This window comes from Nelumbo lutea, chromosome 4, assembly GCF_056320005.1.
Source record: "Nelumbo lutea isolate HS-2025 chromosome 4, American lotus-T2T, whole genome shotgun sequence".
NCBI classification, from domain to species: domain Eukaryota; kingdom Viridiplantae; phylum Streptophyta; class Magnoliopsida; order Proteales; family Nelumbonaceae; genus Nelumbo; species Nelumbo lutea.
In genome coordinates this window covers 75478368-75550456 of record NC_142687.1, presented here as the reverse complement: position 1 = coordinate 75550456, position 72089 = coordinate 75478368, and the positions used below count along the sequence as shown (strand labels likewise).

The 72089-nt window shown below is 36.5% G+C and overlaps 2 protein-coding genes across 2 annotated transcripts; both read right to left on the bottom strand.

The window, feature by feature from the left end:
- Positions 1 to 15551: 15551 nt before the first annotated feature.
- On the bottom strand, positions 15552 to 38677 carry LOC148861126 (pleiotropic drug resistance protein 3-like). The gene is made up of 24 exons (XM_088985009.1): positions 38274 to 38677; positions 37973 to 38096; positions 24668 to 24753; positions 24161 to 24245; positions 23610 to 23769; positions 23426 to 23502; positions 22944 to 22997; positions 22750 to 22840; positions 22058 to 22359; positions 21708 to 21989; positions 21279 to 21592; positions 20917 to 21077; positions 20707 to 20810; positions 19973 to 20129; positions 19750 to 19887; positions 19155 to 19228; positions 18710 to 19042; positions 18330 to 18620; positions 18122 to 18205; positions 17846 to 17979; positions 17387 to 17614; positions 16953 to 17124; positions 16495 to 16749; positions 15552 to 16137 (listed from the first exon to the last, which is right to left on the bottom strand). The coding sequence occupies exons 1-24, from the start codon at positions 38675 to 38677 to the stop codon at positions 15868 to 15870; spliced, it is 4380 nt and encodes a 1459-aa protein (XP_088841135.1). The 3' UTR covers positions 15552 to 15867.
- A 1504-nt stretch (positions 38678 to 40181) lies between these two features.
- LOC148861125 (squamosa promoter-binding-like protein 1) lies at positions 40182 to 51737 on the bottom strand. The gene is made up of 10 exons (XM_088984382.1): positions 50202 to 51737; positions 49717 to 49898; positions 45429 to 46069; positions 43585 to 43659; positions 43393 to 43500; positions 43159 to 43276; positions 42848 to 42989; positions 42454 to 42604; positions 41093 to 41728; positions 40182 to 40797 (listed from the first exon to the last, which is right to left on the bottom strand). The coding sequence occupies exons 1-10, from the start codon at positions 50819 to 50821 to the stop codon at positions 40345 to 40347; spliced, it is 3126 nt and encodes a 1041-aa protein (XP_088840508.1). The 5' UTR covers positions 50822 to 51737; the 3' UTR covers positions 40182 to 40344.
- Between the last annotated feature and the right edge of the window lie 20352 nt (positions 51738 to 72089).

Sequence of the window (72089 nt, the reverse complement as noted above, 5' to 3'; positions counted from 1 at the left end):
ATTGTCATCACTACCATTTGGCTACATCACAGTCGAAACCAATTTAGATGAATTGGATGACTAATAAGACTGAATTTGGCCAGTCCTGACTTAATAGTCTAAAATATTTATTGGATTGGATTTATATTGAATAGGGTTAGATTTAACAAATATTTGGTCCATTGATAGAAAATGCGAATACATGTGTCAATGGATGATGTTTGAGTTGGAATTGATCAGAATTTAAACCAATTTGAACAGATTGAGCGGTCCAGACATTAAATTAAACTGACCCAGAATGGTCCGGAGTATTCATCTGATTGGATTGAACCTGGTGCATCTATAAATTTGACTCGATGGGATTGGACCAAATCCAGTCCAATTGACACCCCTACTGGTCCACCACCATCCAAGTCCCAACTACATGGGATCTGATACAACACAATAAGCATGTTATGTTCTTTAGAGCTCTACTAGATTAAAAAATTAATCAGCTTCCAATTCCTAATCAGGTAATATTGTAGGAACCTGTGGCCAATCCAAACCATCCATTAGATCAGAAAATGGTACTTTTGAGCAGCAGATCACCACACTTAACCTCCTCACCAAATTTGGTGGTAGCGAAATTCGAATTCCCGACTCTCCTGAAACGAACCAAATGAACCAACCCTCTCTGGATCCCACAATCCATACCCATCTTATAACGGTAGTTTTCACCTTTCACAACTAATATTAAACATATATAACGTTTTGATTTTTACCATGGTGGTTTGGACACGAGGACAAACCAAGTAAAAAAAGAAAAAAAAACACAAAAGGTTTCCGGGTTATAAGAGATGCAGGAAGCTTTTTAAATAATCAGTAGTGGATCGGATCATTATTCATAATTGGGTTATAATATCCATGAATCATTATGTAGTAAACCATATATCCGAATTATACGTGTATACTGTTTAATTTGCTGGAATTCATTCAATAGTTGTAGATTAATAGTGCCAGTTCCAGTTTAATGAATCCTACTCTTTCTAATATAAACGGTGTTCTGTGATTGTAGTCTTAGTCTTCAAGTAAAAATTGCTTTTTTTTTTTTACTTAAACCTCCCTTCACATAAAACCTCCCTACACATTTTTCATAAATATTGAAACCTCCATTCTGTTTTCAAATTGGATTAAGACCTTCCTTAATGGGTGAGATCATTGGACAAAAACCTCCCCTCCTCTAACAATGTGTTATGATCCACTTTCATGTGATATCACGTACAGGTTAAATTTTATAAAAATTCAATCTTGCCCTTATCCAAAACTGAAACCCCAATGTAGGTCGTGTGGTATATTCAGTTCAATCCACACCACCTCTGTGCCCATGTGTTCAGTTGGCTGTGGTGTGGACTGATTCATGCTATCTCGTGGATTTGTCCGCACCACCTTTGTGCTCATGTGTTCAATTGGCTATCGTGTGGACTGATTCATGCTATCTCGTGGATTTGTCTACACCACCTTTGTACCCATATATTTGGTTGGCTGTGGTGTGGATTGGTCCACACTATCTCGTGGATCAGTCCACATCACCTCTGTGCCCATGTGTCCGGTTGGCTATGGTGTGGATTAGTTCACACCACCTCTGTGCCCATATGTTCGATTGGCTGTAGTGTGGATTGATTCACACTATCTCATGGATTGGCCCACACCACCTCTGTGCCCATGTGTTCAGTTGGCTGTGGTGTGGACTGATCCATGCTATCTCGTGGATTGGTCCATACCACAATCCGTTTTCTCATCCACGGGTTTATCTTGTGGAAGCATCTACGCCACACCGTTTTGCATATGGAATAACGATCGCATACTTCGCATGGATGTTTAACCCTAACATAAGACATCTTTTCTTTTTACCGTCGTCGTTGTTATTCTTCTCTACTCGTCATTGCTACTCTTCTCTATTTGAATTATACATGAATCCGATTGGTTCGGATTCGATTTCGAATCCTAACAAACTCTGTTTGGATTCAGATTTAATTCGAACCTACTATAAATTTTCTAAAATACCAGAAAAATAAAAATCATTTATTTTTCAACTTTTATATATAATAAAATAATATAAATATAACATACTAAATTGTTATATATAAATTCATATATAATAATCTACAGAATATATTTTTATAATTTTAAACATAATTATATAAAATTTATATATTAAAATTATATGGTCTCTGCCCCACAGACGATCTTGTTGACATAATACATCGCCCTTTGAATTCCCTTGTCTTCTTGAACTAGCACTGAGTTGATTGCCTCGTCCCCAACCGAGAGGCGAGAGGTACAAGAATAAGGTTTCTCTTGGGATGGGTCGCATGAGCAATGGTGGCGATGCGAGGTAGGACTTTAATTCTTTGAAGGCCTTCTGGCAGTGTTCTGTCCATTGGAAGTCCTTCAGCTTCTTAATGGCCCGGAAGAAGAGTATGCACCGATCGACTGACTTGGACATGAATTGGCTGAGGGCTACGACTTGGCTAGTGAGCCTTTGGGTTTCTTTGATTGACTAAGGGGCTCCATGTCCAGTATGACCCGTATCTTCTCAAAGTTGCCCTCTATGCCCTATTGGGTGACTATGAAGCACACGAATTTTCCCAAGGTGGCCCCGAAGGCACACTTAGTGGGGTTCAACTTCATGTTATATTTCCTTAGTACCCCAAATGTCTCGTCAAGGTCTGAGGTGTGCTAGATAGCTGTAAGACTCTTCATAACCATGTCATCGACGTAGGCCTCGATGTTCTTCCCCATCTGCTCCTTGAAAATCTTGTTCACCAGCCTTTGCTAAGTGTTCTCGATGTTCTTTAATCTGAAAGGCATCACCTTGTAGCAGGTGCCATGCTCGGTGATAAATGAGGTATTTTCTTTGTCGTAGGGATGCATTTTAATAGCTCATACCCCGTGGTGGCATCAACGAGGTGATCGATCCTTGGCAAAGGAAATATGTATTTGGAACAGGCCTTATTAAGATCTGTGAATTCAATCCATATGCACCATTTCCCATTAGCTTTCTTAACCATGACAATGTTAGATAGCCATTTAGGGTAGTATAGCTTTCTTATGAAGCTAGCTCCAAATAGCTTGTCCACCTCCTCTCCGATGGCTTTCCAACACTCCTATGTAATGTTCTTTTACCAAACTAACTTATAACTTTGGTCCACACTCAATCTGTGAGGAATGATCGAGGGATCAATTCTTTGCATATTAGCGGCAGACCAAGAAAACATGTTAGTATTGGCTTTGAGGAGGCTTACTAGTTCAAAAAATGTGTCCTGAGGGAAGTAAGACTCAACTCGTATCGTTTTCTTAGGCTTGGCCTTGCCTAGGGGAACCGAGATGAGGTCCTTAGTCGGCTAGCCTTGGCTAGAGGATTCATCTCTACGATCGAGTCCTTCCAATGGTAGGGTTTCCTTGTTGCATTTTAGTGCCGTAATGTAGCATTATTTGGAAACTTGCTGGTTTCCCCTAGCTATCCCTATACCATGCTCCGTGGGGAACTTCATGGTGAGGTGGTAAGACAAGATGACCGCGTTGAGTGCATAAAGGGTTGGCCTTCCTATGATGGTGTTGTAAGGTGAGCTTATCTTTATGACTAAGAATTCAGTCATCCGAGTGACCGATAAGGTTAGCTTTCCTTTAGGTTTGACAACTGCTCTGGAAAACCCGACAAGAGGCACATCAATGGGTTGTAGTCAATCTGGTGTCAGCTGCATCTTCTCAAACGTCTCATAGAACAGGATATCGGCCGAGGAGACGTTGTCTATGAGGATCATTTTCACCATGTAGTTGATGATGATCATTTACACCACCAACGCATCATCATGGCATACGGATACCCCCCTGTGGGTTGTCATTTGAGAAGAGACGAGGTCCTCCAGTCTCAACCTCTTCGGTGTTGGGCTTTGAATATTACACTACCTGGTTTATGCCTTTCGAGACGAGGTGGATGCTCCCCCAAGGCCGAGCCCCTGGCTATGACTACAATGACTCCAGCTAGGGGGCGATGAGTGTGGGGCCTGGCTTGTGGCTCCTGCAAGGATGATGCTGGGGCGTCTCCCTTAACATAATCTTTTAAGTGCTCATGGCGGATGAGGGACTCAATCTTGTTTTTGAGCTCATAACAATCCTCGGTGTCATGACCGGTGCTACGGTGGTACTTACAATACTTCTTGGGGTTTCCCCTTCTCAGGTTCATTTTCAACTTAGTTGGATACTTCATGAATTCCTCCTTCCCTACTTGCATTAGTATGTGCATGTAGAAGGAGTTTAGTGGTGTGTAAAGGGGTCGGTGGCCTCTTCTCACCGCCCTTGTTGGTGGGGCTGACACCATGACCATCCCTTTCCTTTCTCTTCTTGTCACTAGGCCCTACTTCTGGATCTTAGAGGCATTTGCTAGTTGTGGCCTCTTCGGCAACAATGTACTTTTGGACATTCTTTAAGAACTCAACTTTAAGCTTTCCCTACACTTCTTCTTAACAGACATTAAGGAAGTGATGGTTTTCTGACACCACCGGCTGCTCACAAAGTGACCTAGGAACTAGTCCCAAGAGCCGATGGAGTGTGGAAGCAGTGTCGAGAACCACTAGTGTGCTATTCTCTTGAATGTGGCTTGGAAGGCTTGGCACATGAGGGCATCAGAGAATCCGTGCAGGAGCATGAAGGCCTAGAAGCTTTCCAGTGGTCCTCGGGGTCTATACTCCCATAATAGGTCTCCAATGTTGGGGCCTTGGAATTCAGCGGGAGGGGCTTGGAGATAATGGAATCCACGAAGGCCTCTGTCCAACCGAATGAGGCATGGCAACTGGCGGAGGCATCACCTCAACCCTCGTATACTTGCCGAAGTTGATCTTGAATGGTGCCAATGTGTGCCTGAATATCTTTGAGGCACTGGTCGATGTATGCCATCGTTTCTTTGAATTGGTCCTAGTTCTCTCTTACACAAGACAGTCCGGCCCTATTCCCGGAGTTCTTGGATGCTGGAACATCCTAAGCCTTGCAGGCGCAACGATCATTGAGGAGGTCACGGAGGTCGAAAATTGGTGGGGGAAAGGCGCAGCGCTGGCCTCCTGTCCTTGGAGAAGGACTATAGTGGCCCGAGTGCCCACCATCATCCTGGATGGTTGCCACACAACGGTGTTGACGGCCGTGGTTCCTACGCTTGGTGTGGGACCCCATGGGGTTGCCCCCTTAGCTAGGGAGTCGAGGGGTCTTTGAATGAGGCTTGTTATCCCATCGGCTGTTGTTGCCGGATTCTAAGGGGTTGGCCTCCTTTAGGCCGCCTAAGCGTTGCATTACTGGGGTATGAGTGGATCACCTTCTGTGTTGTCTGTGGCTTCCGACGGGCGGGTGGCCGCCTGCCAGATGCCCTATATTGTTCAGGACCAGTTCAAATTGGTCGATTGTGACTAAGTTCTAAACATTAGGAATGGTGTCTTGCTTGTCAGCCATTTTGGAAACACTAGTTGATTAGGTTAAAATTGTTTTCTTAGGAGAAAGTCTTGATGACATTTCGCATAGATGGTGCCAATTATTGCTGCCAAATATGGAGTTGAGGGCAACAACGTAATTTTTGGTGTTTGAGGCCGACGGGTCCAACCTGCTGAGACAAAGAAGATGTCAAAGGCCCTAGATGTTATCCCATGGGCGAAGATTCTGACAGTCAAGTTAATGAAGGGTTGTTAGGGGTTGAACCAAGTAAGAAAGGAAACTTAAGTCTATGTATGTTTACCTCAACATGGGAGCCCCTTTTATAGCTGGAGTTTCCTTAGAAGAGGAGCAATTGGGAGTGGTTGATAGTAGTTGATGATGGACGACTAGGATGCATCTGGCTGACGCCATGTGTCAAGATCTGCAAGTCGGCTAGATATTCCTACATTGCTACCCATAAGTAGGGCTGCAAATAAATTGCTTGTTATAATTATATACATTTTTAGTTTTAAGTAAATTTTATCTTTTCTTAGTGGTGATTATCAATAAATACTGATTAATTATTAAAATTTATATACTAATAAATATTAAGATAAATTATATTGATTATTTGAAAATTGATGTTTATATGTTCATATTTTAGTTTTTTTTTTTGCTTTTTTCACACTTTAGTTATTTCATCATTTTTCAACGGGTATTAATTATATCTTGATATGTCACATTTTATATAAATATTAAAATATGTTTTTTTTTTACATTTAAATGGCTTATTTACAATCATATAAAACTTGTATATATTGCTACTAATATTTTTTTTTATGATTTATTTGAACTTCCTATCATATTTATGCCTATCTTGATTTTTTTGTCTGTATCCATGCATTTCTAAAACGTATCCCAATATGTTTCTTTAAATTGTCTTTTCCATATGCCTTACGTTTCCGATACTTTGAATTTTGAACCTTGCTCATGTGTCAAATAACTTATTGTCAAATAACTTATTGTGTTCATTAAACACTTATTCGGGTGGGGATGTTTGGTGAGCTACTTCCCCACAAGTGCTTATATTAGCATAAATGACAGTTTTAGCCACTTGCTTTATTCATTCATATAAACAGTGTTTTTCACATATTATACTATACATTTCAATAAAAAATCACCACATCACCACATCGTGAGACATGAGAGCCCACGTGAACCCACACGTGGACCCAAATAACAACAACAACAACAACAACAACAATAATAATAATAATAATAATAATAATAATAATAATAATAATAATAATAATAATAATAATAATATAATAAAATAGCAATGAGAATTTCAAAAATAAAATAGGATAAAATTTATTATACATATTAATAAAAAATCAGGTTATTCAAAATAAATATAAAAAATATCACCATTCACCAATATGCAATGAGAATTTGAAAATTTAAAATAGAATAATATTTATTATACATATTAATAATAAAGAAATAAATGAAAATTTGTGTTATTCAAAAAATATAAAGAACATCACCAATATGCAACGAGAATTAAAAATAAAATAAAATAGGCTAAAATTTACTATGCATATTATCAATAAAGCAAAAAATGAAAATTTGGATTATTTAAAATAATAAAAACATCACCAATATGCAATAAGAATTTAAAAAAATAGAATAGGATGCATATTTATCATAAAATAATTAATGAAAATTCTGATTATTCAAAAAGAAAATACAAAAAACATCACCAATATGCATTGATGAGTTGAAAAATAAAATAGGATAAAATTTATTATACATATTAATAATAAATCAAAAAATGAAAATTTGGATTATTCAAAAAAGTTAAAAAAGCACCACCATATTTAACAAATAAAAAATACAATGTGAATTTAACAAATATTCAAGTAAAAATTCATGAAAAAAATGCAATCACAAATCAATAAAAAAATGCAAACATCTTCTCCATATTATTAATTACAACAACATATAAAAATATCACAAATATTCATATAAAAAATAAAGAAAAAATGTGAACATTTAACTAATTATTAATTACAACAAAATATAAAAACATACAAATATTCATATAAAAAATAAAGAAAAAATAAAATCACAAATCGAGAAAAAATGCAAACATTTAACTAATTATTCATACAAAAAAATCAAGAAAATTTCTGTGACCACACATTTTAGCATATTTTTTGCATGGTTTTCAACAAAACATGCCCAAAAAATCCTACTTATCCATAGGAATTATCACACAGACAATGCACAAAAACACCAAACATAAATTTTCGGATTTCTCATCTATGAAAATTTGAAAAAATCATTTTAGCTAAATATTCATAAAAAAAAACCAAAAAACAACATTAAACATGGAGGGGGTTCATTTGGGAAAACTAATCCTCGTTCGTTGGCGTGTAGATGGTGGGTTATCTCCATTAAACTCACCCAAAACAGATATGAGAATACAAAAAAGAGAGGAGTTTCAGGCATTAAGAAAACCCACAAAACTAGTTCAAGTCAAAGAAAAAAATGCATAATACGATACACAATGACAAAACAACTGGTTCGTCGGCCGTTTTATTCTCATTGTTGGTCATTGTCAATCACCAAGGTGGTTTGTTCACCACCCTTGCATCTCTTGCATTTGAATGGAAGAAAAAGGAAGAAAACCCTCGCACGGGGGTATAATGGGAATTAAAAATAATAGGGACTGAATTGTCTCATGTTATTCGAATAAGAACCTAAGATGAAAAAAACGCAAGTACTAAATCGAGCTGTGCTGGGTCAGCACGACACACCTCGTGTGTAGCTCGTGCAAAGTGTGGGTCGTGTCATGCCGATCCATGGGAGGAGTCAGGCCATGCTTCCCTCCCGACACGGTCCACAACCCGAGCCTGTGTGGGCCCATTCCATGCCGTGTCGTACTGCTGGTTGGGTTGGTCCACGGGCCAAGCCTTGGGCCAGGTTGGGCTACGGATTGGGCAAAGCCATGTTTTTTAAAAATTTTGAAAAGAAATAATGAAAAAATTTAACATAAATTAAAATGATAGACAAAAAATAAAAAAAAATCTTAAAAATTTATTTTATATGAATTTGGATGTATTCAATTGTCTATATATGCAATAATATAATAAAATTATATATATATATATATATATATATATATGGGCTACGATGTAGGCCAACGATAATGCCATGCCTAACACAGCCCGCAATTCATCATGTCGGGCCGGCTCAAAATTGTGCTGGGCCATGCCGGCCCAATTTACACCTCTATTTGTGAGTAGCACATTTGCACTCCCGGGCTAGAGCTTACTTAGTTCTAAAAGTTGAACTCTCTGAGTAGATTGTAAACTTGTAATGGGGATGGATCCAACCACATCCAAATCCAACAATATGATTAGTGAAACTTCAAACCTGAATGAGTTCACTTTATTATCATCACTAAAATAAAGAAAACGGGATTTTAAAAATAGTTGGAAAAATTAATTACTCTTAGTAATTCTCATATATTAAATTTACTATTTATAAACTTCGTATAATAAATTTTAATTTGACGGATTACATCCAAATCTAAAATTCCAAAATAATCAGACCCAACATTCTCTCTCTCTTTGAGGGGTTGGGACGGAACATAAAATACAACCAAACTATTCATTGAGGCGATGCTTCTTTTAGTAAACACATTCAATAAAGCCAGACAAAACCAACTTCCCAACAAAGCAAACGGACTAACCATAAACAACAGACTCATTCAAGAGATCGTTGAGCCAGGATGAGAAACAACAAAGAACAACATGGCTATTTAATGCTTTCTCGGTTTCTCTCAAAATTATAATCAGAAGGTACGACGTGTTGAAATATTAGTGCCCGTTTGGAAGGCCAAAGCTTTGATTGAGCTGCTTTCAATGATCATGAGCTGAAGATTCCACTAAACTGGTTCAGTTGCTCTCTTAAGCACTTCAAATAAGTTATTCAAAGAAATTCAAGCAGACACTAAATGTTGGGGAAGATGTGGTCACTGTAACTTAAGAGGAGAAGCTCTAAGGCGCGTCTGAAGACACTGTCTTTAGAACGTTATTTGCCTCCACTCAGTTTTACTGAGTTTGCTGTTGGGTTATAGGCAAAGCCGTTCCCAGGATACAACAGAGCCTTGGGCGAGAATCTGCAACCAGCAAAGTTGAAGAGTCTCCAAAGAAACCTTCTGTGAGACTGTAGCAGACCGGACTGAGAGAGAGCGATAGTGAATTTCGAAATTGTGTGTTTTGGAGTCTGATTCATGCTCCTTAAATAATTTGTGAAGAGGTATGAGGAAAATGTAGGTGCTGGTTTAGAGAAGGCACATTGAACAGTTACAATTTCAACCATTGTGACTGTTTAAAAAGTTGTTAACAGTTGGTGACTGTTAACTTTGAATTGTGCCTCTTGATCACACCCGATCGAATCGTGACCGTTGATCTCATCAACGGTGACCAACGGTCATCAACGCACCAAAACTAGAGCCACCTATCGCGAGCCACGCGGGTGCGCGCAAAGTGCACCTCTAAAGCGCCTCATTGCGCTACACGCGTGCATGCGCGTTGCGCGGTATCGAATCCCCATACTCTCCTCTACTAATTCTAAGGAGTGTAAATCAGCTCCTATTGAAATACTGAAAACAAACCTTGTAATTATCCAATGTGGGACAAGTTCAAAACTGGTTTTTTTTTTTTAAGAGAAAAACCTATTTTCCAACCAAGTGTGCATGTGAAATTTCTCATGTAATTGACCAATCAAACCCATTGGATTTAATCTCTTATGAGATTAAAATCCAACAATCCCCCACATTGATTGATCAATTACATAGTTCTCTCTCAATCCAAACTACTATGACACATTTATGCATACAAAATGTATTTATCAACTTAAACCTCTTGTTAGTATAATTATCTCAGAGCCTTGTCAAAGTTATTGGTGGTAAGACCTTAAACCAATTATTCTCAAGACAGACTGGAGACACCTATATACATAAAAAATGTTCAGTCTCTGCAAGAGTTTCAAATTTCGCTCAGCACTATTATGGCCATGTGCTTCTTTCCTGGTTTCATGAACAATCCCGAGAGCAAATCCAAACCCTCATGAGAAGCGGCACCACTTCCATGTTCACATAGGTGAAGTTTCACTATGTGCTCCGTTATTTGACACATTTCAGAACTTCATTAAGAGTTTATCTCAACCTCTCATCATAACGGGCAGCATTGTTTATGTTGTGATGGGAAATTTCTCAATGTCAGAGCAAACAGTCACATTGCTGTAACTTGTTGTTACCCATTAAACCCAATACTGATGGCTTTTCAGTTCAGGTTGGGTTACTATTACAGGTGACTAAGTAAAGGGTTTTAGTCCCATCTCTTTGGTTGTCATTCTTACCAATTCTCTGGCTAAACCCTTGGTAAGAGGATCAACCAAGTTTTTACTTGACCTCACATAGGTTATAGTGATGACTCCATCTTGAATCAGTTGCCTAACAAATTCATGTCTCAGACTTATATGTCTGGACTTACCATTGTAGGTACCACTGTAGACCCTTGACAGAGTTGCCTCACTATCATAGTAAATGGAAATTGGAGGCATAGGACTAGGCCAAAGTCTTATATCCAATAATAAATTCATAATCCATTCAACATCTTTTCCAGCAACCGCTAAGGCTATGAATTCGGATTCCATGGTTGAGTGAGATATACAAATTTGTCTCTTGGATGCCCAAGAGATCGCACCCCCACTAAGGACAATAATCCATCCAGATGTGGACTTGTTATCTCCATTACCAGTAATCCAACTTGTATCAGTGTACCCTTCTAGTACAGCTAGATAATCATAATAAAACAAGCCAAGTTCCAATGTTCTCTTGAGATACCCAAGAACTCTCCCAATTGCCTTCCAGTGCTTTGCACCAGGATTACTTGTAAACCGACTGAGTTTACTTATTGCAAATGCAATATTAGGTCTATTACAAAGCATAACATACATCAAGCTCCCTACTGCACTAGCATACTCAAGTTGTGCAATTGCTCTACCAGTATTTTCTACTAGTTTTATACTAGAATCATATGGCGTGCTATATTCTTTAAACCCTAAATGCTTAAATTTCTCAAGTACTTTCTCAATATAATGTGATTGGCTTAGTGCATAGCCCCTACTATGCTTTTTAACTTTTATTCTCAAAATGGTATCTACTTCTCCTAAATCTTTCATCTTGAAAACAGATGATAAGTAGTTTTTAGTTTCATTTATGCCAACCATATTTGTCCCCACAATAAGCATATCATCCACATAAAGACACACAATTACTCCATAATTTTCAGTGAATTTTGAGTAGATGCATCTATCAGCACTATTATGTTTAAAACCAAAAGCTAGAATGTAAGAATCAAATTTCTCATGCCATTGTTTAGGTGCTTGTTTTAATCCATATAGTGATCTAACCAGTTTATAGACTTTCTTTTCGTTTCCAAGAAGAACAAATCCTTCTGGTTGTTCCATGTAAACCTCTTCATTTAAATCACCATTTAAGAAAACTATTTTAACATCCATTTGGTGAACAAATAAGTGATAAATGGATGCTAATGCTATAAGTGTTCTAATAGAAGTTGTTCTACCCACTGGTGCATAGGTGTCAAAGTAATCAATCCCTTCATTTTGACTAAATTCTTTGGCTACCAATCTAGCCTTAAAAGTTTGCATAGTTCCATCAGTGTTGTATTTTCTTCTAAACACTCATTTACATTATTGAATCAATTTCATCATTTATAGATTCCTTCCAAAAGGCGGCATCTCTAGAGGTCATGGCCTCACTATAGGTTTTTGGATCATTTTCAATGTTTAGGACAATAGGTATTTTATTTAAAATCTTCTCTCTATCAACCTCAACCAAAAATACAATTGACTGAGTAGGATAAAATCTGAACCTAAGTGTTTCTCTGTTCTTTGTCTTTGACTTCTTCTAAGTCCTATTGTAGGTGTTATAGTTGTGTCATTTCTTCTTTCAGTCTCATTATTATCAACAAGTATTGAGATCCGAGTTTTTTTGTCATTTTCTGTAGGTTCAAAACACAGTTTATTTTCAAAGAATTCAACATCTCTAGTTTCAATTATTATGTTGGACTCTAAGTCTAGAAGCTTATATGCCTTATTATGTTCTGCATATCCAACAAACATATTTTTCTTAGCTCTGAGTCATAATTTGGTTCTTTTAGAATCTGAAACTCTATAATATGCTAAGTACCCCCACACTTTTAGATATGCTAAAGTAGGTTTTCTTTATGTCTGTAATTCATATGGGCATGTGTTATTAACTCTAAAAACAATTCTGTTATATAAATGACAGACTGTTAGGAGTGCTTCCCCCCCCACAGGTTTAAGGGTGCATTAGCTTTTAACAACATGCAGTTTATCATTTCTATAAGTGTTATATTTTTCCTTTCAACCAGACCATTCTGCTGAGGGGTATAGGGAGCAAAACACTGATGTATTATTCCAAATTCTTCACAGAAAGAATTAAAATCATTTTTAAAGTATTAAGCACTCCTATCACTTCTAAGGATTTTAATTTTCTTTTCTAGTTGATTTTCGACTTCAGTCTTATATAGTTTAAACATGTCAAAGGCTTTATCCTTAGTTCTCATAAGGTAGACATAGGTGTACCTAGAAAAGTCATCTATAAATGTTATGAAGTATCTCTTGCCTCCTCTAGTTAATACACCATTGAGTTCATAGATGTCAAAATGGATTAGTTCTAGAAGTTGAAAATTTATCTCAACACCAGGGAAATGTTTCTTAGCCATTTTAGATTTTACACATATTTCACATTTTTTAGTTGATTCATTACTGTAAGCAATTATACCTAGTTTGTTCATGTTCTTTATGGATTTAAAATTCAAGTGTGCTAATCTATCATGCCATAAAGAGAAAGAATCAACAATATAAGCAAAAACTTTTCCTTCATTAATACTTAATTTGAACATACCATTACAACCATATCCTTTTCCAACAAACATCCCATTCTTGGATATGATTAGTTTGTCGGATTCAAAGACAACTTTGAATCCCCTCTTACAAACAAGATTTACTGAGACCAAGTTCTTTCTAATGTCAGGAACATGGAGAACATTCAGGAGAGTCAGTGTCTTTTCGGAGGTGAAGTTCAACTCTACGTTGCCTCTTCCAGCAACTTTGGCACATGTTTGGTTTCCCATCTATACCTCATAGCCATCAGTCACTTCTTCATATGTCTTGAATAAGGACTTGTCCTTACAAACATGAACTGTGGCGCTTGAATAAAACCACCATCCAGAAGACAATTCTGCCATATTGACTTCAGTAATCATGGCCACGAGATTGTCTTCTACCATATTTGCAGACTTGGTTCCGCCTTTCCGATATCGGTAGAATCGAGCATAATGCCCCTTCTTTCCACAAACATAGTAGGATCCTTTCTTATTGTTGCTCTTTTTGAAATTCCCATCCTTCTTTACTTGTAATGCAGGGTTAGTCTTCTTCGATCAATTTTCCACAAAATTTACCTTAGAGTTCAGCATACCGGTCAGGGTCTTATCCCTACTGTCTCTAATTCGAGATTCTTCATCAATACGAAGGTATTGCTGAATTTGCTCCAAGGTAAGTTCTTCAGCCTTGTGCAGAAGCTTCTTCCTGTAATCCTTCCAAGAAGGTGGAAGTTTGGCAATGATTGTTCCCACTTGGAAAGATTCGGGAATGATGATGTTAAGGGATCGAATTTTATTAACTATCAACTGTAGTTTATGAACTTGCTCCAGTATAGGTTTATGGCCGTTCATGGTGAAGTCAAAGTATTCTGCAATAATATACTTATTCGTACCTACTTCTTGCACCTTGTATTTGAATTCCAGGGCCTTTCAGATTTCTTTTGGAGATGCAAGTTCCTTGTAGAAGTTGTAGAGCCGATCTGATAAGGCATTCAGTATGTGTCATCGGTACAGAAGCGAGTCCTCTTCCCGTTTTGCTCTTTCCTTCTTTAGTTTCTCAGAGTCTTTGTCAGTGGGTTCAGGAAGTGATTGCAGATTCGGGTCCAACAGATAGTATAGCTTCAGTGTGGTCAGAAAGAAGATCATCTTGTCTTACCATCGGCTGAAATTTGCTCCATCGAACTGGTCTAATCGAACAAGATCTTGGTTCATCATTTTGATCGAAGTTATGCTTGCATCCGCCTCCATTGCAAAATAACGTTCTAAAATTGTTGGAGAAGATAGGGTCACTGTAACTTAAGAGGAGAAGCTCTGAGGCACGTCTTAAGACACTGTCTTTAGAACGTTATTTGCCCCCACTCAGTTTTACTGAGTTTGCTGTTGGGTTACAGGCAAATTCGTTCCTAGGATACAACAGAGCCTTGGGCGAGAATCTGCAACCAGCAAAGTTGAAGAGTCTCCAAAGAAATCTTCTGTGAGACTGTAGTAGACCGGACTGAGAGAGAGCGATAGTGAATTTCGAAATTGTGTGTTTTGGAGTCTGATTCATGCTCCTTAAATAATTTGTGAAGAGGTATGAGGAAAAGGTAGGTATTGGTTTAGAGAGGCACCTTGAACAGTCACAATTTCAACCATTGTGACTATTTAAAAAGTTGTTAACAGTTGGTGATTGTTAACTTTGAATTGTGCCTCTTGATCACACCCGATCGAATCGTGACCGTTGATCTCATCAATGGTGATCAACGGTCATCAACGCACCAAAACTAGAACCGCCTATCACGAGCCACGCGGGTGCGCGCAAAGTGCACCTCTAAAGCGCCTCATTGCGCTACACGCGTGCGCATGCGTTGCACGGTATTGAATCCCCATACTCTCCTCTACTAATTCTAAGGAGTGTAAATCAACTCCTATTGAAATACTAAAAACAAACCTTGTAATTATCCAATGTGGGACAAGTTCAAAACTGGATTTTTTTTTTTTTAAAGAGAAAAACTGATTTTCCAACCAAGTGTGCAGGTGCAATTTCTCATGTAATTGACCAATCAAACCCATTGGATTTAATCTCTTATGAGATTAAAATCCAACACTAAATAACTGATTAACAGAAGATTTGGACTCTCCCTATCTTTCATCAAACATAGCTTATAGGCTGTCGGTGTAGAACCCACCTCAGAAAGTTAGAAGCTGCTGCACTTCAGCCCTCCCAAACAGAAACTTAAAAGAAGCTTCACCAGAAAGCCTGCTAGACACTTGAATCTTGAATTCAGCCTTCTTAATGCTATGAGCAACTGACCATAGAGGAGAAACCAAAAGGAAATCGAAACATTACGGTAAAAAACCAATTAAAATGGTTAGAAGGCTGAATTTAACATGTCTCAATAAACAAACCACAATTATATTCTATTGGGTGGATAAGCTAGTTGACATGGATCCTTCAGATTCTTATTCATCGCCTCTGAAAGTTTAGTTTCCCTGTAAAATGAGCAAAAAGGGATGCAAAGAAGAGGGGGAGGACAATAAGAATAACAGCTACGATGCCCAAATTATCATGGTCAAACCCGAAATAGTCTCTTAAGAAAGCAGCAATCGTTTTGGCTTCACCAGAAGATACTAGAATCTCCTTGTTTATATCACCATACTGTGAAGTGAGAAGACCGTTTATTGTCCAAGATGTGGGACACAGGTAATACATCCAAATCCACCACTTTGGAATTTGCTGCAAGAAGGCACAACACAGTTGGATCAGTCTTGGCTTCATGCAATTTCTGGCAGTGAAAATAGATTGTTATTGTTATATTGTAGACTCAAAACAAGAAGCTTAACTAACTATTTTAATACACATTTTTCTCTTGATGTACTTGTAACATTGCCACGTTATGATATCCAAATGTGTTAATTCAACAAACAAGTATATATAATGGAAGTTGTGATGGAATTGAAATTGTAGCATTTGAACAAAAAGTATAAAAACAATGACTTAATATATATTGCGATTAATGATATCTCATAACTAGTAACTCTTTTCATCATGATACCCAGAAAAAGCAGCATAAAACTAAAATTGCTGGCTTACCTGTTTGGGTATCACAAACCCAGCAAACAGAAAGAGCATGGTGTAGAAGAGAGACGTCGATATAGCAGCCACCTGAACATTTGGGGTCACTGCCACAAGAAGCATTCCTATGTAATTGAAGCAGAGTATCGTCCAAAATATGGTATAGAAGAACCAGAAAATCTTATAAGCCGAACCATAGTAACCAATCATCGGGTATGTGATGACCACAAACATGAGTGTTTGGATGAATATGTAGGGAAGTTCAATTGCCATCTGCCCAAAATTAAATTCTAAGTTCATGTAAGATGAAAAGGATATATATATATGAAAAGATAATAATGTCAGAATCCATGTCATAAGAAGCTTGTGAGCTTGAATGGGCTCTAGGCTCCAGCAAAAGATTTTTCATTCAACCATATAAAGTCAAATATGGGTTGGAGCAGGTTCATTTAATGAGTTTTAAGAAAGGTTGGAACCTGTGCTAATGAGTAGGCCGTTGAAGAGTACATTCCTGCATATCTTTCCCTGTACATGACAGTGCGCTCTATCGCAACAGAAGGTAAAACTGATGAGCAGTTGTTTATACCCAAGAAGATCACAGCAGTGAACATCGCACCAAGCAAATTGAACAAATCCTGTTGGTTGTTTCTTCAAAAACGAAAAATAAAATTACATTAGTGGGTGAGAAAGTCTTGACTCTTCAAACTTCAAATTTGAAAGTTGGAGGTGTATGTGTATAACTGTATGAGGAGTAAAGTCTGAATGGGTCAAGAACAGTTTGTTTCAACAAGATGTCCTCTCTGTATCAAGGCAAACCAAAAATTTGATTTGCAATTTTCTTACCATGTTTCTTTTGATCTTTAGGTTAGGGATTGATTAAAACAAACTTAATGGAGTTGCATTGACTAACATCTTCTTTCCATGTTGCCAATAGACCAAGCCAAGCAGAATGGATGAGATAAATGCATACAATAGGCGCATCAAGTTGTATGTAGGGTTTCTCCAATAGGACCAGTGTTGTTTCCACAAACAAGCTTTGAACTGTTCCCAACCATTCTGTGCAAAACGGGTTGAGAAATGTAACTCCTTTAAACCAGGAGCTGGGATACTCAATTGCCTAACTAGCTCTTTGTTTTCCCTACATGCAGGAGAAAATAATCAGTATTGTATGGAAAATATATGGAAATGCCACAATCTGAAGAGGCATTAATTTAATGGTGATCCAGGATCAATAAGCATATAAATTACACATTTACATTAGCCTATTTTATAGATTAGAGACCCTGCAGTGTTTTGCTTACAAATGGCAGTGTCCCATGCTGCCTTTAGGCACTTCCACAATCAAAAATATTTTGCTAGTAATACTCACTCATAAAAAGTGGACTCTCTGTAAAGTTGAGCAAAATCTACACCAAGCTCTGCTTCAACAGATATAGAAGTGATTTCTAACATCCATGTTGCTGGATTGTAGTTGTCTTTGATCTTTGGCACCCCAGAGATACCCTGCCATAAGAGGAGAGGGAAAGGGAAATGAAATCAAGAGTTGCAATGAAATATTAGCTTGGCACAGGAAGCAGTATTTTTGTAAGAGTAACGGACAAAATAACTAACTTTCCAGAGTAAAGCATCACTGTATCAAACTTACCTGAAAATATTCAATAACCCTGCTTGAATGCTGACCCAATGGTCCAGAATAGACAATCCTTCCTTCAGTTTTCATTAAAATCAGCTGCAGAAAAATCAAAACAAGGCATTGAGATGATAATCTCTGCCTTCAAATAAAATCTAAGCACATTGACAACAAAAGGAAAAGAAATTAAGGAAAACTGGTAACACCATGTTTACCATTATACCTCATCAAAAGCTTCAAAGATATCAATACTTGGTTGGTGGATTGTGCAAACAACTGTTCTTCCTGTATCAACCACATTCTTCACTGCCCGCATGACAACCGCAGCTGCTCTTGCATCTAAACCTGATGTGGGTTCATCCATGAAAATAATAGATGGATTGGAAACAAGCTCCACAGCTATTGTAAGCCGTTTACGTTGCTCAGTTGATAAACCACTGATGGCAGGCATTCCTACTAGAGCATCTTTAATTCCATCAAGCTCAATTGTTTCAAGAACTTCTTGTACAAACTCCTGTAAGAATAATGTAATACCAATTTTATTACAGTGCCATCATTCAGAAACAATGACAATTCTTTTACCATTCTTGAAGGATAGCATACAGATTTAGTATTTGAATCAATTTGAGGTGGAAGCCTCAGCCAAGCAGAATATATCACTGATTCTTCTACAGTGATTTGTGGAGAATGTACGTCCATCTGCTCACAGTAACCTGATACCCTAGCAAATGTCTCTTGGACCTTAGGATACCCACCAATTCTAATTTCTCCTTCAATGGTACCACCAGTTTTTCTTCCAGAAAGGACATCCAAGAGAGTTGTCTTCCCAGCTCCAGTAACTCCCATCAAGGCTGTAAGAACACCAGGTCTAAATGCACCTGTAATGTCACGAAGAAGTTGAAGCTTTTTCTGTGAAAAACCTCGTTCTCTCATTTCCTGACACCAAAGGACCAACAGAGTGAACCAACTCATTTCATTTAACTGCTCCCTGTATTTGTCAAGAAATTAATCATAATTTAATATACGAAGAGTTTTTAAACATAATTACCAGAGGAGTGTCAATGTAATACTGCACATCCTTAAATACCACTGTTAGGGGCTCAAAAGGTAAAATCATCTTTCCTGTGAAAGAAGCTATGGCAATTGGTATCATCAAATAAACAAACAAGGAGAGAAAAATGACACAGTATGCATTAATGTCCAAAAGCAACAAAGATTACATATTTGTTACTTGTAAAGCTTTAAATTGTCTATTTTTATCACTCATTATCATTTCCATCTGTTGCAATAAGTGAGAAAATGGAAGCAGCAAGCAACAGACTGAGCTCTAGCACAAAAGCCCATTGCTTAACGTACGGTCATTTTCTTGCTGCTATCAGCAATCAATGAATTGAGCACTAATGCTTAAGCTGTTGTATGCATGCCAGCACGTGCATCTTTTCTGAATACTACTGTTCCAATTATCATGATTTTTTTTTTTCTGGTGAGTTGGGGGAGATATGAAAACAAGAAAATTTTAAACCTCAATACTGGCTTATATATTTGTTTATGGTATTGCTCAATACTGGCATAGTTTTACAGTTATACTCCCTATAGGTTTTCTCAAAATATAATAGAACAGATAACAATGGTTATGGTCTCACCTTTGTTGGGTTCTGCAGTGGTTTCTAAAGAGATATCAGTGGGATTCTCCTCTGAATATGCACCATTGCTGTTATTTTCTCTTCCTTGTATTTGAGAGAGCTTTTCGTGTGAAATAATAGCACTAGAGATCCCAAAAGCTGGATATGTATCAATAGGTGGTGAGCAGACATGTGTAGTAGTGCTTTTCTCTAAATGGACCTACTGAGTGGGAGAGAAACTTACGCTTTAAAGACTTCAAGGCCAAGGTGAATCCAATGTTGAAAAGCACTGCAAATCCCAATAAGGCACCGAGTGATATCCAATAAAAGTAGCCATCAAAGTTTAGTCCACGGCTTTCAAGTATTTGTCTCCCTATTGTGGTGTGTGTGCTTGATGACATCTATATAGAAGATTGGAGAACAGATGATTAGTAAAATTGGATTATCAGTAAATACACAAATCAAGCCTCCACCTCCTCAGCTGGCCTTACATGTAGTATATGTTTGGCATTGATGCTACTGTTTTCTCGGGTTGGAAGCACCGTTTTCTGAGATAACATTGTCTGTTTTTGTTTGGAAATGTTGCTGCCAGGTAGGACATTTCCTGGAGCAACAGCAACGTTTTCTGTTTGGTACCAATGCTCCAGGAAACGTTTTCAGCACTGGTACCTATTATCCAGTGCCACGTCATGTCCCTGTTGGCAGCAACGAGCTGCAGCTCTAGGCAAAATCCAAGGCATGGCTTGGAGCACCGTTTTTATGAAAAAATGGTCCCAAACAAACAAGCATTTTCTGGAGCACCGCTTTTTCCGACGTGGTGCTGATGTGTCACCATTTTCTGGAGCAACGGCAACCATGCCAAACAGACACGTATATTACATTGAGGCTTAATAGAACAGAACAAGAGATAAGAGATTTCTAACTTAGCTTGTCTCAAGAACCAACATTTCATTGTCAGGTACTTCAATTAATGCTCACCTTTTGCCACCGTGGAGCAAGAAATTCATTCACAGTTAGACCTATCTCTCCATATGTCAATGGGGAAACCCAGAATCCCCATTTCAACCAAACTGGCATAGAGGCTGCAACAGCAAAACCATCTACCATCAACATCAAGTAAATGCATTTGATGAACAATTTGGAAGCTGATGCCTGCTCAGATAAAAGCTATAGAAAAAACAAGCTTACGTTGTGGGATAATGAAGCCACCAAATAAGAAAAGGAAAAGTAAACAAAGGAGACCAGCTGTCAAAGCAGTGGGCACAGTCTGGAAGATTGAGGCAATAAAACGGAACAAAGATATTGACATTTGATGCACAGAAAAAAGTAGAAAGAACTGGCGGATGTACCTAATAAACACAGTATTAAACAGATGGAGAGTGAGATATTGAGTTTGTAGCAATATATAGCAGAGAGCATCACCATCAGACATTTTCGAAGTAGGTTATTGTTCTGAAGAGAAGAAATCAAGACATAAAAGTAAAATCCTTATGGTCTATTTTGTACCTTGGATATGTCTAACTGTAACTTGCTAAATGATAGTTTGATACCTTCCAAATTCAGGACTGTACCCAATGACATAGTAGGTAAGAGTTGTCCAAACAAATGATTCCACCAACGAAAGTGGAATCTTTAGAACAGCAGTTGGGATGGAGTAAGCCCAAGCTGGATAAAAATACAGCTCTCTCTGTTTGTAGAACACAGCAAGTCTTGAAACTGTCAAGGATAACTCTGGAAATCCATCAGTGGTAAGTATGACAAGTGCATAAAATAAAGAACCCATATAATAATTCGCATGGGCCACATCAACACCCATCCGACTCCGCAGAAAAACAGTCATTGTGATAGATGCAATGACAAAAAGCTGCATAGAGGAAGTACAGAAGATGCTATCAGATGCCTAGGGCCCTAGAGAACCATCTTAAATATTGATAAGAGTGAAAGAATCTCAGACATATTGCCAACGAGCTGGTTAATACCTGAGTGGATTTGAATACATAGACAAAAGAATTCCTCCTCATGAGTAGAAACTCCCTTGCCATGCATGCTCTGAAAAGCTCCCATTTAGGTAGAGAATATACACTAAAGGATAAAGCATCCTGGTGGCTCTGGGACTTATCATACGGCTTTGAAAGCTCCTCATCTAGCTTCTGCCCAATATGAAATTCCTTGAATTTACTAGAGAATTGATTGACAGAAACATAATTGTAGGGCTTATCTGTACGGTGCCAATATTGTTCTTGATCCTTTCTAGAGAGAACCTGAAAAAAAATACTTAAGTTTTATTTCACATTTGAGAGAGAGAGAGAGAGAGAACGTTTGAAAACACCTCTTGGAGAAAGTCAGCAGTCCCTTTTCTTTCTGGACATCTAAACCCACAATCTTCAAAGAATTCGAGAACATGATCACATGGGCCATTGTACACAATTTTCCCTTCAGCCATCAGGACAATGTCATCAAAGAGATTGTAGGTCTCTGGTGCTGGCTGAAGAAGTGAAATCAATGCCGTAGCATCTGTGATTTGCACCAGATGTTGAAGACAAGCAATAATCTGGAAAGTAGTGGAACTGTCTAAGCCTGTTGATATTTCATCCATAAACAGAGCTTTGGTTGGTCCTACAATCATCTCCCCTGTTTGTAAATTCAGAAGAAGAAAATTTCTTAGAGGTGATTTTTATATTGAGAGTTTAAACTAGCCTCTTAAAATTGAGTCCACTGAAATGTGGGGAACGAAGGTTTCCCATCAGAGTTGAGACTCTTACTCAATATTTTCACGCCTGAGTAGTAGTAAGATTCTACTAACCAAAGTTAATTCCAATTTGAAATAACCTTACTTTATCACTGGAAATACTAGAACTGCATTATTCAAAAGAATCTAATGGCAAGCCTATAGTTCAGTTAATTCTACGGGAATTCCCCAAGGAATTTGATGCATAAGGATTCTTTAAGGGACTGATTTGTTCCTGATAGAATTAAATCATAAATTTAAGATTCTAAGTTGTAAATCTAGATTCACAGTACCTGTAGTTAATCTCTTCTTTTGACCACCTGAAATGCCTCTTCTCATGGCATCTCCAACCATTGTATCAGCACAGATATCTAGTCCAAGGATCTGAAAGACAAAAGAGTTGTAGCAAAATCGTCATAAAAGTGGGCTACATGAGTTTAAAAAGAATGAGAAAGAAACATCATTTCATCTCTCTTGGAGGGTATACCTTTAAGATGTAGTCTGTTTGAAGTGTTTTCTCTAGCCCTTCAACAGAAATTGCCTGTGATAAAAAAATTGTTTATCATGAAGAAAACTACTAGAGCAAGCCAAATATAATCCAACTGCAGAATAAAGCAAAACTGCTTTATTGTTGTTACTTGCACAAATTTTCAATAACTAAATTGGGTGAGTTCTCTTTCACTTTCATCTCCTTGGAAATGGATCTGAAAGGCTTTGTACCCTCAAAAGTATCATTCTTCATGTGGAATGCAATGTTGGTTAAAATTGTCACCATTAATTGCCTCCTCTCCAAGGGGATAATGCCTGATTCATTGATGTTTATGTACACAGGACTCAGGAGTATGAATCAGTTCAAAATTTACTGATCCATTCTCCAACTGTCACTTCTATCCACACCAGTGCTTCATAATTATATACTATCACTTAGCAAGCATGGAATATTAGAAGAAAAGAAATCATAAATAGTACCTTCATGTAAGTATCTATATCTGGATCTGGATAAATGCCGGCTTGCTTCTCCCTTCTACTGACTTCCCTCATAATCTCTTCACACACAAGCAACGAATTGTTGTTAGCATGAACTTCTGAACCTGGACTAATTGGGAGCCCACAACCAAAATTGCCAACAAACATATAAACAGAAGAAGTCTACCTGGCCGGCTTCCAACACCCTGGCAACAAGCAGAGAAATCAAGAGTTTCTCTTACAGTCATCTCAGGAATGTGCAGGTCATATTGGCTTATATAAGCTGATGTTTTCCAAGGAACAAATTCTTCTAGCCTGTAACCATTGTAAGTAATTTCTCCTGTAACCTGAATTTTATTTACAAAGAACCACAGTGATAATGGATAAAAATGTGAATTGTGTTGTGTAGTCTTCAAAGGAAAAATAGCAGATACAGACGTTTTACTTGGTACAGAAAAAAGTCACCATGATGGGAAAAATAACCCAAAACCACTTCTATGGGAAGAACACAACCATTTATACAATTTAGTGTAAATGGTGCATACACATCTAAAAATGGAAAGGAAATATTATATTGAGTCACCTAGTAGGATGTGGATTTCGCCTAGATATCTAGATGATTGCTTCCACTGCAAGTGCCACCATTACCCTACTCTTTTGGTGCAAATCTCTTTTTCTTTTGTATCCATTCATAACAATAACAAATTTCTTTGGATAAAGAAAATGGTGTAAAAGAACCTTGAGAGACTGGTCTAGTTTCCTGGAAAGCGCTAACAACAAGGTGGTTTTCCCACAGCCTGGAGGGCCAAGCAATAGAGTCAACCTGCAACCCAAGAAGCATAATGTAGTGTTATGGAATTTCCAAGATTTCACCTATATCTGAAAAACCAAATGTTATATATACTAAATCAAGTAGGTAAACAGTTAAATCTTCAAATTTATCATATAACAATAATATGATGCATGGTCCGGAACAGTATGGAGCCAACCCACATGAGCAACACAGGCCGGATGATGAATGATGATGATGACGACAATTACAAAAACAAGGATGCATGACTATGTATTATGTATTTCTACAGTAACAGTATTCAATCAGTTCATCATCACATAAAATAAACATTAACAGTTAAACACACACACACACAAACAAACACATGGAAGAATGATCAATATAATTCCTTTCTGGATTAATCATTAGAAAAACTATGAATGTTCTGGACTGGTAAAACTTGTTAGTCTTACCTTCCAGGCTTGATAATGCCACTAACATCTTTGAGGATGCTTATCTTGGCTTCTTGAGAATTTGAACCCAAAAGCTTGGCCAAACCCTGTCCATCAGTATAATGCTCCAATACATGACAGAAGACTTGGAAACTTATACAAACCAGCAAAGGAAAATAAGTAACAACAGAGAAACATTCTCATGAAGCAAGCAACTATATACGATGAAGTCTTCCCTCAAATTCCAGATTCCAGCAACAGGAAAGAAACCACACTCGCTTATACTCAAGTGTCCCCCCCTGCATTTTTCTGTTTTGGTTCCATGGAGAAGGCGGGATTTGATCACAAGTCTCCACAGACCTTATCAACTGGCCTTCAAGTGTCCCCCAAATTCCAGCATCGTGTACAAACATTAAACCAAAAGGGTTCCATATATATCTAACTTGTGGATGAAATTAAACGAAGGACAAAATTGTAAAATAATTTATGTCAAAACTCTCAAGTGTTATCAACTTCATCAAAGGACAAATCCTGTTGACAAGATCAAAAAACCGTCCTAAGTAAAGCCGAGGGGCCACTAGCCCGTTTGAGAGGAGAAGATTTCCTGCCACCACCATCAAGCACCAATTGCTGTGATGTTTTGAGAGGGGTCTTTAGATTGTCCAAGCTACAGCCATGGTAGTAGGAAATGTTATCTTTTTGAGAGGGCTTAATCTTTTATTGAGATGCATTTGTTAGACAGTGTATGTCCTTAACTCCAATCAGAATGATGTACTTATGACATTTATTGTAAATGAATAAAGTACATATTTGATTCATGTTCTTGTGGTGTGTTTCTGTGTAATACCCTTAAACTGGACACTTAATGAGGCTCGTGTTAGTTTAGAATGTTCACAGCCGTTGGATAAGTCTGAGGAGATTTATCCTACTAAAGCTGACACCGGTGTGCTGCTAAGTGTTGGGGTGGCTTGCCTCAGCTAATAGGGTGATACCCAAAGCACATGCAGTGTAGGTTTACTTGAAACCCTGAACTGTACCAGATTTCTAGTATTGCCGTGGACCTTGGAGATTAGTGGGCAAAACTAGAAAGTTACACCTGACCCCTAGACTCGATTATGATACTACACTAGGTGTCGGATTGGGCTATCTTTGATATGCCAATCAGTGAGATCTTTAGAGGGGGTCAAAACCTGAGTATGTTAGGACAGTCCGAGAATTCATCTGAGTTGGTGATCATAGTAACATGATCAACCCCTTTGTCGGACAAAGGTAATGATCGGGGATGCACTCTCTCTGATGGAAACCAAGACTGCCGGTAGTTGATTTCAATCATTGAGATTTGTTGTGCAAAATATATTTTATATACGGATATAATATATATATATATATATATATATATATATATATATGTTACGGTTTCAAATTGTTTGCAAAATGTTTTAATTCTCATGATCCGTGTGAGTAGAAATGCAGCACTGTTCATTGCAGCCGAGGGAGAGGTCCTCTCTTGTCGGACAGTGTATGATCATTATGGGCTGAGAGGTTAAGTGTAAGACCATTTTGGGTAATACTTGATGGGCTAATCTTGCATCTACCCACAGTCCCTGAGTGTTACAAGGTGGCTTAGCCCAGGGACCACTTAGTGTAAGTGTTGGACCCATAGTGTCCACGTGATGGGCTCAGGGGGTTCACTGGGCTTTCTAGTGAATTCGGCTAGGCCTTGTAACAAAGGCTGGGCCGAACCCTTGTGGCTGATGTGTAGATAAATGCTTGGGTCACACGCCATACAAGGAAGCCCAACTGGTCAGCAGTTTGGAAGGCTAAGTGAGAAGATACTATTAATGGGCCTAAAGCTCATTTCGAATTGGGCTCATTTGATTAGTTAAAAAAGGGGCGAATCTGAGATTAGATTAGCAAACTTACCCTATCCACTTAGAGAGTCCAAATCTGAATACAGATTCAGATATGAAAACCTTCTAATCAGATTAGGAGAGGGCTGATATAATTTGCAGATAAGATAAGGGTTTATCCTTATCTCTTAAAGGGAATTCAGATCCAAATATGATTTGGATTAGTAACTCCTAATGGGATTATGAGCTGATCCCTTTAAGGTTATAAAAGGAGAAGGGGGCGGCAGCTATAGAAGATCAATCACATTCGAAATTCAGAGAGAGAACACAACACCTAGTGAGACTGAGCTGTTTTCTCCTTGCTGCCCCCTTCTTGCCGCCACCATTACTGCCAATTCGATCTCCTCTTTCTAGCCGGAGCGAATAAGATTGGATCTTGATATCATTCTTTGGAGAAATGCTGATTTGAAGGTGTGCTCACTGCCTCCAACGAATTCTTGTGAAGGGTTCGGTTCTTTTGGAAGAACATTGTTGATTCTGCTCCATCCTACACTGCGTCATCTTTAGTGGGAGCAGTCTTTGGTTCCTACCTTGGGCATGAGCACCTCCATTGGGAGATACTGCTTCTCCGTATCAAGTATATTCCTCTCCTGCTTCTGGTTTTAGATTTGGTTTGGTTTATGGTTCAAGATTGATCATTGAAAATGCAGATTTTCTAAAACAGGGAATGTGATTCCCATATGAGGGGAGAGGAAATTTTTGAAATTTCGCCCAACCTACCTGTAGGGTTCGGCCATCCATCTAATGGATCTCTATTCCCTTCAGTGGTATCAGAGCTAGGTTCAAGTCTTGAACCGAATTAATGCAGATCTGAACCTGCGCAAATGGGCAGAAGGCGTTCTACCCGATTTGTGCAGATTAGGGTTTTATGTGGAAAATAGTTTCCCAGATAGAGGGCGATTGATCTGAAATTAAATTTTATAAATCTGAATTTTATTTAGAATTGTTCTTTATAATTTTCTTGTTTTGTGGGTTGTTTGTACAACTGGAGATCAAGATCTTGATTGGCGCAGAAAACTGCGATTTTGTAGTTTCTTGATTTATTTATTACATATAGTCTGTAAAATATATATATTTTTTTGACTGAATGTATAGGATTCGATCTGATGTAATATTAATAGAAATTTTAGGGTTTCTGTCTCTATTATTTTTTTATCGAAGATGGTGGCGCAGGAAGGAGATTTCGCAGATGGGGATATCGCAATCTACGATTTTAGTTTATGAAACTGCACTCTGTGATCTAACCTCTGTTTTGCAGGATGTGATTTGCGAACAATCCTCTTTGACTGATTCTTGCTTTTCTTTGATCAGTATTTAATTTCAGATCATTTTCTTGGATTAAATATTTAATTAAAGATCAAACCCTAGACCCATTCGTACCAGATTGGTCCAAATTGGTTGGACCGAATCTAGGGTTCGATGGAAGCTGATTGTCAACCCTAATTTCCCACTGATGGGCCTAAGGATTGATGTTTAATTAATAGTTTAATTCGGCCCAACCTGTAAAGCCCAGTTTTAGACTATTAAAGCTACTAAAAGCCCACTTTTGCAACAAAGCTATATGGGCCAAACTACTAAACCCTAATTCGGCCCATATACCTAGATAATGTTAATTGTTAATGTTATGGATTAAAATGGGCTTTAATTATGGGTTTTACAGATATTTAATTGATTTGATCAATTTATCCCTGCATGTGATGTATGGATGTATGATGTGCAACGTTCGTGAGCCATAAGTACTTGGCCCATGCAGATACGAGAGTGGCTCTTGCACACACCATGGCTGAATGCACATCATTGCCATGGTGTCCCTAAAGATCATTGGATGATCACCCTTAGTGGTGGGCCCCACACCTCCTGAAGAGGATACGTGCGAATCCCTAGCCGATTAGGGCCCACCTAAATCTGGCTTTATGAAAGTCAGTGGGAGCCACTCTAGTTTGACCTAAATTAAGTTAGGGCATAATTCTTGTTCCCTCCAATAATATGAGTGCATGTGATAGGGAGATTCATGTGATGAAATCTCTAAAGGCCTTCCATCATTAGCGTGAAGATGGGTCATTTAGTAATGAGGAAACGCATTAGAAAATGGGCTATCCATTTGCTGTTGGATTTGTTTGAGTGTTTCATAAGATGATAGGGGCGTCATAGACCGATGTGGGAGGGGCTTCACTAGAAAATGGGAACTCTCTCACGGTACCTTGGCGTTCACGAATATGATGGGTGAGCACTCATTAGACAGAAATGTTTAACTTAAAATGGCTATGAACCTTGTCTGACAGAGGCCAAAGGGAAAGCTCATATGATGAGTGGATATGATCATTCACAGAAAAGTGGTGGGGTTTTACAGATGAAACAGTTGGCTCCATGCACCCTATGTGATTTCCCATATTTCCAGAGACAAGTCGTTGTCTCCGTCACTGAGATAGGAGGGAAATCTCAGAGATGAACAAATGGAAATGGAACATAGATTAAAATCCATATCTATGTAATGAACATGAATCAAATTAGGTTGTTGACTGATGTTTGCTCTTTTATCAGAAAATGGCAAATGGACAATTTGCAAAGCTTCTTGACGACAACAAGCTTAAGGGCCCAAGCTATGCCGATTGGTACCGTAACCTCATGCTGGTCTTGACCTCTGAAAAGTTGGATAAGGTGGCCAAGAATCCTGCCCCGAATCGTCTGAGAGATAGGGCTTCTGAGGCCCGGAGAAGAGAATACCAAGAATGGGAGGAGAAAAGCTCCCTTGTCTACCGCTATATCATTGTCTTGTTGGACAATCCAATACAAAGGCAGTTTGATCATATCAAACTAGCCAAGGACATATTGGGCAGTCTCAAGGCAATGTATGAAGAGTAGAATCGTTCTACTCGGCAGAAGGTCTTGAAGCAGTTCATAACCACGTAGATGTCCAAGGGCCAACAAGTTCACGACCATTGTCTTCGGATGATGAGTTATATTAACGAACTAGAGGTTCTTGGATTCGGGCTGGATTTGGTAACCCAGATCGATGCTATTCTCAACTCTTTGCCTTCATCCTTCAATCCATTTATCATGAATTACAACATGAACAAGCTGAATGTCAGCTTGCAGGAACTCAACAATATGTTGCAGAGGGCCAAATAATTGATTAAGAATGATGAGCCCATTGCCATGCTTGTTGAAGCAAGCAAATCGGGCAAGAAGAGGAGGGCAAAGAGAAAGCCCTAGAAGAAGGCCACCAAACCCAAGAAGCAGAGGAAAGACAAGGCATCAGATGCCTGTCACTATTGCAAGTAGACCGGCCACTAGAAGAGGAATTGTCCTCAATACCTGGAATCCAAGAAAGGTAATTTTGAATCTTGTGTCATAGAAACCAATTTGTTGGTTGCTTTTGCGTCTTAGTGTATTGACTCTGGGGCTTCAACAAATGCGTGTAACTCACTACAGGGGTTCAAGGTAAGAAGAAGGCTGAGTGAAGGAGAAGTAATGCTTTACTTGTTGACTTCTGCAAGTGTTGCAGCTGCGGCCATTGGAACCGTAGATTTAATTTTTAGAGAATGAACTATTGCACTTAAAGATTGTCTTTATGTATAGAATTTAAGAAGAAATTTGATTTCTGTCTCAAAACTGTGTGTTGATGGTTATTTTGTCTTCTTTAGTAATACGATTACTATTAAAAGAAACAACAGATTCATCGCATACGGGAAACTAGAGAACAGTCTCTATGTTCTACATCCTTCTCTAGAAACTAACATAGTCGAAACTACGTCGGCTGATATCCCCAAGAAAAGGATCTGTGATACAGTTAATCCCATGTGCCTGTGACATTGCAGACTTGGCCATATTGGTGTTGACCATATCACAAGGTTGGTAAAGGATGGTCCTTTGGGTTTTCTAACCGTAAAAGATCTTCCCACTTGTGAGCCTTGCCTTCAGGGTAAGATGACAAAACAACCATTTAACGGTAAGCCTGAAAGATGTACAGATACACTTGACCTTATACATAGTGATGTGTGTGGTCCCCTGAGTGTTAGGACTCGTAACCAACACGTGTATTTCATTACATTTACTGATGACTATTCTCGGTATGGTTGCGTGTACCTAATGAGACACAAGTCCGAATCCTTTGAAAAGTTCAAAGACTTCAAACAAGAGGTCGAGAAACAGTTAGGGAGAGAAATTAAGGCCCTTCGATCAGATCGAGGAGGCGAATATCTCTCAGACGAATTCAGGGACTACTTGAAGGTCAACGGGATAGTATCGCAGTTGACTCTTCCTGCAACACCACAACTTAACGGTGTTTCAGAGAGGAGGAATAGGACCTTATTGGATATGGTCCGGTCACTTTTCGTACACTCAGAGTTACTCACATCCTTTTGGGGTTACGCATTAGAGACTGTGATATACATGTTGAATCGGGCTCCAACCAAATTGGTTTCGAATACTCCATATGAACTTTGGACTAGAAAGAAACCAAGTGTCAGACATTTGAAGATTTGGGGTTGTCCTGCGCACATTAAAAGAACGAGTGCGAACAAGTTGGAATTCAAGACCAGTCGTTGCCTATTCATAGACTACCCAAAAGGCTCTGTAGGTTACCTATTCTATGACCTAAGTGAGCAGAAGGTGTTCTGTAGCCGAAATGCACTGTTCTTGGAAACTGATTATATCTTGGACTCACACCGTCAGGAAATAGTTCTTGATGAGGAGAGCTTAGGGTAAGTGGGAGGTGTCCCACAGGTTTCATGAATTGACCAACCTAAAAGATCTACCCGGGTGTCCAGGCCACCAGTCCGTTTTGGCTATGACCAGGACAGTTACCTGGTGGAAGCCTTGACGAGTGAAGAGGATCCCGTGACTTATGTGGAAGCTATGTTGGACATAGATTCCCTAAAGTGGGTAGATGCAATGAGAGTCGAGATGGACTCAATGGAGACTAATGGAGTATGGAGTCTAGTAGATCCGCCCCTTAGGGTAAAAGCAATTGGTTGCAAATGAATCTATAAGAGGAAGAAGGACCCCGATGGTAAGGTCAAGACATACAAAGCTCGTCTTGTGGCAAAAGGGTGCACTCGGAAAGAGGGCATCGATTATGAAGAAACCTTTTCGCCCGTGGCCATGCTTAAATCCATTCGGATCCTGCTAGCTGTAGCAGCATACCATGACTACGAGATTTGGCAAATGGATGTCCAAACTACGTTCCTAAATGGAGATCTTATTGAAGATATTTATATGCAGCAACCGCAAGGTTTCATAGCTGCGGGTTAGGAACACATGGTATATAAGTTAAATAGATCCATATATGGACCTAAGCAAACTTCTAGGAGTTGGAACATCCGATTTGACTCTACCGTCAAAAAGTTTGACTTTGAGCAGAACTTGGATAAGCCCTATGTTTACAGGAAGTCTAGTGGGGATAAGGTTACGTTTCTGGTTCTGTATGTAAACAACGTTCTACTCATTGGGAATGACATAGGAATGTTGACTATGGTGAAAGTATGGCTTTCGTAGCAATTCTCCAAGACCTTGGAGAAGCCTCCTATATACTGGGTCTTTGACTTTATAGAGATAGATCGAAGTGGATAATAGGATTATCCCAATCTGCTTATATTGACAAAATTGTTAAGAGATACAACATGGAGAACTCCAAGAAAGGAAGTGTTCCTTTCAGGCACGAAGTCACTCTCTACAAGAAGATGTCTCCCAAGACTTCTAAGGAGATTGAGGGCATGAAGGACGTTCCCTATGCCTCAGTCATAGGGAGCATCATGTATGTCATGCTGTGCACTCGTCTTGACATTTCTCAGGCAGTGAATGTGGTAAGCAGATTCCAGGCCAACCTAGGGCAGGAGCACTGGACCGCTGTGAAAAATATACTTAAATACTTTTGAAGGACAAAAGAGTTTTGTCTGGTATTCAAATTAAATATATATATATATATATATATATATATATATATTAATAATGGTTTTTTAATTAATAATAGATTTCAAATAAAATAGGTCATAATAGATTGTCAATTACATAGATGCAAGACCCATATTAGTTTTTTTTTAATTTAATTTTTTATTACTAAATAGTAAAGTTTAAACTAAATTATACACATACTTAGATACCCCATACTTAATAAGGGGTCATCTATATATATATATATATATATATATATATATATATAAATAAATAAAACAAAGCGGTCAAGAAATTTTCTCCATTTTTTTGAATTATTATTTTTTATTTCATGTCATTTTTGAAACAACCAATGAGATGCACTTTCCCAATAACCTAAATAATATCTTCTCCTAAAATTTCTCTTAAACGACCTCCCCCATTATCCCCCACTTTCTCCAAAATTATCTCTAATTCTTATTTATCCTCTAAATTATCTCTAATTCCTATTTATCACCAAAATTATCTCTAATTTAGTAGGGAGTTTCTCTCCTAAATTATCTATAATTCCTATTTATCTCCAAAATTATCTATAATTTACCAGAGAGTTTCTCTCCTAAATTATCTCTAATTCCAATTTATTCTCTCCCCTACTTTTTATCTATATCAATCTGAAGAAAGTTTGGATTAAAAAATTTAAGAATAATTTAAATATTCTAACAAAATTATATAATAACTCTAAAATATTTATTAAAAACACAAAAAAAATTATATTTTGACAAAATATATCACAAAATTATGTACTAAAAATTTAAATTATATTTTTCCAGTTTATCAATTTAAACAACTTAATATTTATCATAACTAGATTTTAAATAGTTAAAATAACAAAATTATGTAATAAATTTAAAAAATTTCTTCAAAGTAGAAAAATAATTATAACATAATATTGAAATTAATAATAATTTAATATATTACAAAATTAATAATGAAGTTATGTAATAATAGTATAAATTATGATTTTATGGATAACTAAATTCAATAAATAATCAATATTTTAAATTTTAAATATTTTACATATTATTTAAGCATTTAAATAAAAAATATGTTAAATAATAAAATATTTAACATAACTAGATTTTAAATAGTTAAAATAAAGAAATTAAGTAATAAATGTAAAATAATCTAAAAAGTAGAAAAATAGTTATAACATAATATTGAAATTAATAATAATTTAATAATTTTACATAATATTATAAATAATTAATTTCACTTATATCAATTAATAATTCGAGAAAATAATATTAAAAACATTAATATTTTTTAATAATAATTTTAAACTCTTAATCTATATTTCTTATATAATTTTATATACTAAATTTAATATTTATTGTCTTTTGTGATAAATGTATTTTCAATGATTATGTATAAATTTATTTTGTTTTGTTATTTAACAGAAAAAATTCAATAGTTATTGGAGATTTAATTACTATTATTGAAAATTTAAAATATAATTTAATGTACTTATTGTATTTATTGTATTTTTGTTATAAGTTATTGATTAATATTTATTAGAGATTAAACTATTATTTGCGATTCAACTATTTATTGACTAGGTTGATATATTTTTAATACTTATCGTATATTTGTAATTTCTACAACTATTGTATTTTTCATTATCAATATATTTTCAATAATTGTGTATTTTTACTATAAATTTTCAATAATTATTGGAGATTAAACTATTGTTATTTATTAGAGATAAGACTATTAGTTTAGCTGAAGTTATGAGTATTCATGAGTTGATTCGGTTCAGTCATAGGCTATTTGACCAACTAAATTGACCAGATCATGTTAGGGAGTTGGTCAACTGAAACCAACTAACCTTTTGTGAAAATCGACCCACTCGAGTTGTATCAGTTTAAGTCAATTTTTTGGTTTTGTCAATTTGTTCAAAAGATTTAAACTTAAAAATTTAATTTTATTTTAAAAGTTATAGTACAATTATTAAAAAAATAAATTTAAAAATTATATTTATGATATAAAACATTATAGACTAAGAAATATGGGAAAATTCCCACTTTTCTATATTAAAAATTATATTTAAAATATAAAATATAAATTCAATAAATAATCAATATTTTAAAATTTAAATATTTTACATATTACTTAAGTATTTAAATAATCAATATTTTACATATTAATAATAATTTAATATTTTTACATAATATTGTAAACAATTAATTTCACTTATATCAAGTAATAATTCGAGAAAATTGTTAGACAGTTTTGTATGCCCTTAGCTCCAATCAGTTTTGATGTACTTTAGACATTTAGTGTAAATGAATAAAGTGCATGTTTGATTCATGTTGTGTGGTATGTTTCTATTTAAGACCCTTAAACTAGACAATTAATGAGACTCGTGTTAGTTTAGAATGTTCACAACTGTTGAATAAGTCGGGGAGATTTATCCTACCAAGGCAAACACTGGTGTGCTGCCAAATGTTGGGGTGGTCTGTCTTATCCACCAAGGTGAGACCCAAGGCGCATGCAGTGTAGGATTATTTGAATCTTTGAACCGGACCAGATTTCCAATATTGCCTTGGACCTTGAAGATTTATGGGTAAAACTAAAAAGTTACACCTGACCCTTAGACTCAATTATAATACTGCACTAAGTGTCGGATTGGGTTGTCTTTCATATGCCAATCAGTGAGATCCTTAGTGGGGGTCAAAACCTAGGTATGTTGGGACAGTCCGAGAATTCATCTAAGTGGGTGACCATACTGACAGGATCAACCCCTTTATCGAACTAAGGTAATGATCGGAGATGCACTCTCTCTGATGAAAACCAAACTGTCGACAGTTGATTTCAATCGTTGGAATTTTGTTTTGCAAAAAAAATATATATATATATATATATCATCTGAGTGGGTGACCATACTGACAGGATCAACCCCTTTATCGAACTAAGGTAATGATCGGAGATGCACTCTCTCTGATGAAAACCAAACTGTCGGCAGTTGATTTCAATCGTTGGAATTTTGTTTTGCAAATATATATATATATATATATATATATATATATATATATATATATACCATCAGGTATAACCCTAAATGGCCTTACACTTAACCTCTCAGGCCATAATGATCAAACACTGCCTGACAAGAGAGGACCTCTCCCTCGGCCGCAAGGAACAGTGCTGCACTGTGTGTGTGTGTGTGTGAGCAGAGAGTGCAGCACTGTTCCTTGCAGCCGAGGGAGAGGTCCTCTCTTGTCAGGCAGTGTTTGATCATTATGGGCTGAGAGGTTAATTGTAAGGTCATTTAGGGTTATACCTGATGGTTTAATCTTGCATCTGCCCACAGTCCCTCGGTTTTTATAAGATAGTTTGAACCATGGACCACTTAGTGTAAGTGTTGGGTCCATAGAGTCCATGTGATGGGCTCAAGGGGTTCACTGGGTTTTTCAGTGAATTCGGCTAGGCCTTGTAACAGAGGCTGGGCCGAACCCATGTGGCTGATGTGTAGATCAATGCTTGGGTCCCACACCATACAAAGAAGCCCAACTGGGCAACAGTTTGGAAGCCTATTGAGCACTTGATACATATTGGGCCTAAAGCCCATTTCGAACTGGGTTGATTTGATCAGTCACTTAAAGGGGTGGATCTGAGATTAGGTCAAGCCAAAAGGATTCGGTCTTAACCCTATCCACTCATGGAGACCAAATTCAAATTATGATTTGAATATGGTAACCTCCTGATAAGATCAGGAGTGGGCTGATCTAATCTACAGATAGGATTAAGAAGACTCCTTATCCAAATACATATTTGGATTAGGATAACTCCTAATGGGATTAGGAGGTTTTTTAATCACTAAGAAAGAAAGAGGAGAAACCCTAATTCGAATTACAAGAATTCGGACCTTAAGGGAATTCGTAGAGAACACTGCAATCTAGAGATTGGATCTCAGAGAAACCCTAGAGAGGAGAAAGCAGTTCGCTACCTTCTTCTCTTGTCTTCTCTTCCAGAAGTTGCCACCATCTATTGCCAGTTCGATATCTCTGTGAGGGAAAAGATCAAGAAAGCTTCTTGATATCTGTCTTTGTTGAAAGACTGATCGTGTGTAGTGCTCATTGGTCGGTTTCATCAGTTTGATGAATAAACCCATGTGAAATTAATTATTGTTATTTTTGTATTATAAAAAAATAGTAAAAGTAGTATATAAAATATGAATAATTATTAATTATTTAAAATTTTGAAAATATAAAACAATTGTACTCTTATGTGATTCTATTAAGGTCATTTACTAGAATACATCTTACAGTTTTACATATTTACTTAAGCCTACCTTATAATTTTCATTTTATTAAAACATCCCTATTATTTGACAACTTATTTACTTAATCAACCTTTCATTAAGGAATGTTTGTTTTGCCATTAGGCCCATGATTTTTTATTTCAAAAATACCTTAACACATTTTTTTTTTGTATAGAAAACAAAATTAACCAAATATAGCCAATAGAGTGGTTGTCCGTGTCTTATTAAGGGCAAAAATGGTATTTTATTTTTATTTTCTTTTGATAAATTTATTTAAATTATGGTTTTTAAAACCAAACCGACCAGGGGTTCGGTTATTGGGTCGAACGATCCGACCGTTCAAATCGAACGGTCGGCCCGTTCTGACAAAAATAAAAAATAAAAATTAAAAAAATGTCAAAACCGTTCGAACGGTTAACGGCCCAAGTCAGTGGTTTGCTGACCAAAATCAACAATTTTTGAAGAAAATCCTATTTTGGGGAAAACCGAAACCGGTCACCTAACCGGTTCCTGGTTTTTTTTCGCTCTGACTGTTTGGTATGGTCCAGTTTTGAAAACTATGATTTAAATGAACATTAGGGTGAACATTATCATTTTCCACTATCATTTAACGGAAGATTGATTAAATCCATTGCAAATTATAAGTGGTGTGTTAGTAAAATTTTAAATATAAGGTAGATTTTAGTAAATCCATGAAACTATAAGGGGTATTTTAGTAAATGAATATTTTTATTATTTAACTTTCGCTTAATAAATCTCATACATTGCACATGTTCCTGCTTGTTCTCTAGTATTATATAAATTTATAATATACTTTTTATCTATAATATTTGTATAAGGAACTCGTATTTTATAATGCTGGTACTAAATACATGCATATAAAACGGTTTGGTCTGGTTTGATTTTCTTACTAAAAACGGTTTGATTTATTCTGGGAATTCCTTAAACCGTAATATAATGGTTTGATATAAGATCTCCAAACCCCTACTAAACCGGATCTAAAACTAGTTTCACTGCAAAGACAAGTTATTAACTGAATGAGGGCCTGTTTGTGAGAGCTTCAGTGTTATTGAGCTGCGTTGACTCATCCGCTTTGAAGAAGCTACCAAAACAAGCTTCTGGGAAGTCCATTTCTCTATAATTTTTTTTTTTTTTTGAGTTTTTCACCAAACAAAATCGCTCATAAAAGCTCTGAAATCAATTCTAGACGATGCAGATACTTACAGAAAGCAAGCTTTTGCAATAGTTCCACAGAGTTGGAAGGGGCTTTCCATGAACAACTTTACACAGAACTTCCACACACAGATTCTCATATCTCACTTCCACAGTGGGCAGTTTCACGCCAACTCTGCAAAATAATAATCACACGGCCAAAATCAACATCCAGGAGCAACCATATGAGCTATCATGCATTCTCTCTCTCTCTCTCTCTCTCTCTCTTGGAATTCTGCTCCTTTCAAGTTTAATCATTGTGAACTTGAAGTATTAATCGTATGTTAAGAGAAGAAAAGGCTTTGACTATTACCTGTCTATCCTTCTTCTTAGTTTCTGCAACAAGCGAAGGTTATCATTCTGAATGTGTTTGATGAGCTTCTCTATGAAAACCTTCCTTTCAAGATCTCCAAGCTTGGTGACATCAACCACCCGTTTCCCCTTAACTTGTTCTCTTCCTTCTCCTTCTTCTTCTCCGAAATCATCGAACAAGGACGACCTCAACCTTTCGAAAGTGGGCAATCTCTCGATTGCCGCCCACTGTAAATAAAGCTCATCATCATTGATATCCTCATCCCTCGTGGAATTCAGCGTTGATGAATTGCTTCTGAAACTCGAAGTGTGGCGTCGAAATGAAGATCTCATGCTTCTTCCAATCTCAGCCAATTCGATTCTCAGAGATTCTATGTCGTCGGTTCCCACCAGTTGATGAGCCATACTGGTAATAACTTGACGATGCAGCACCAACTCTTCACATGAACATAAATGAATAAGGGAGGAGAATGCGGTTGGATATATATAAATATAGCTTGGACCCTATTGATCGATTGGTTAATTAACTCAACCCATTAATTTACATCACCATCTCAGGCCTGAAACTTATGAGCAATATTTGTTAGAACATGCTGTCAGCAGAAAGATACTACTGTATAACTAATTAACATTAAATCAGATGTCTTAGTTGTCTGTCTATCATTTCAAATTTACACATGGTAGTGAGTTGACTATTAGTATTTAATTGGTTTTCTTCTGAATGGCGTGCAAATGGGGGGATTGTTTCCCCAATAATCTAATGATTCTTCTTTTTTAAATCTCTTTCTCAGTCAAAAGTAAACGTGCTAAAAGGAATTTTAATATTGGATTTATTTGCACCATATGTCCAGAACCAGAAGCAATACGACCCTATATTCCATGTAAGGAAAGTTCCCTATTGTCTCAGTTGAAGTTTCAGTAGATGATCAATACTACCATTCTTGGGAATTGGGATTATTTATCAGAAAATAGATTTACATCAGTAAATTTAGTACAAGGACGAGCAAATCTCCATTGTTAATGATGAATGTATCCATTAGAAAATGACGTCCTTATAATTAATCCATCAGAAATAGCATTCCATGCATGATTTGTTTCATCAGCAAGCTCCCGAAAAAACATAAAGAAATTAAGAGATGGAAAGAAACGAAAGGAATTTATTAACAATAATAATTCATGTCAAATATTCTGAATTGAATGAATGGAATGGAGGTGGCACATCAGGCTGCATCCTGAGCAGTGGTTACCTACATCTTTCTCACCTTCACTTGCATCATTAGCTCCATAGTAGGGGTGAGTTTTTTTTTTTTTTTGGATTGCCAAATAAACTTCATTATTTGAAAGCAAAATTTACAAAGTTTTGTACATTCGTTGCCTCAGATGGCAAATGATAAAAAAAGAAAAATTTAAGTGCTAAGTTTTAGCATCTTGAGCCAGCTGCAACTGATGAATGAGGATATTAGCATTTAGAAGTTCTAGGGATACAGACAAATGAGTAAGGTTGAACTTGAGCAACAAGTTTCTTAGTAGGGGTGAGCTGGTTGGGACTGTCAACGTTCAAACCTATATAAACCTAGTTATTGCATTTATACATACTTGCCGATCAGCTTCAGGCAGTCACTTTGGGGCTTAAAGGTGTTTGTTTTGACTTTAGAATTAGATCATTTTACGTTTTTAAAAGCAATTCTTGCCGATCGCTCAAGACACTTTTTAGTTCAACTTTGTTTTTCCAAACATATCCTTGGTTCATAGAATTAATTATGCAAATGTGCGTTTAGACAACTCCAATTAAAAGCATTATGTTGATTTTTACCATAACTTGGTTCCAATTTCCAAACCCATTTTCATTTATTAATCCAAATTAAATTTTCTGTTTTAAGCCACTACGTTCCTTTCACATCCCAAAAAATATAAATAAATGAAATTCCCTATTGATTAATGGAACAACATAAATACAGTATATTCACTGGATTCAAATCCATCCAAAGCTCCAACAGCAGTACTACAGGAAAACCTCATCATCAATTTACATCCTATAGAAACTAGTACAGAGATAAAGGATCACGGTGGACCTACATTGGTCCGTAATCCAACAATTCCCACCTAAATGGTGGAAACACGCATAGAACCTCAGGTGAACTTTTGAAGAGCAGGGCTACACAGACGCATACTGCCGCAATGGCCACCATTGACAACATTGCTGGCCTGTACACCAGTGATCTGCTAGTGGTGCCATAAGAAGCCAGCCGCTGATCACATGCCTTGCAATACCGTGAAACTGCTAATTTTGTCTTGTCAATCTGAAAACTGGTACCTTTTCCCACCGGTAGTCCATCCATTTGCTTCTGATTGTTGTTGCAATCTGGAAGAACACCAGGAATGTCAAGGACCACATGACCAGCTTCTGGTTTCTTTGCTTTCTTATGGACCAGATGGATGTAAGAATAATGGCCTCTCAGGCGGGCATAGTCTTCTGGTGTGAAACCTGTGTTATCACGAGCATTCTTCCATGCTTCAACTCCCACCTGAGCAAGGATAACCAACATCAGAACCTTGAAAGGGTAAATGAAAAAAAATTGTATTGCAACCTGTAAACAAGAAATCAAAGCTTATCAAGGGTGTTGTGATCAGTGAAGCCTTCACATGGGGGGTGGCTCAGTTTGGATAACCCAGACTAGTACTGGTGAAGATATGGGAAAGGTCATAATTTGTGTTACAGTATGTGAAGAAATGTGCTTCCAAAAATTATCAAATATTAGATCTGCCATTCTCTATTAGGGATTTAAGGTATCCTAAGATATACAATGGAGCAGGGAATACCATTCCAGGATCATCCGTTAATGCATCCAGAACATTTTCACAACCATCCCTACTGGCAGCTACATGAAGTGGTGTCAAACCCGCAGGACCAACAACATCAGGTCTAAACAAGAAGCCATCAAAAACTCTGACTCCCTGTTGATTGTATTTCGATTCTGCACCATCTGAATTCTCTGGGATGTATCTCAACAAGAGTTCTACCAATGGTTTACAATTTCTCCGCACAGCTGTGTGTAAGAGGCCCATCTCTGACAATGCAAGCTCAACGGAAGGATGCTCTTCTACATCAACATTTCCTTTGAACACAATGTCCAAGAGTTTCTTGACTACAGCACACCAACCATGATCCATGGAAAACTCCATGATCAATCTAAACCGTCTGAAGGAAAATGCATCCAAGTTAGGATCCATTTGACCCAACCTACACCTCATATGAGTCCTGTGAAGAAGCCATCCCATTTCATGTATGAAGTCCAAGGCTTGATTCTTGGCTTCAATTTTTTCATTTCTTCTCTGGGCATCATTTTCAGACTTGGCCTCCTCTATTACACTCTCCAGCATACGGATCTCAGAACACACATCCTGCTCTGCAACTATGAAAGGGAAAAAACTGCTGCTGAGGCCATGGTCTTCAACCTGAACAGGTACAAATGACCAGAATTTAGCTCTATAGCATATCAATGTGCTTGCATGCATATAGGCATATTTTAGTGTGGGTAAGCCTGAGAATAAGTCAAAAGCATGAACTTTTTCCATTTTTCATTTTATCAGTGATTAATACATGACATAGCCACAAACACGAGGCATCGGCCATCAGATGAACCTGAACTTAGTTGGATTCACATAGGGGGTAGCTAGAAACCAGCCTACAAATAAGCACAACCAAGGTTCAAAGTATCGATACGTATCGTGCCAGTGGCTTCCCGATATGCACCTACAGGGGTGTATCGGGGTTCTGACCGGTTCAGGGGGTGGAGGAGCCTTAAACCGGCCCCCCTGAACTGGTTTTGAAAAAAAAAATTAAAAAACGCCTAAAAAACACTATCGATATTGCCCGATACGTCCTGGTGTATCAGGTGTGTCGATATTTTGAACCTTGAGCACAACATCCAATTTACTTTTATTCTCAATGACCAGGAAAGAAATGTGTGCACTGTGCACATGGTTACAGTAACCACAAACTGGACTATATCAATCTGGACATAGAAGCATTCCTATACAGTATATCATTTGATGAACCTGGCCTGTACTCTTATGAGAGGAAAAATGTAAAAACCTGTGCTACTTACAGATAGTTGAATAGTTTACCAGTAAGAGAACAAGATAATTGAACTTCATGAGAATCATCAAAAGATGCATACCTCAATGAATCCTCTCCCAATTACATCAGGTATAGAAGAATCAAATCTGAGGCACTGGAACTCATCCTGTTCCTTGAAGATCTCATTGCTCACCACCAAATCACGAGTAGCTTCTTGGACCAAATAGTTGCCCTCTAGTGCACAGAGCAACCTGAAAAGCCAACAATAAAAAAGAAGAGAGAGAGAAAGAGAGAAAGGAGTTAGTCTCTACATAAAACTTCAGCATTAGTCTGTGTGTATAGTGTGAACATCAACCTTTCCCTTGTGGGCAGAAAGTAACCAGACAATTCTTCTATGGCATAGATCATATCTTTGTTTTAGGCTTCAAGCAAGGAAAAGAGGGAAAGAATGAAGAAACACATAATTGTAGAATCAAAGGTGATGGGGTGGGTACCTGGTGGTGGGCCGAGACAGATTAAAGCCTTTAACAATAAAATGAGCCTTCTCAGATACAGTAACTGCTATTGGTGCAATACTTGATATCCTACAATGATTATGAGTTTTGAGAGGTAATGGCGTGTCTAGAACAATCTGACCTGGAGTTTGAATAACAGAGTCAGAACCTTAATCATTCCATATAAAGGAGCTACAGCTAACTTCTAGATACATCTGTTAACTTTAACGGAAGGGAAAGACAAACAAAGGAAAAAAGAAACAAAAAATATAAAGAGCAGAAAATAATCATAAAAGAAACAAACAAACAACCATTGTAGACAAATGCAATTCGATGCTGCACCCTAGCATACACCCATCCAGTTCTCCAGAAACTGCCATCAGATGCATCCAAGAGCCTGCTCAAAGAGGAGCTTAGGTCACCACAAATCTGCAATTGACAAACAAGAACAGAGTTTTAATGATGCTGCAAAAAAACAAAGAGACCAAGTATGATTACCCATATTGATGATAAATTGATAACAATGCTTTGCAGATATAATATACCTCATCCCATGTGGAATCTTGCAGTCGAAGGTAAACTGTTAGAATGATACAACCAGGCCTAATGTAGCTCTCCATGTCTGTAGGACTGTGGGATAACCAGTCCACAATCTGTAAATTTAAGACAATTAACAATAAACAGTCTGAGGGAACAAACAGAGATGTACTCAAACCAATATAAGGACCAGAAAATACCTGTGCTCGCAGAACAAGAGGAAAATCACTTGGATCTTTGCCAAAGAGTTTAAAAACAATCCGATCTGTTCGACTCTGATATCAAAAGAAGTGGGTATTACAAGAAGCAACAAATTTACATCTTCATTTTCTTAGCAGAAAAATAATAAAATCACGCTTCAAACACAATTAACTGCAACTAAATATCATAGAATTTCTTTAATATGTCAATATCATAGATATGATGGAGTCGGCGTATCAATTCTGACTTGAATATTTCTTCATCCAAAATGGGCAGTGAGGAAGTGCAGTTATGCATTTTTGAACAGTAGGAGTGCCTTCTTAGCAAGTTTATAAATTATAATATATGCCAATAAAGAACAGCTCATTGTATCAATAGACTGGAGAGTTGTTGGGCAGGCTGAGACAATTGGGGGAAAACGACTGTCAAATGTCTAGTTTGTACAACTTCATGATCTGAAACAGAACTCGGGTGCTCCAGCTCCATGGACCCACAGCTTATCTGTAGACTACTACTGGTAGCAAAGTGCAACACACGAAAAAGGCACAAGGGGGCTTTTTGCGCCCGAGGCGCAAGGCGAGGTATGTGCCTTTTTGAAGCAAGGTGCAAAAAACTTTTAAAAATTAAAAAAGAAAAAGCAAAAACAATTATAAAAATTTCCAAATAAATTAAAAATATTAAAATAGTATTAATTTAGAAAAATGTAAAACTTAAATTTTAAACTAAAAGTTGTAAAAATTCTATTGGCTCAATTAAAATACAAATATATGAACTATATTTAAAGTGAAAATGTAAAACAAACACAATTATCTTTTAATATAATAAACCTTCACAAGGTAAGAAACTATAATTATAATTACAAAAGGAATATTTTATATATGGGTTAAGAATTTAGGTTGTGTTTGGTTGTGGTGTAATTTTATTTGCACTAGTACAAATGAATGGGAGTGCAAATGTAAAAAATGCAAATTCTTGTTTAATTTTGTTTTGGATTTTACTTTATTCTGCTTCATGTCTTAATTTATTTCATTTGTACTACAATCAAACAAAAATAGGTCAGAATTTACACTCAAATCATTTGCACTGCCATGGTTTTGCATCAGTGCAAATTTATTTACATTGCAACCAAACACAGCCTTAAGATCCTAATATGGGCTTCTTTGGGGTTGCCCCAAGGGGCTTGATACAAAGGCAGATTGTAAAATTAATAATACTTTAGCTATTTAAAGTAATGTGATTGGGAAAGGAATAAAGATATTGATAGTTTCATATGTTTGAATATGTTTTATATGCCATGTTTGATTTTATTTTTTACATTTTCACTTCCATACTTCAACTCTCACATGAACAAGGATAATTGCCCAGCCACTGCTTAAAAAAAAATGCGAAAAGCACACAATTAGACAAGGCTGCATGTCTGAGCTGAGGTGCAAGGTACACCACGTGCACGCTTTGTGCCTTTCAAAAGGGGCTGCACCTGGGCCTAGGTGAGGCACATGCCTTGAAATGTGCGATACACCTCACCTGTTCACCTAGATGCGCCTTATAAATCATTGACTGGTAGTAGTAAATAAGGAAAAGAAAACAAAAAAAAAATGAAGATGATAAATAGAAAACAGAGAGAATCTAGTTTTAACCATGAGAAAGTTGAACTCAATGAATAAAATTCTTGGACTCTTCCTTGGCACATGGAAAGAAACATAAGTAATCCATAAAAATTACTCTATACCACCACACTCAATGCAGAAGCAGAACTAATACTGACTAACAAACAACACCATACTTTATAATGTAGTTTAAATGCCAATGAATATGCAATTAATACAAATAGTCAAATACATACCTGAGTATCCCCACTGGAACTAGATGGTGACTGTGCAGATGCTGAATCAGAATTCCTGCTTGCTTGAGGTGGGCTCGATTGGTGTGAATCCTGTTGCATCCATGTGGGGAAATCAAGTGCAGGGGCTTGTGACCCCTCTACGTCTTCAATGCAATCTTGTGAATCATTATAGATGTTATTCAGATCAATATTATTTAATTTGGTCCTCTGCGCCATAGACTGTGTGCCTTCAGCCTTGGATGGGTTGCCATGTTTCATTGGAAACAAGGTTGTGGATTTTTGTGAAGATACAACTTGTAGAACTCCAACCCGAGCATCTTCTGTAACCATTACTTTCTGTGGCATCACAGCGGTAGATGCACCAAAACAATGGTCACTGGACCCAATCTGAGGACCTTGAGCACCATTACAATTTATCTTAGAAGTTGAGCCCACAAGTCTGGTTGTATCAGCACCATTTGTGAGCAAAGGTGCCACTTTCTCTGAAGATTTTCCAACAGAGGTCCCAACTTTCAATGGATCTTGGGAATCCTGCAATAGCCCAGATATGTTCCTTCCATCAACTGCACCAGCAAAGCTAGCAAGGTTCCTCAAAAGATGAGACAGAAGGTCCTGATCCTTTGTCTGATCAGAGCTATTTGCTACAATTCATAGAAAATAGAATAAGTTAACTCTGGAAATATGCCATCACTGCAAAAACAACTAGAAGTTAGATAACAGAAGGCATAATAATACTAACATAGAATATGGCCCTTGATAATCAAAAACAGGATTCATGTAGCTGACCCTAAATAATTGGGGTAATGGCTCTGTTTAGTTGAGCTCAGTGGGACACATCATCTTAACAAAATGACTCTCCAATTACAGCTCTAAGGTACACCAAAAATCAGACCCAAGATCCTCTCTCTTAACCCCCTTAAAATTTAAGCGCAAACACCAACCCATCAGCTTTGCTCTAACACTGCACACGACTTCTTGCATTTTGATTTTCCTTCAAATATTCTTCCAATCCTCTCCTTCCACACCTACACACCCTCATCCCCCCCCCCCCAAAAAAAGCACCCCCTTCCAATCTTTTCCTCTCACTTCTTAGAATTCACCACCTGCCCAACCTCCTTCACCACCCCACCCTTTCCACCCCCTTCCAATTCTCTCCTTCAAATATTCTTCTAATAGTCAAACTTGCAATGCCTAGAACTTGTAACTTGGTACTTCATTAAATTTTATTCACATAGAAATAATGCATATTTTAGATTAAGAGAACTGGCAAAGGCTTAATGAATATGAATTTAAGTTAGTTTATCTTGAGTAGCATTCACATTGTCTACAACTTGCAATTTGATACATTCTTGGGATTTGATTCAGATAAAAACAATGGAGACTTTAAACTGGCACAGGGCTTAACAGTTGAATGGATTTTTTTTTTTTTTTTTTGATAAGTTAACAATTGTGAATGGATTGAAGTTAGTTTATCTTGATTCAATATAATATTGAACAGTAGTACATCATGTAACCATCTCATGGGCTAGTAACTGCCAACCATAAAGATTTAAAATATAATATTGAGGTCCACCATAGTATCTGCTGGCCAATGGAGGAGCAGGCAATACAAAAAGCCTGTCATAGAAGGAACCCATGCACCTGAACAAGCTTTAGGCATATTAAGTAAAAACACGTTCAAACATAGATAGACCAGCAACATTTAACTCAGCCTCCTACATGGATACAGGCACCACAAGGTTCCAGACTTGATGAGCCCCAAAGAACAAGATTCGGGGATTCTACAGGAACTCTCTAAATTTCATGTTTTATTTAAAATGTATTTTTCTTTATATAGATAAATTGAAACAATTATAGGAAAAGAAAACAAATTAAATGTAGAAGAATAAATCATTGCAACCAACATTAAACAATTTAAAATAATTTATATCTTTTATGATTATCAAAATAATTTACAATTGACTATACTAAATAATTAAACAATATGAATTCACAATTTATGCCCTATTTTTTCCTAAGATTTGATGATGTTTTCTAGTGGCATAAGATGGTTTCAACAGAGAGGAGTCCCCCCAAGAGTTCTGTAGATGACACAGTCCATACAAGTCTGATGCTGGTAATAATACCTTCTTAGATCTCATCAAATCATCAGGTATTCCAATAAAATCAATTAGTCTCTTTCAATTTTCCATGCACTGATGAGACCCAAATCAGCTTTCAAATAATGCTATATGTTTATTAAAGATCTCCTTTCTCCCAGCCCAATATGGTCTATTCTAACAATATAAACCAAACACAAAATTCAATCCCTCAGCTTCTGAGTGTATCCACTGCCAAAGGAAAATTGTTCCCCCAAGCTCACTCCAAGATATATATATATATATATATATATATATATATATATTTTAGATAGATAGATATAGATATGTTTATATATTGATAAATAACTACGATGCATTTAATGCCTCAGAAAAATCCAGTAGTTTCATACAAGAAATTACTCCAAACGTATTAATTCATCATTTAGGTGGAAATAGGGCTGCAAGTCGGGCCGGGTTAGGTCGGGTTGAGGCCAACCTAAGTTCCAAACCCCAACCCGAGCTTCAACCCGACCTACCCAATCCTAACCCTAACCCTAACTAAATTCCTTCAACCCTAACCCAAACCAACCCAACCTGAAGTCAATCCCATCCCTTAAAATCTCATAGAACTTCTTAATCTCAGATCTTAACTCAACTTTCACTACATATATTAATCCTATGTTTTATTAGTATTTATTTGTTGATGTTTTTATTGGTTCTTTAAGTACAAAATTCAAAAAATAGTATTTGAAATGATTATAGTTTATTATGAGTTATAGCTTATAATAGATCTTTTATGGGCAATAAGCTATGGGTGACAAACAACAAAGAGGAGATAAAGAATAAAATATTCAAAAAACATAAAAAATGTTATTAAGATTTTGGTATTTTCAATTAGGATTAAGTGAAGTGATTATCTTAAAAGAAATAAATGATAGTATGTAGTAGGGGCTATACAACTATCATGCATATAAACAAATCAATGTATGATATCATATATATAACATATATTTATATATGATATGTACTATAGAATTGGGTTCGGGTTGGGTTAGGGTTGCCTAAGTTGGGTTCATAAATTTCAACCCTAACCCTAACCCGAGCATCAACCCGACCCAACCCGACTTTTTCGGGTTGGGTTCGGGCCAACCCGGCCCAAGTTGCAGCCTTAGGTGGAAACTTCATTTGGATGACAGTGCACTCTTTTTTAACAATTTATTTTCTCCAGTTCTTCCTTTACCAACAATATATATTTGACATTATACATTAGAGACAAATAATCTTGAAAGTCTCTTGCCACACTTGGAAGTTAGCAAGCAAAGTAATAGCATCCTTCTCCTGTATATCTATCTTCTCTTCCATTGACTTTGTCTTTTCAGTTAATGCTGCCTCAATGCCTTCATTTTCCTCCAAATATGACTGTGGTTACAGATGGAATCAGGATTGTCCTAACTCTCTATCATTTTAATATGTAGTTCAGCCGGTTCTCTTGGTGTAGATTGTCTATTCAAGTTCAATATATGGTTATAGATGTACTCCCGTCAAAGAAACTAAGAATGAAGAAGAATTCCTCTCAAAAAGAAGCTTGTCTGCTAAGGACTTGAACTGGGAATTCCCCTGCTGATGATATCAAACAAGAATCATCAGGAAAAAGCTTCCAAATTTCTCAAACTTCCAATCACCATCAAAATTCACCTTTTATCATCTACAAGAAATCACCAATACTGTTCAGTTTACTACAGAGAAACGTGAATCATAACTCAGAAATATAAAATGCTTACATCCTATGTGATCTTTTGCTCACGTTGTTTTTTGACACCATGAATAATAAAAGACTGGTTAAATTGACATAAAATATTTTCTTACATATTTAAATCAATAGGAAGATAAGGCCGAGCAGATCCAACTATTGATTGTCTTGGATTTAATGTGCAACTCACTAAAAAATGGATCTAAAGAACAGACATTATATGTTTGGAAATATATAGAAATCATGAACTATTATCTCATCCACCATCCTTCCCCCAATCAAACACCTATGGCTCCCCTTACAAACCTCTCTAATAACCACAAAAGTAAATATTTTCTGATAATAAAACAAATAAGTGATAGAAAAAGCACAACCTCTGAATTTGGTATCAATATTCCTGATTGACAAGAAAGGAGCATGGCACATATAACAATTGAAAATAAGCTAAGAAACTTACAGTGCATGTTGGAAAGAATTCTTAGTAGACTTATTAATAGGTAACTACTAGCTTGTTCATCATTCAAGGAGCTTCCATTAACAACTGTTTCAGGATGTGTTTTCCGCCTCCGTTTGTTATGGCCTGCCAGACGTCTGCGACAACTTCTCTTCCCTTCATCAAACTCTTGAAGAACATGAAACCTGTTCATAAGTAAAATAAAATAGCAATTAGTCTTGCAAGTAACAGGTTTTTGCAACTGTTTAATAAAACAAACCATTAAACCCCCAAAATTTGTCAATACAGGGACAAAAGTATAAAACAGACTTTCTGATCAAGTGGGCAAAAAGAGGATTAGACAGTTAGGTCATGATGTGATTTATCTGAGATTGTTCATTGACAGAATAGGTTTACAATAATATCAGAACTATTATCAAATACACTGGAGTGGCCTTCATGGTGCTACATTACTCAAAATGGAGATTACTGAATAGAAAGATACATACCGACTACACTGCTGACAAAACCGCTGCATAACATTGTCCACAAGTGCTTTGCTGGCCTTAGAGTGCATTTCACAGACCTTATGTCGTCTATGATAATCTTTGGCATTGCTAAGATCAGCCCCACAGTCTTTTACTTGACAGATGGCACGGTTCGAAGTAGTGCCAAGTAACTTGGTCTTCTTTCCATTCTTGCCATCCCAATTTGAAATATCAGCTTCCGGAATAGGATAACCATGACCACCAAGCTTTAGAGTGAGGGACCCAGCTTCATCATTCAACTCTTCATCTTCAACCACAATAACCCGCCTCCGCTTCTCCAATTCCCTTTTACCTTTCTCAGAGCCTGGATTGATCTCATCAGAACACGAAGATGAACTGTTTGACGAACCACCAGCTGTGGGAATTCCGGAGCTTCCTGGGAATAAGTGCCTACCCCTGCAATCTGATGGGACAGAATTCAAAGGGCTAGCAATGAAGAGATCTCCATCCCACTTCCAGTCATTCAGATCCCACTCCAAACTCCTCCTTCCAACCCCCATCCAGTCCTTCTCCTCCAATACAATACCAGAAGCACCTTGGCCATAGAAATGATGAAACTCACCTCCAATTCTGGCCTCCATTAATAAAACCCCACAAAATTCAAACTTCTCAGGTGCCAAATCAGCTCAAAGAACCCAAAAGCAAAAACCCCGGAAGTCCAGAAGCCAAAGACCAAATCCTTGGTATCAATTCATCAAAACCCTCGTATAGAGACCTACCAGATTCCAAAGCAACTCAAAGAACCCAACCACGACCAGAAAAGCAAAAATCCAGAAATCGAACACTAATTTCCGCTTAAAGATCAGGCACTCCAGATGCTCCAAACTTAAACCCTAGAGTACGTCTAATCCGCCTCACTACGCCCCCAGAAATCCAGAAACAGTATACCCACATGTCCATGGTTCCAAACAAGAGCAACCCACATACCAATACCACCAATTCACCAGCACAATTCCCTTAAAAATCAACAAAGAATCCAAATCCACCCCACCCCCGAAAAAGGAAAAAAGAGGAATTCCCAGCACTGAGCTTCCCAATTTCAGAATCACCGTACCATTACGACAAATACCAAGTTACTGAAATTAAACAAGTAAGAATTGAAGAGAAAGAAAGTAACAACACTTCCCTGCAATGGTGAGTATCGATCTGAGAAGCATCGACCGTCTGATGGCAATGGTCGGCGAGAATGGCGGATATCGGAGGAAGCCGGAGAGAAGGAAAACCAAAAAATGGTGGGGAGCAAAAGGTTCGGACGATATAAATGCGGTTTTGTCGTGGGAGTACCTTTATTAATTTAGGATGCCATTCGAAGGAATCCCAAGCCCCACACCGTGTCTCTCGCTCTCACGGTAAACTTGTTGTCTTCATCTGTACTATTTACTCCTCCACTTTCTACTACTACTACTACTGTCGTCTTATTTACAGGTGCGGTGATCAGTATCTTCTGTGTTGCAGCAGGGAGCACTACCAGACCAGGATACAAGGATGTTAATGGGTCGACTGTCGAGTTAAAATGGTATACCCATAATATACATTCAGGTTTTGATCCTTGGATTAAACCCAACACGGATTCGGATTTTGCTGCATAATCTTAAAATTTTGGGGTTTCTTGAATTTGTTTTAGTTTGAGGGAGTGACATCCTGAAACCCATTAATCAAATTTTAACTTACATTTTTTTTATCACTAAATTCTAATTTAAATTTAATTTCTTTTGAATTTTCAAAATGTATTATAAAAAAACATGGTTAGGTTTAGGATGGAGTACTGAAGGGTCAAGGTTAAGGTGAAGTCAAACCTGATCCATTGACATCGTCTACAATTTAAAGTATTTTTATTTTTTGTGTGTTGAGAGTTTTGAGCCACTAAAATTTCTGTTTTATTTTTACTTTTTTGTTTGTTGGATGTTTGATACGGTAGGGCATCTATTAAGGTGATGTTTGGAATCAATACTGTTTTTTAAGAGGCATTTTTTGAGAAAATGGTCCACTTTCTCAGAAAACATTTCTTTTCTATTTGGTATTATTGTTGTTGCTGCTACATAGATATTTCTTCTGCAATACCATGTCAACATACTGTTGCTAGCAAAAATAGAAAAAGGTGAAAAAAACTAAAAAGGCATTTTCACATACCACACTTTTCTCGATTTTCAAAACATGGTCTTAGAAAACCCAACAAAATGGTTCGTTTGAGTTGGATCAAAAATTGGGTTAGTGTTGGGTTGCTTGAAAATGCGAATTTAATTTGGAAATAAGTTGGGTTAAGTACCTTGGCAATTCGATTTAATAATGAATATGTGTAATGATTTATGCATGTATCAGCTTGAATCCAACCTAATTAACCAAACTATTTGGGTTAGTTATAATATTAAGGTGATCTCAACGTAGCAACCCCAATTTAGACCTGCCCATGAGATGATGGCCCAACCATTCACATTGTATCCATCAAATCTCAATATTGGAGTTCGGCTTCGGTCAGTGTAAGTTCGTGTTCACACCGTTCGAACAACTTTTTATAACCATCCATGAAATAAAATATTTCTAGTGTGAGACTGTAAATTCTTAATATTGGTGCGTTTTTAAGCATTACAAGATGTAAATTTGGGAGATGGGACCATTAATTTGAGAATCATCATATGATATCAAATGCGACTAATCCTGACAAATAGGAGTCTTACTGCAGGTTCCAAAATTGGGTGTCTAGCTGGACCTCTGGGTCAACTTCTACTTTATCATCATCTTGCCTTCCTTGAAAAAGCCAGACCGCATGTTATGTGCTTTAAATCTAAGGATCACTTTTCCACAAATAAATTATCTTGCTTGGCCTTTAAAATTAAAATACAGTATTAGCTAGTACTGTGAAGAAAATGGAAGAAATGAAGGGAAAAGTAGGATCAAATGAAGGGAAAAGAAGGGATCATTTGATGAAAGATGAAAAATGGTTGAATTGAATGTCTGAATTGATTACCATTTAATTTCCTTTACTATTTTATAATTTAAATACTTTAAGACAAAGCAATATGTCATTCAATTCAGCCACTTCAGACATTGTGATTAGAAATTCCCCTAAAGAACTGACTTCTTGACTGATAAAGGAAATTTTCTCTTTGATCTTTTTTTTTTGGAGAAAATGGAGGAAAACAATAATGAAGAAGCAATAGTGTTCATACTACTTTCTCATAAAAGTTCTTTGGGAGAATGATGGTTCAGCCCTGGGTCAGAATCTTTAGGCCCAAAGTACAGTTGGGGTGGATATCAGCTCGATATTGATGCCAATTCACGGGCAGATATTAGTGTATAGACCAGAGATTTTTAACATTTTGAATGGTTATAAATCTGCAGCGGAATTCAGAAATCTACATTGGGCCTGTCCATATTTTTCCAAAGTTCTTTTTTATTTTTTATTATTTTATCTTCTTTTCTTCTTAACCAGATATAATACAGAAGATATAACCACCTGAAGAAAACTACCAGGGGCAGCTTTATAACAACCCTAGTGAGTGATCTCCATGCATTTTGATTATTACTTTCTTTCTAGGGTGATGAGGTGGTCTTTGCTAAAGTGTATGAATTTGTTTTTTTTTTCAAAACAAAAACAAGATGTTTATAACAGCTGAAATTGTTGGATTGAATGAATTACTACTTTTATCTTCTTTAATTCTGTGGATAAGATAACTAAAGAATAAACATTTGAGTGTATACTAATCATTTCAACTTCAGTTCTTACTTTTTAGTTTCTGCCATTGAATAATTCACAACCGCCTTGATAACTTATTGGCTAAAAGAGTAGGCAATAAGCCATTCAGTCCAGGCAGGACTGTTCAACCACTTCAGCTATATGGGCATGCATGGTGGGTCCATTATTGTTAAATCTTGAAAGAAATGAGATGACAGATAAGATAAGTAGATATAAGACTGTGTTTGGTTTGAAGGAAAAGATAGGGAAAGAAAGAAAGACTTATACAAGGGTGTATTTGGTTTGTATTAGGTCTCCTTACCTTTTAAAAAAGCCTTTCCCTTCAAACAAAACACAGCCTAAGAGTAAGTAAATTGTAATGACAATAGGTAGACCCAGCTGGTCAGCATTTGAGCTTGTCCACCTCGTATTAAGCTGATTTTAAGGCTCACAATGTGGCCCATCGCCCATGGCAGAAGCCACGGTTTCAGTATTATCTTAAGCTAAGGTACAAGTTAGACAGAGAATTGTGTAGCAACAAAGCAAAGGATGGGTATGAGTCGTATGACATATTACGTCTCTCTGCTTTTTCTTTCCCGTATAAGAAAAACAGACAAGTGGTGGGGTATGTATCGCTATTAGTCTGACCTCGACAAGGACCACGGCCACATGGCTAATTGCAGACACCTTCCTATATATTTGATATATATAGGTAGACTCTAGTTGCTACGTCACCCTACTACTGCTACAAAAGCTTGGATTGTACAACCTTCCAATCTAACCCACATATACAAATAATACAACCCCTGTGTCACAACAACCAAAACAAATCACTTCAATTTTTTCTTGGAAATAGGGGTATAAACGAATGGATTATAAAATTATATATCCTAATTTAATTCTATATATGACAGATATTGAAAATTAATATTTGAATTCAAATCTGATTAAATATTCAAATATTAGATATATGTCACCCCACCCAACCCTAGTGACGATAGGATTTGATCACAAATCTCCATTACAAGCAACCAAGGCCTTACCAATTGAGCCATTATATTTTTCTCCCCTCAAGAATTTAAAATCTCTTGAAGAAAATACAAACATTATCTTTTTATTTTCTTGTTGTTAGAGTGAGTCGAATAAGGGTAGTTTAGTCAACTTGTCTTTATTAAGTTGTATGCTTATGTGGTAGTTTTATTAGAGACACTCTGCCCCACACTTAAGTAATGGTAGTTTAGTCTTTGTACAAGTAATTAGAGACTAATTACTATTAAGGGGTCGACTGATAGAGTTAATCCATCAGATTCAACAGTCCCTTTATTTTCCTTCTTCTTCTCTTCTTCTTCTTCTTCTTCTTCTTCTTCCTCTTGCTGGTTTGGGGTACTGTAGCAGCAATCGAAACATGGTATCAGAGCAAGGTTCCTGACCTACTTCAGTTCGTGAACATCTCAGCAGTGTTCGTGACCTCTCTTTCTTCGTTTCTGGGCTGTCAATGGAGAAAACCGGTTCATCCTAGGTCTGAAACATCTCAACTCGTCTCTCTCTGCTGTGCATAACCTTCTTCATTAAGAAAATGACTTCAACAGTGAATGGTTGATTGGAACTCTCAAAAGAATGTTGGTTATTTCTTCTCCTTGTGCTGCTGGTATTTCTGGGTAGAAAACCTTCAAGAACCTACGAGTACTAATCAGAACCTAGAGAACTAGGTTTATTGTTGCCCTAGTTCTTGGAGAAAATCCCAAGAACGGATTGTGCTTACAGTAGCTGAATGGTGTAAGGGCTGCTGTAAGTGGCTGAATGGTGTAAGGGCTGTTGTAAGTGGCCGAATTGTGCAAAGTGTAATGCAATGACCTAGCTGAGTTCTTTGTGGTGGTGTACCAGGTGTAACAGATATGACTATGTGGTGGTGCTTGTGATGCACAATCTTTGTTGAGTGGTTGTAAGAGGGCTTGCATGTGATTAGTAAGTGTTGAATTGATGTTTATGTGGTTCATGGTGTTGTGAAATCAGTAGTGGTGTGAACAAGAATAAGGCTTGTGTACCTATTATTGTGCTTAGGGACTGCTATAGGTGCTGGAACATCAAACTCCTAATAACAACACCCAGTTGGTAGCTAGGAATTCAGGTTAGAAGCAACGATGAAAGAGTATCATGGCAGCAATGGGAGATGTGTATAATGATCAGAAACCTAGTATGGTAGTTCCCTCTAACTATCTAGATGTACAGATGACCTCAATTAAACTGAATAGTGTGAACTATGTTCCATGGGCCAAATCAGTGGAAGTTTTCCTCAAGGCAAAGAGGAAAGTGAAGCATGTAAAAGAAGATAAACAATCAGTTGACTCTCCAGGGTTTGATAATTGGGAATAAGAGGATGCTCAAATCATGATTTGGTTATGGAATAGTATGGAACCAAAAATTAGTGCCAACTTCATGTTACTAGATACGACTAATTATATATGGGAACATGCTAAGAAGCTGTATTCTGAACAAGATAATACTACAAGGGTATATCAACTTTATCAGGAATACTTTGATTTACAACTAGATGTTACAAGATTCTTAGTGAGGTTGAAATCGGAGTATGAACCAGTTAGAGCCCAAATATTAGGGAGCTCTACTCTTCCTACACTTGAGGAAGTATTTGCACGGCTTCGTAGGATTTCTTTGGGACAGACAGAGAATCCCACACAGTCTGATAGATCAACACTTGTGACAGACAGAGGAGGTGGACGTGGTACAAGAGGAGGAGGACATGCCTCCCGAGGAGGCCGTGGTAATTCCATGTTTGGCCGGGGTGGTGGTCATGATTCAAGTGGAGGTCGTGGCAAAGGAAAGAGTAACTCTGCAAGGAAATGTACCCATTGTGGCAAGGAAGGACACTCAGTGAATTTCTGTTATGATCTACATGGCCCTCCTTCTAAATGGGCTAATCATGCTGTAGTTGGTGAGGTTGATAACAGTGATAGTAAACCGGTAGACCAAACTCCCTCCACATCTACATCTGCTTCTGGGAGGGAGATGGTAAGTGTACCGCGTGATGAGTGTGAACGGTTCCTTCAAACCACTTCACAGCATACCACTGCTACTCTGGCCCACTCAGGTATTGCTTACATGTCATCTAAAACCTCTCCCTGGATTATTGACTCCAGAGCCTCTAATAACATAACCGGGACTCCAGGTGTGTTCTCTTCTCTTTCTGAAACTTCCACATTACAAACCGTTACACTTGCCAATGGTTCTTCATCTCCCATCTGTGATGTTGGTACTATTGACATGGCTTCTCTTTCTTTATCATATTTTCTATATGTACATAAGTTTTCCTTCAATCTTATGCTTGTTAGTAAATTAACCAAGACTCTTAACTCTTCTGTTACCTTCTTTCCTTCCTCTTGTGTTTTTCAGGATCTCAAGACGGGGAAGAAGATTGGTGGGGGGCATGAAGCCGGTAGATTGTATTATCTTGACGGTAGTAGATCATCAATTTCTCTTCAGACTTTACTTATTCCTCAATAGTGGCATTGTCGACTAGGACATCCTTATCTCAAGGCACTCAACATAATAGTTCCATCTTTGAGTCATTTGTCAGTTTTATAGTGTGACTCATGTTAGTTTGGGAAACATCATCGTGTTTCCTTCAGTCCTAGAGTTGAAAGTCGTATATTGAGTATTTTTTCTTTGGTTCATTTAGATGTTTGGGGCCCGATCAAAATAGAGTCTTATAATAAGTACAAGTATTTTGTCTCTTTTATTGATGATTGTTCAAGGATGACATGGATTTACTTAATGAAAGAAATAAGTGAATTATTCTCCATTTTTCAAAAATTCCATGCTGAAATACGTACACAATTTGGTGTTCCAATCAAAGTTCTTCATTCAGATAATGGTTGTGAATACTTTCTTACTTCATTTCAACAGTATTTAGAGCAGCATGGCATTATTCATCAAACCTCATGTGCATCCACTCCTCAACAAAATGGGGTGGTTGAACGAAAGAACCGTCAGCTCTTCAAAATTGTTCGATCTATTCTTCATCATATGAGTGTTCTTAAACGTTTTTAGAGTGATGTTGTACTCACTGCATATTTCTCATTAATCGGATGCCCTCCTTCATTCTTAATGGTCGGTCCCCTTTCTCTATCTTGTTCACCACTTTATCTCCATTTCCATTAATTCCTCGTGTCTTTGGCTGTGTGTGCTTTGTTCACAATCTGAGTCTTGGAATAGACAAGCTAGATGCACGCTCCATTAAATGTGTATTTCTTGGCTACTCTTGGACTCAAAAAGGGTACAAGTGTTATAATCCCATTACTCGGAAGTGCTATGTCTATCCTAATGTCACATTTTTTGAGTCTGTTCCCTTCTTCTTAGGACCTGAAGCACATTCGTCTCCACCCTTACTTCCTCTTCCTCTTCCTGTCAGTGATCCAGTTCCAGATGTTCCTGTTGGAGTAGACTCATCACCTCATCTAGTGCAAATCACTACTGAACGACCACTGATCTGGCAAGTGTATACACGTCGAATGACATCGGCCCCTCCTCCTGCTTCTACCTTATTTGCAGATCCTGTCATGGCTCCTGTTGTTGAACCCTCAGAACTTGACCTACCCATTGCCTTACGGAAAGGTAAGCGCAGTTCCACTCTCCATCCCATTTCTAATTTTGTTTCATTATCTTGCCTTTCCGCCTCACATCGTCAATTTATTTCACTTTTGTCATCTATTTCCATACTTAACAATGTCCAAGAAGCTCTTAGTTCACCTGGGTGGCGGCAGGCAATGGAGGAGGAACTCTCTGCTCTTCAACATACTCAAACGTGGGAGCACACTACTCTCCCACCTAGTAAGCATGTTGTGGGTTGTAAATGGGTGTATACTGTTAAATACTTGCCTGATAGTAGTGTGGAGTGTCTGAAGGCCAGACTCATTGCTAAAGGTTACTCACAGTTGTATGTAGTGGACTACATGGAGACATTCTCTTCGGTAGCTAAGATTGGCTCTGTTCGTGTGTTAATTTCCCTAGCAATTATGTATGATTGGCCTCTATTTCAGCTTGACATAAAGAATGCCTTCCTTCATGGTGACCTTGTGGAAGAGGTATATATGGAGCAACCACCTGGATTTGTTGCTCAGGGGGAGGATGGTAAGGTGCGCAAATTGAAAAAGGCAATTTATGGGTTGAAACAATCATTGCGTGCTTGGTTCGGGAAGTTTAGTGAAGTGGTGAAAAGTTTTGGAATGAAGCAATGCCAGGTTGATCACTCGGTATTCAGCTATGACTCAGAAGCTGGAAAGATTTTATTAGTGGTCTATGTGGATGATATTGTCATTACTGGCAGTGACAAATTGGGGATTGACAAACTAAAGGTATTTATGCAAAATCATTTTCAAACAAAAGACCTTGGGACATTGAAATATTTCTTGGGCATAGAAGTTGTCAGGTCAAAACAAGGTGTAAATCTGTGCCAAAGAAAATATATTCTTGATCTACTGGAAGAAATAAGACTGTTAGGTGCAAAACCGGTTGAAACCACTATGGAACCAAATGTTAAGTTGAACAGTGATACAGGGGAAGTATTTGAAGATCCTGGAAGGTATAGACGACTAGTGGGGAAGCTGAACTATCTGACTATCACGAGACCAGACATCTCCTTTGCAGTCAGTGTGGTGAGCCAATTCATGCAGAACCCTCGTATACCTCACTGGGATGCAGTTCTTAGAATTGTAAGATATCTGAAGGGAGCTCCGGGCCGTGGACTAATATATAAACCAGGAGGAAAACTTGAAGTAATTGGATACATAGATGCAGATTGGACAGGCTCAATGTATGACAGAAGATCTACTACAAGCTATTGCACATTTCTTGGAGGAAATCTTGTGACGTGGAAGAGTAAAAAGAAGACGGTTGTGGCTAGAAGCAGTGTTGAAGCCAAGTATAGGGCCATGGCACACAATAGCTGCGAATTAGTGTGGTTGAAGAATCTCCTACAAGAAGTCGGGTTCCACATGGATAAACCTATGAAATTGTACTGTGATAATCAAGCTGCACTCCATATCTCATCCAACCCTATTTTTCATGAGAGAATGAAGCACATAGAGATTGATTGCCACTTTGTGAGGGAGAAGGTTCTTGCTGGAGAGATAAGCGTAGAACATGTGGGCTCGGGTGATCAGTGGGCATATTTGTTTACAAAAGCTCTAAACTCAGGGAAAGTGAATTATCTATGTAACAAGCTGGCATTATCTGGCATATATTCTCCAGCTTGAGGGGAAGTGTTAGAGTGAGCCAAATAAGGGTAGTTTAGTCAACTTGTCTTTATTAAGTTGTATGCTTATGTGGCAGTTTTATTAGAGACACTCTGCCCCATACTTAAGTAAGGGTAGTTTAGTCTTTGTACAAGTAATTAGAGACTAATTACTATTAAGGGATCGACTGATATGGTTAACCCATCAGATTCGACAGTCCCTTTATTTTCCTTATTCTTCTTCTCTTCTTCTTCTTCCTCTTGCTGGTTTGGATTACTGTAGCAGCAGTCGAAACACTTGTGTATGCTAAAAACCGTAGTTTCTACCAACTAGAAATATGTAATCTCTGAAACAATAACACAACAACCCTGAATTAGTGAATTCATAGCACCCTCTACTACACCGACAATATGTTCATAGAAGGAAAATATATAGGGTATATAGAATAAGCTCTTTGGAGTTTGGAAACCTATCATACCAGCTCAACTTCCACAAATTTAAGACTCCCTAAAAAGATGCAACATAATAAAGTCTTGCCATTAGAAGCTTTTATAAGCTTGTAAAACATAAATTGAATACAATAACAGATTGTATTCAATTTACGGACTTATCTCGTTTTCTCATGTTTATAGGGGCATTTTAACAGCAAAAAGAATAAAAATCCATGTCAAATGCAGTCGTAAGGTCTCTAGCTGCTGTAGCAAGTTTCTCATTTACATGGTCAAATCTAATATTTGAAAAGACAACTCAAAATTGCTTATTTGGATAATTAAATGTGGTAGAAGAATCAACACCACCACCTTCTCCTTATTCAAACGCCAAAAAGGCAATTGCCTGAAGCCAAAAGCCAAAAGCCAAAAGACAATTCAAAGTTGCTTATTTGGATAATTAAAATAAGGATAGAGCCATCCACATGTGTAGTGTGACAAATTGCCTGAAGCCAAAAGCCCTTTACTCATATTCACATTCCCATAAATTTGCCAATTATTCAACCATGGAGGAAACTAAGTCATGTAAACACAAATTCCAAGGTAGAAATATGCCTTTTTAACATTTATCACTACAAAACTTGATAGAGTGAAATGAATATTGTAAGAAAGAAAGGCTGACTAACAAAGAATTTCTATGTATTCACATGGAGCTCAGATTGATCAATCTAAGTTATTCCGGCATTATATAACCGGATATAATAAATAAACTAAGGCACTTCCTCTCATGTTTTTGTTTTATTTGTATATTCCGGTCCTCTCATGTTATTGTGAAAATCCAGGCGCTAAAATATATTATTATATATAAATAGAAACAAAACCAATGATTTCTACGCGTATGTATCATCAAATCACTACTGAACGGTCTGTTGTTTAATAACTAGATCCAGATCCACATCCAGATACCCAGAGGTAGATTAAAAATAAATTTAGTTGCAAAGGATTCATTTCATTATTCCACCATCACCATGATCCTTGAAATAGAGACACCCCCCGGGCCGGCTTAGCTGCTTCCTAACCGGCCCACAGTTTTACGTGAGTGTGATTAGGATTTGTCCGTGACGGAACATGAAATCCATTGAAACAGTGCGAATTCCCATGGTTTTGGCTCTATCATCATTCTGTATTCTTTCAAATCATGTCTGTTATCATCCCTCAAATTTTTTTTGGAAAGAAAGAAGGAAAGAATGCGTGACTCAATTCAAGTTTTTACGAGGAACTGTCTCATAGCCATAGCATCACAATGCTTCCCATGCTACAGAGGTTGGATAATATAGTATCCAAAGTTTGATACTATATTTTCAGATTTGGATACTCATTTTTTGGATCTTTGGATTGGATAATAGAATCCAATCAAAAATTGGATTGAATTTGGATCACCCTTTATCCGATTTAATATATATGTTATTTATTTATTTATAAATATATTATTTATATTGTATTTTTGTAAATTTGTTATATTATTTATTTTATATATATATATATATATACGACGAAAATAATTAAAAAGAAACTTGTAGTTTTTGTTTTTCTTTATTTAAATGTTATATTTTGTTTTCTTTTAACAGTTTATTAATTTTTTTAAACAGAAAATCAAATCGAATCATACCCAAAAATCCAATTTCCTCATCGGATTTGAATTCAGATCCAGGTTTTTCAGATCCAAGATCTAATCGGATCTTCAATTAACAATATTAGATCAGATTAAGATATACCTTGATTCAAATCCGATACGATCCGCTTACATTCCTTCCTGTGTGTGCATGGGAATGGGATTGGGAGCACTGATTTTTATTATTTATTAAGGTCTGATAATATGAAAACTCATGATTGTTCTCCATACCTTTTTTATTGAAGGTCACATTTAATTTGCATTCCAAATCGAAATTGGAATTGGAATCAGAATTAAGGGTCCATTTGATTTGCAGAAATAGGGGTTCCGATTCCAATTGTTTGCTTGGATGGAATTGGAATCCCAGTCCCATTCATGGTGGAATAACATTCCCCCATTTGAAGGAATGGTCACTCCCTCCCCCTCCCTTGAGAATTAATGAAATCACATTCCAGCTGATTTCAATTCCAACTATAAACCAAATGGACCTTAAAAGTCTTTGAAATCAGAATTAAAATGGTCTATTATAGTCTATTTGGTTCAAACAGGAACCGAAATCAAAATAAGCTAAAATAGGATTTCCTTTTCTAAAGGGAGGGAATGACCATTTCTTCAGGAATATGAATGTAATTTTCATTCCACCCAACCAATATAGTTGAACCACTCTAATTCCAATTCCAGACCCTTATTCCCGCGAATCAAAAGGGACGACCCTTAATTTTGTTAAAGGGACAAGTCGGTACTATATATATGTAATTTAATGTTGGAAAGCAGGTAGCGAGTGGTAATGGTAATGAATTGTTGAATACTGAAAAGAGTATGAGAACTACAGCGCCCATGGCCCCGTCTGCTGAGTCTTTATCCCAACAACGACAGCTTCATGTTCAGCTTATCACTTGTCCCGTATCTGATGTCAGATTAAGACCTCTCACGGATCAAGGAGAAGGGGACCATCCCACCACTATTAATTCACACTTCATCTCTCAATGCCCTACTATTTAAATTTATTTATATTAGATAATGTGCACAAGACTATTTAATTTGGAATCAACAATTAAAAATTTCCTGCTGAAAGTAAAAATTTTGACATATTTTATTCGTAAATATGTTTATAATATGTCGAAAATATATGATACCAAAAAAAAAAAACAAACTTGTAACCCATCAAACCAGCATGTTTAATCAATTAGGTGGGTTTTTATCAAAGCTCATGGGGTTTTTGATAATCAATTACCCGGATTTTTCCTATTAAATATATATATATATGTATAAGACTCTCAACGGGTCGGAGTCATAAAGAACCAGAAAAAGCCTGACAAGAACTATTAAGGACCCGTTACTGAATTAGACCCGACAAGGCCTGTAATTTTAGAACCAGAATCAAACTGATCAGTTCTTGAGACAATCGGGTCTGACCCGATAAACCCATTTATAATAAACTTACTAAAAATATTATACGTAATATTAATTTATTTAACATATATAGGGTCGGGTTTGAGTGGATTCGGGATTAGGTGGAACTGATTTTAAACAGATAAAAAATGGAACAATGTATCAGGAACTAAAACCAATCCAATCAAATTAGATCCATTAGGTCCGTTGGATCCAACCCGACCCATTAATATATATATATATATATATATATATATAGATAGATAGATAGATAATATGTAGGGCTGAATTATTTATATACTAAATTTATTTATGTATATAGCAAACATGTATCATATCATACAAACATAAGGTTATGACAAAGAAATGCATGACCACCATAAAACCCTCGACCGTGTGAACATAAGTGTGAGAGTCGGGGTGAGTCCATGCCAAAAAAGAAAAGGTATTGATTAAACCCCTTTCAGCAGGGGCAGTCTATTCCCTTGTCACCACATCTTCACCAAATTCATTACCCATTCAGCTGTTCAATCCACCAGTTAAACCATGTGGTCAATCTGCCTCAAAGAACGGATAACGTCCATCTGTTCTGTCACCAATATATAGTTGGACTACTAAGAGGTTGTTTGGGACCACTGAGTTTTCACAAGCGTTAATCCATTTCATCAAGAATAAGGAATTCTGCCCCTAAAAACTGATTTGGTGGTGGTATATGTTGATTGGGTGTTTAAGGTGTTTTTGCTTTATTTACAGAATATTCTCTTTATAACAAGGTCTGACATTTTTCATTAAAAGTGTCAGCTTTTTAAAATTTGAATGTTCAATGTTTAACATGATCACATTGGTAATTGAATAAAGGTCTATCAATCGAATTTCCTCTTCACGCTCACCTCAAAATATGTTCCCTTGTATATTGGGAATATAAGTCAGATATTTCCAATGTATGGCCGCAACGTGCCATGGGTTAGGTATGATGGGCATTCCATGAGGAGGAATCCGGATTCCAGTGAAACACAATACATAATCATCATAGTAATACTTTTCAAAATTTGGTATGCCAAATGTGCTTTTCATTTTTATTTCCTGATATGACATATTGACATGTTTGCAAAATTGAATACTTGTAAAATGCATTGGTGCCAAACAGAGCCTATGTGGATACCCCTTATCTTTTGCATGAACCCTCTTAATGAAATTCATTGCGGCTTTTTAAAAATACTAGTAATTGAGCACATGTGTTGCACATGATTTTTTTTTTATATTAATTATTTGAATTTTAGATATATCATAATTAAGGTAGAAATTGAAAATTAACAAAAGTAACAATATGATTAAAAATAAACTTAAGTACTTGTAGAAAATAATATATTATTATTATTATTATTATTATTATTATTATTATTATTATTATTATTATTATTATTATTATTATTATTATTATTATTATTATTACAAAATTTTGTATTACATTTTTATCATAAATAAAATAAATTTTATTTTAACAATTATTTTATTTAATATGATGATTATATAACATCAGAAATGTCCTCAAATGTTTTCGACAAAATTCTGTACATTTTCATTTTTTGTGATCTATCATTTTTTAAATATTTATTATTCAATTGTGACATCATGGGTTTCTTTGAAAGACTGTATCATTGGCCCACTATCTAGATAAGAAAATAGTTTTGCTTTTGGATTAGTTTTAAATTAGGGCAAAATATAGTAAGAGCCAGCTATACATTTAAAATTAGGCTACAAGTTGGTCCATAAACCAACAAAACTCTGACAATCGGCTTTGCATTTCAAATTATAAAAACCCTCGGCATGTTACCAGAGGCTTGTGTGGTTGTTGCCAATATGGGACTCTTAATCCATATTGGACACAACAAAAAGCTTATACCAAAATTTTCCTATTAGAAAAAAAATAGTTTTTAGTTTCTCTCTCTCTCTCTCTCTCTCTCTCTCTCTCTCACACACACACACACACACACACACACACACTCACTGTCACTCTCACAGTCATCTTTATATGCTCAATGACGACTGTGTGATTTGAAAATAAATAAAATGGTTTTTTGTTTCTGTATTTACGTTCTCTATATCAATTTCTTACATTCTCTCTCTACAATTCTCCCTCAATTTCTCTCATTCTCTTTCTTAGTAGATCTCTCTTTCTTCCTTAATTTCTATCGTTCTCCTCAGTTTCTCTCCCGCTCCTTTTCTCGTTCTTTTTTATTTTCTTACACACTTATATGGTATTAATCAAATTGTATAAAGAACATGAGACCAACTTGGTATGGTTCAAAAATCATTATACCAATTTGATAAAAATTCACAAGAAACTACTGACTATGAAATTTACACCAATTGGAGAATGATAAAGATTGAGAGAGGAGATATTGATCGAGAGGGAGAGTGAGGGAGAAGAAAATGAGAGATTGAGGGAGAATGATAGAGAGGGAAAGAGAGAAAGAGGCTTTCATTTGGTTACAGGCCAAAGCTGAAAGAGTGGGAGAGACAGAGGGAGCAAGAGATCGAGAGATGACTGTGAGAGTGAGAGAGAAGGGAGGGAGATCAAGAGACAGATGGAGTGGGAGAGAAACTGAAAACCTATTTTTCGTATAGGCCTTTTGTTGTATCTAACATGGACTAAAAGTCCCATGTTGGCAACAACCACATAAGCCTCCAATGACATGGCGGGGGGGGGGGGGGGGTTTACAATTTGAAACAAGGTTTTTAAAACTGACTCGAACAACGAATTGGTCAGAGGTTCGATTCCTGAGTCAAACGGTCTGATCTTTCAAATCGAATGGACGACCCATTCTAACAAAAAATAAAAAAAGTCAAAACGTTGAACTGTTTGATCGATTCAACTGCCCAAGTCATTGGTTTGTTGACCAAATCAACATTTTTTGGCAAAACTCTGATTTTGGTGAATTGGAATTGGTCTGGCTGGTTCCTGGTTTTTCTAGTCTAACCATCTGGTCCGGTCCGATTTTGAAAACCATGATTGGAGATGCAGAGCCGGTCGGTTGTTAGAGTTTTGTTGGTTTCTGGACCAACCTGCAACCTATTTTTAAATGTACAACCGACTTTGACTATAATTTTTCCTTTAAATTATATATATATATATATATATATATATATTTCATTTACATTATATAAAATATTTTTTACTTATTACACTTAATTTTTGTTTATTTGTGGTATCATTTGACTCAATACACTAACCCACCATCTATAAACAAAAATAGTTTGATTTCTAGGTTGACATTAAATTTTGTATTACATTTCCATCATTGATAAAATTATTTCTTATGTATAAAACTTATTTTTGTTCAATATAATGAATGCATAATATTAGAGATGTACCCAATATTTAATTTTTTATAAATATATAACATTAGATATGTGTCTAAAACTTCTTTATATTTTTTTTTTGTGATTCTTTGTATTTTCTATTATTAAAAAGTTTATTATTTGACTATGACATCATTTCATTTATAGGTAGATTTTAAATTTAGTATTCCATTTTCATCATTAATAAAAATACTTCTTACATTTCATAGTTATTTATTTTAACTTTTTATTATTTAATTATGGCATTATTTATTAATACATTTGACCCCAAATGGTCAAATTGCTTGCTCACCACCGGGAGGGAAGAAAATGGTTTTGTTTCCAAAATTTATTTTTATACTACTAAAATTAATATTGTGGATTTAATTACAAGAATCTAATGATGAGAAAAATATATCTTAAAGATAGGATTTAATGAGTAGAATATGAACATATTTTTATTTCTAATTGGTTTTAAATTTATATTCTGTTTCCATCATTAATAAAACATTTCTTATTTATCATATTTGTTATTGTTTAATATGTATGCTAAAAATGTTCTCAATATTTTTAATTTCTATTTTTTTCATTTTATCTATTTTTTCATTTTATTATTTAATCGTGGCAACATGGATTAACCCATTTGACCCAAAATGATTTAATTTCTTACCATCACATAGATGAAGACACTATTTTTCTTAGGTAGACTTTAAAAGTATAAGCTTTTATGTTATTGAAATTATAATTTATTAGGTATGGATTTAATTAATAAAATTTAATGATGAGAAGAAACAAAAATGACTTAAATATATGATTCAATGAACATGAATGCAAGTTAAGAGAGAATTGAATTCATTGAATATCTTAAAATTACCTATTTTAAACACATTTAATATCAAGAATCAATTACCTTAGTTGCCCTCATTTTTTATCAATAAATTTAAATATAGAGGGGTACATTTTGTCCTTAGAAAATTTCAGAAATATTCTTGAGGCCATTGGTGCTTTTTAAAGTAGTATAGATTATGGAGCCTTTTTTGTCCATGCTATCTATCTTTGCCATGTCATCCCTCATAGTGTTGGAAAAATCTAGTTTTGACCAATGTTTTCAAAATTGGACTAGGCATAAATAGGAAAAAGAATTCAGATTTGTTTCCTTGTAGAACACATCTCACACCAACCTCATTGCACATCCCACCGTGTATTGAGAATATCACCCTATCAATAACGACACAATGTTTTCAATATACAGTTGAGACATGTGAAATTGATGTGAGCAGTGCTCTTTGAAGAGCAAGATGGCATTTTCATCATCATAGGTTAAACAATGAAGAATGCATGACCGAAATGGCAGTAATATTATTAGTGGAGATGACGATGACAATGCCATCTTGCTAAGTTGGTAATATCAATAAAGGTATTATGGGTAAAGCCTAGATTCTAAAGTCAATACCTAAGGGTGCCAATTGACCAGTTTTGGATTGGATCCGATCCCATCCAAACCTTATCAAATTGGATTTGGAGGGTCCACTATAATTATCGGATTGGGCCAATCCAAAATAAATTGGTTCATATTCTTATTGGTTTGAATTGGACCTAAACCAAATTTCCAATAATCCGAACCCTTGCCCAATTTGAAACTGATCAAAACTGAAGCCGACAAAAAATCACTTTTATGAAACCACTTTTACAAAAGCACTTTTATAAAAGTGATTTTATGAAAAGTACTTTTATAAAGTACTTTTACATGACTTTTATAAAAGCACTTTTATGAAAGAAATTTTATAAAAATACTTCACAAAAGTACTTTTACGAAAATACTTTTATAAAAGTACTTTTACACGAAGGAACTTCTATGAAATCACTTTTACAAAAGAACATTTACCAAAGTACTTTTAGAAAAACACTTTTATGGAAGTGCTTTTATAAAGCACTTTTACAAAAGCACTTTTATGAAAGTACTTTTATAAAAGCACTTCTACAAAAGTACTTTTATAAAAGCACTTCTATGAAAGTACTTTTATGAAAGCATTTTTACAAAAGCATTGCTACGAAAGCACCTATATAAAAGCACTTCTACGAACCTACTTTTGTAAAAGTACTTCTATAAAAGCACTTATACGAAAGTACTTTTACAAAAGCACTTCTACGAAAGTACTTTTACTAAAGCACTTTTACAAATTGTAAAAGCACCTTTGTGAAAGTATTTTTTATAAAAGTACTTTTACAAATTACACTTTTATAAAAGTACTTTTATAAATTATAAAAACATTTTTATGAAAGCACTTTTACAAAAGTACTTTTTCAATGCCAAAGGGTATTTTTATAATTTTCATAATTTCTTCATTTTAATATATTTTTTGTAAATTTTTATATGTCTTATTTCTTTTATATAATTTTTGATATTTCATTCAGTTTGGATTGGATCCAACCCGATCCAATCGATTTACATTTTAATGGATTGGAATGGATTTAATTAGTTTGTATTGGATTTAGACTGGATTGAATCTAGTCCATTTGTAAGTGAATTCATATTGGACTGGATCGGGTTGAACCAAATCCAGTCCAATTGACACCTCCATCCATCCAATTGAGATGAAGGATTTATTGCACCACTTGGAAGTTCTACTTTTGTTTAAAGTCAAGGTACAGGCTTCATAACCTCAAAGGTCAATTCCCATGCACCCCTCCGTTCTTTCTTAATGAGAAAGGGTAATTTTATTACAGAATTTGTGGCCTTGTGGGTGCTTGTTTTTTGGTAGATTAGAAGGTGGTGCTACACAAGACGGGGTAGCACATCAACAAACATCACAGAAACAAATAAAGTTTAAAGACCCAAATAATTAAACAAATCGAAGTAACTTGGTCATCCGATATGCATGACGAAAGGTGATTTCTGAATTTAAGCTAGAGCACAACTGATGACACTCCTCAATCGATTTGGAACAAACGCACTTTGGAATGGGGAGATTATATCATCAAGGAATCGTTTAATTCTATTAACTATGATTCTGGATATAATCTTGTAAATCACATTACAAAGACTTTGTGGGTCTGAAATCATTGACCAATTCAGGATTTTTGGTTTGTGGGTGCTTTATCAATTATCCTACCTTATTCTTCTTTTCTAAATTCCAACACTCTTATTAATGTTCTTTTAGTACAACTTTCAAGCAACATTTTAGTTGAAGTAATTATATTAAAAAATGGCTTCAAACCAATTGATGGGTAAAGGTAAGCTCATGGGCATGCCATTTAAATGCTCTACTTAGCAAAATACTTAAAGAGAAACCTCAACAAACCAAGCATGTCTGTTACTTCAGGAAGAAATTTGAAGTATCATAGAGATTGAAGACTATTATTTAGGAGTGTTGGAGATCTTGTGAGCACTTGAAGCATATGGTGACATATCATCATGTCTTCTATGAAGCTAATTTGGAAGTGGACTAGGCAGCTCAAGAAGCTCTATTCTCTCACGATTCTCCTCCTTTTTGTAGTTCTAATCTTTCTTCTTCCATAGTTGTAATTAGTTGGAGTGATTCTTTGGGCAGAGATACTCCCCCTCCCAAGTCTTGTGTAATTCCTCCTTATTCTACCAAAACAGGAAAAAAAAATGTCAGCAACATTTTATGCTTGCAATTTTGTTACAATTATAAATCGTCTCATGCTCAATATGGGGTCAAGTAGTTAATCTTGAAGCATTTAAGTTGATCTTTTTAATTTGATTTAGGAAGCTAAGTAAGATTTGAAAGCCATTTTACCGACATTTCTTTTGAGTCGGGAAACTAAAACTAGATTTGGGGGTGTTCTACAACATGGTTTTTTCGTTTTTCTTCGAAATGGTCACATCAACAAAAAAACATGTTCTTGAAATTTTCTTTTTTTTTTGTGTTTTGAAAGGAAAAAACAAGTTGGTTTTATTTCAAAAAACAATACATGCTTTTTGAACTATCAAAATAGTGGTCTTTAAAGCAAAAACAAATTTTGTAATGTAGAATAAGCAATTTATAGAACATGATGTTAAATAACTAGGTGGAAACATGTTTTTAAAACCAGAAATTCAAGAACATATTTTTGTTTTCAGTTATAAAGATGAAAAACACATGGTCAACCAATAACATTTTTTTGTATTTTTATTTTGAGAAACAATCTGTTTTCAAACTAGATTTGAAACCAACTACAAGAAAAACAATTCATGTTCTAAAATGCTCCCTTGATTTGTAATCAAATAATATGAGACAACTTTCCTACTTAAATTAGGAAAAATGCTCTCTTTTAAGCCTCGTTTATTTACAATTGTGTAACTTACCTGGGTAAATGTTTCTTGAGTAACACTTAATTGGGTAAATTCACTTACCCATGTTCTTTTGATTCCCAGCATTTCCATATAAGCAAAAAAATGACATTTTTACCCATAAAAAGCTAATATTAAAATGGGTAAGTTTTACCTGGGGAAGTGGAGCTGATCTTTTCGTAGGGCCCATTACTAAATGCAAAAAGAACATTGTAAAGTTGGTAAATGGGAAAAAGATATCCATTGTCCAACTTTTTCCCTCTTACTTACCAATAAATGAACAGGGCCTCAGAGTAACTATACATGTACTCTTATTTTGAATTAAAATATGTTTTTCCTCCTTTCTAAGTGGAAGGCTAGCCACATGTTTGAAGAGGGCAGAGATCTACTACTAATGGAGGTCAAAAATCAATGACCCCTGCTAGCAGTGGTGATTTGGAGCTTAGATGCAACTCTAGTGATAGATCTATAAGAAAATAGTGTTAGAGGGCTAGGGTAGATGTCTTGGGCAAGGAACATCAACGGTTAAGGGCCCGTTTAGTGTGTCTTTTCACGTAGTCTTTCGGCTGTTTACAAGCCACGAAGACCGATTTTCGGTCTATTTCTGTTTGGCATGTAGAAGATCTAGCCGCCAAAAGATGGAACGCCAAAAAGACGTGAGAAGCCCATTTTGGGCTGATTTTGGGAAGCTCCAAGTGAAGCTTATTGCGTCTTTTGTGTTTTAATCTCATGCAAAAAGAGGTGAAAAGATGTGTGTCTACCAAACATGCTTTGAGCTACTTAGATCTTCATGCAAAAGC

What these genes read in the sequence shown, in the direction of transcription:
- LOC148861126 (XM_088985009.1), bottom strand. Translation starts at nt 38,677, where the DNA reads ATGGCTCATCAACTGGTGGGAACCGACGACATAGAATCTCTGAGAATC. An exon ending in CACTGCAGAACCCAACAAAG is followed by an intron (nt 19,229 to 19,749) that starts GTGAGACCATAA and finishes CTTCTTTCACAG; the next exon opens with GAAAGATGATTTTACCTTTT. An exon ending in GGTTTGTGATACCCAAACAG is followed by an intron (nt 16,138 to 16,494) that starts GTAAGCCAGCAA and finishes GCCTTCTTGCAG; the next exon opens with CAAATTCCAAAGTGGTGGAT.
- LOC148861125 (XM_088984382.1), bottom strand. Translation starts at nt 50,821, where the DNA reads ATGGAGGCCAGAATTGGAGGTGAGTTTCATCATTTCTATGGCCAAGGT. An exon ending in TTTTGTCAGCAGTGTAGTCG is followed by an intron (nt 49,899 to 50,201) that starts GTATGTATCTTT and finishes ACTTATGAACAG; the next exon opens with GTTTCATGTTCTTCAAGAGT. An exon ending in AAGATTCCACATGGGATGAG is followed by an intron (nt 43,277 to 43,392) that starts GTATATTATATC and finishes TGTCAATTGCAG; the next exon opens with ATTTGTGGTGACCTAAGCTC.